General features: G+C 38.3%; 7 protein-coding genes and 1 pseudogene across 11 annotated transcripts in view; 5 read left to right on the top strand and 3 right to left on the bottom strand.

The window, feature by feature from the left end:
* Positions 1-10,655: 10,655 nt before the first annotated feature.
* LOC140941398 (uncharacterized) lies at positions 10,656-13,036 on the bottom strand. Its single transcript, XM_073390392.1, has one exon. The coding sequence runs from the start codon at positions 12,761-12,763 to the stop codon at positions 11,084-11,086; it is 1,680 nt and encodes a 559-aa protein (XP_073246493.1). The 5' UTR covers positions 12,764-13,036; the 3' UTR covers positions 10,656-11,083.
* Positions 13,037-14,403: 1,367 nt separating this feature from the next.
* Positions 14,404-16,024, top strand: LOC140941697 (uncharacterized; annotated as a pseudogene).
* A 1,847-nt stretch (positions 16,025-17,871) lies between these two features.
* On the bottom strand, positions 17,872-24,204 carry LOC140940334 (uncharacterized). 2 transcript variants are annotated; one of them, XM_073389276.1, is made up of 6 exons: positions 24,062-24,204; positions 21,995-22,102; positions 20,398-20,467; positions 19,654-19,786; positions 18,521-18,629; positions 17,872-18,126 (listed from the first exon to the last, which is right to left on the bottom strand). In XM_073389276.1, exons 1-6 carry the CDS (start codon positions 24,182-24,184, stop codon positions 17,983-17,985), a joined length of 687 nt encoding a protein of 228 aa, XP_073245377.1. In that variant the 5' UTR covers positions 24,185-24,204; the 3' UTR covers positions 17,872-17,982. The 2 variants fall into 2 exon arrangements, with proteins under 2 accessions (XP_073245377.1, XP_073245376.1); XM_073389275.1 differs by having other exon boundaries at positions 17,875-18,126; positions 21,995-22,105.
* A 344-nt stretch (positions 24,205-24,548) lies between these two features.
* On the top strand, positions 24,549-26,384 carry LOC140940327 (uncharacterized). Its single transcript, XM_073389265.1, has one exon. The coding sequence runs from the start codon at positions 24,582-24,584 to the stop codon at positions 26,358-26,360; it is 1,779 nt and encodes a 592-aa protein (XP_073245366.1). The 5' UTR covers positions 24,549-24,581; the 3' UTR covers positions 26,361-26,384.
* Positions 26,385-28,252: 1,868 nt separating this feature from the next.
* On the top strand, positions 28,253-45,789 carry LOC140940332 (RNA binding protein fox-1 homolog 1-like). Of its 4 annotated transcripts, none has more exons than XM_073389272.1 (10): positions 28,253-28,495; positions 37,347-37,574; positions 39,699-39,752; positions 40,587-40,679; positions 42,085-42,154; positions 43,474-43,585; positions 44,639-44,657; positions 44,786-44,820; positions 45,115-45,151; positions 45,331-45,789. In XM_073389272.1, exons 1-10 carry the CDS (start codon positions 28,406-28,408, stop codon positions 45,430-45,432), a joined length of 840 nt encoding a protein of 279 aa, XP_073245373.1. In that variant the 5' UTR covers positions 28,253-28,405; the 3' UTR covers positions 45,433-45,789. The 4 variants fall into 4 exon arrangements, with proteins under 4 accessions (XP_073245373.1, XP_073245372.1, XP_073245374.1 ...); XM_073389271.1 differs by having other exon boundaries at positions 44,636-44,657; XM_073389273.1 differs by lacking the exon at positions 28,253-28,495 and adding an exon at positions 29,543-29,701 and having other exon boundaries at positions 44,636-44,657.
* Positions 45,790-51,758: 5,969 nt separating this feature from the next.
* LOC140940331 (THO complex subunit 6 homolog) lies at positions 51,759-63,468 on the top strand. Its single transcript, XM_073389270.1, has 14 exons — positions 51,759-51,869; positions 51,967-52,082; positions 53,923-53,987; positions 54,210-54,261; positions 54,365-54,422; positions 54,751-54,788; positions 56,128-56,176; positions 56,585-56,656; positions 57,696-57,798; positions 58,059-58,111; positions 58,909-58,977; positions 60,054-60,164; positions 61,976-62,104; positions 63,367-63,468. Exons 1-14 carry the CDS (start codon positions 51,852-51,854, stop codon positions 63,451-63,453), a joined length of 1,020 nt encoding a protein of 339 aa, XP_073245371.1. The 5' UTR covers positions 51,759-51,851; the 3' UTR covers positions 63,454-63,468.
* A 1,017-nt stretch (positions 63,469-64,485) lies between these two features.
* On the bottom strand, positions 64,486-66,710 carry LOC140940335 (meiosis expressed gene 1 protein homolog). The gene is made up of 4 exons (XM_073389277.1): positions 66,622-66,710; positions 66,186-66,291; positions 66,026-66,093; positions 64,486-65,185 (listed from the first exon to the last, which is right to left on the bottom strand). Exons 2-4 carry the CDS (start codon positions 66,280-66,282, stop codon positions 65,060-65,062), a joined length of 291 nt encoding a protein of 96 aa, XP_073245378.1. The 5' UTR covers positions 66,283-66,291; positions 66,622-66,710; the 3' UTR covers positions 64,486-65,059.
* The window catches only part of LOC140940329 (palmitoyltransferase ZDHHC4-like), a 6,104-nt gene continuing 2,458 nt past the window's right edge, over positions 66,627-70,272 (top strand). Inside the window, exons 1-4 of the mRNA XM_073389268.1 lie at positions 66,627-67,006; positions 67,106-67,200; positions 67,744-68,039; positions 69,659-69,903. Coding sequence (XP_073245369.1) covers positions 66,875-67,006; positions 67,106-67,200; positions 67,744-68,039; positions 69,659-69,903 — 768 coding nt within the window. The 5' untranslated portion in view covers positions 66,627-66,874. The remainder of the gene's footprint in view (positions 67,007-67,105; positions 67,201-67,743; positions 68,040-69,658; positions 69,904-70,272) is intronic.

Genomic DNA, 70,272 nt, shown 5'->3' with positions numbered 1-70,272 from the left:
AATTACATTCCTCATCAACGTCACCAGTGCTCGAGTGTTAACAGAAAGTGTAATAATCGACCAGTAAGAAGGTATACTGGAATCCAGTATACCGGAATGACCCTCTGTGATGAATGTTTACAGGCGTTCCCTCACTCTCGCCTTATTCTCCCCTAGTTTTTTTCTTTTTTAATCATGGTGGTGTGTAGCAGAAGCGAGAGTGAATAAACTGGAGATCATATAAGGTGCTTTGTTATTAAGTACGTCAGAAATTATGATACAAATGGATTAATTCAGCGGAAAAACACAATAGAGGCCAAACTGAAAGGGACAGTATGAAATTTATAGCAGCAATAGGTTTCGGCATAAATTCAAGATCATTGGACAAGGTTTCTGGTGACTGTAATTTACTCACTACGATTACACAGGTTAATGCAAACCAACCGAGCGTTCATTATGAGACGGCTTATACCAAACCATTTAAATGATAACAAAAAAGTTACATACATCAAAACCCTGAAACAAATACCCTTGTTATTGTCCTGTTCGAATTATATACTTGGCCTACAACAATAAACTCCGCCTGAACCGTGATTCTCTGCGCACGTCGTCGATTTCGTCGCTCGATCGTTTTCCATCAAATTGTCGGTTTTCAGTCATGCGAAATCGCCGCATACGAAGAACACTTCAGTTCTCTCCTTGCGTAGTAACCGGCTAATAGCGAGCACCCCGGCGCAACCACTGACAACGATGACAGAAGCGAGAAAATCAAAAAAGCAACAGCCTTTTATTTTTGTTTTATGTAAGTGGAATTTTACATGGCCTATTTAAAATTTCGTTAAAACGGCCATGTAAACTATCTAGGAGATTACTGCTTGTTTAAAAAGCAATTGGTACTGCATCAATCGCCACATAGTTATAGTGTCACACTGGGTTTTGATAATGTGGATATGCTGATTATGACCAGCATCACGATCAGTCAGAAGGAAATCGAGGAAAACATCTGTAAGTTAAAAGTGAAGAAAGCCACGGGGCAAGATGGCGTATCTGCGCGTCTTTTAAAGTATGCAGGTATGTCTATTGCCCCATCTCTAACGAGCGTGTTTAAAAAGAGTGTTGAAGCCTGCAAGCCATCAGACCAGTGGAAAATAGCTAGAGTTAGTGCAGCGTTCAAAAAAGGACGAGAGGAAGACAGAACATGTTATAGACCACTGTCTATACTTAGTATACCAAGTAAATTAATGGAATCCTGCGTCGCAAGTAATATCACTAATCACGTGCTACGCAAAATTTACTTGATAACAGACAATGGGCTTATAGGAAGGGAAAGTCAACAGAACAGCTATTAATACACCTAACTGAGAGGTGGAGAGAAGCAGTAGAAAGAAACTTTTTGTGGGAATACTGTTTGTGGATTTCACTAAAGCTTTCGACACAGTATCTCACAATATATTGCTACAAAAGCTGAACGACCTTGGAATCAGAGGAGATATCTGGCTGTGGTTAAAGAACTACCTTACAGAACGAAGACAATTCGCCAGAATCAACGGATCTGACTCTGATACACACATTATAGCTCACGGAGTGCCGCAAGGGTCGGTCCTCGGACCCACGTTATTCTCCCTCTTCACAAACGACCTCCCAAAATCACTAAGCTCTGAAGTGCCACAGCTTTAAATTTAACAAGAGAGTTCACACTAGTGTTCATTGGCAAATTGTTCCAAGTCACTGTAGTCCTTTGGAAAAACGAGTATTTACACATGTTGTTAGATTCGCTAGGTCTGGTGGAATGGATGATGATTAGGTGATCTGTTTACTCGAGTTAAAGGTGTCACTTCGGGGGGAAAAGGGATGGTCACATCACCCAAGTAGATCTTACAAAACATTCTGGCTTGAAGGAGGAGTCTAAGGTTTTAGTGAGTCCCATCCCAAGAATTCCAACATCAGAGAAACATAGCTAAAACTCGAGTAGCCATGAAGAACAAATTGTTATGCTGCATGTAGGGGTTCCAAGCGCTACGCGCATGCGTACTCTAGTATTGGACGTATGAAAGTGGGGTGTAGGCTGTATCCAGGGGCACCCAACATCGGTTTCCTCCTAAATACACTGAAAACACTTTTTAGGCTATCCAGAGTACTCTTAGATCTCTAGAAATGCATTCTAAGGAGCGCTATAAAATTTGTATCTGTTCTGTCATCCTAGGGCAACTTGAGTCTTCCCGAAATTTCGAAAGCTTGAGTACTTTGAGAAGCAATTTGACGTATTACGAAAGTGAGACATTTTCTGATTCCTCTCTCTTTTTTACGAAAAATAGCCTAACTTGGGAAGTGAAATGTGAAAATTAAAAGTAGCGAATTTATTAGACAAGCTTCGAAAATTGCACATGAATGGAACGGTCATCTAGAAGTAGCCCTCCAGAGGTAATAGAAAATTCTAGGCAGTATTTGCTTCTCCGAGCAGTTATTTTACGAGGGTCTCAATGGGGTTAACCGATAAGCCTTTAACGGCCAAAAATTTAGTCGATAGCCGTAAAAATTGAAAAATTTTAACCGTTAGCCGTAAATAGGATAAAGAAAAGTTAACCGTAAAAGAAATTGTTCCCTAGATTTCCTACTTTTAATGAAGGTACTAAACTCACTTATGGTTGCGGTTTTTATTTCCCGGCTAGTGTGACTCCTCACGCACGTTAGGTGAAGCGCCTTTTAGGTGTTGACCAAGACCTAGGCTCCATTTCCGCCGCTCTCTCGGGGAACTAATCTTTTGCATAGCAAAAATCTGGCTTCTTGCTGGGGATTAATATTTGCGATTTTCAGGAGGTCGTGCCCTCGAAATACTAGTGAAACACGCAGAGATGTCAATGTTTGTAAACACGTTGCCGATAAACAACATTTCCCTGTTTTTCTCTGACGCTACGGTAGACATTGCCATGCCTATTCCCTGTACGGCGCCTTCCCACGCAATCTCGGTCAAGGCATTTCGGTGGCGAACTCGCTCGGACCACGTGACCCGAAACGCATTAGCCGCGCGGAATAATGAGGTCTACGGACAAGGCAACGGCAAACAGTCGCTCCGTACAGTCCTTCGCTATCATTAAAAACACTGGACACGGGAATTTTGTTATTGGCCCTTTTCACACTAGAGCTAGAAATGGATTATCCGTCTGAGACTCGCCTGTCTACAGTTGCGCCCTCCCCTCAGAAACCCCTTCTCCGACTTTTTCTGAGGGGAGGGGGTGGCTGTACACAGGCTATCTGGAACGGATAATCCCGTCTGCAAAAGTCAGGCGGATTGCTCCTTCAAAATTAAAACTATTCCATTTTCCAATTATGACGTATTACCTATCTGACACGGCGAATCATCAAACGGATAACCCGTCTCACACGTATAATCCGTCTCTAGTGTGAAAACGGACATTTCTGTTATAATGAATGTCGCGTTCGGGTCTTGAGTTGGGCGTTCGCGTGTCTGCTTTTGCTTTTTCACAAAGATTATTTTTAAATTGACTATTGGCATTTCTATGCGTAAAATAATATGCGAAGTGGAATACTTTAAAAAAAGTACGATCCCTCATTAATATTTAACTTTTTGAAACAAAAAGAAGTTATTTTTTAACTTTTTTGTTAACCGAAACTGAAAAAAAATAACCGATAGGCGTACAAGAGCCAAAATTTTAGCCGATAACCGTAAAAGCCACCACCCCATTGAGACCCTCTTTTACAGAAAACAGTCGTTGAATGTCCCTGTGTATCCTTAACTTCGGGGTTACAACCATTCAGGAAGTTCGTGTTTTTGACCGAAGTTGCGCACAGCATTTTGCGTAAAATTTAGTGGTCTTATAAGCGGACTTAGAATCCGCGAAAAATCATCTTAAAGTCCGCGAATATTCAACGTACAGGTTAATATTTGGTCCCTAAGTTCGCTGTTTACTGTTCCTCTTAAGAGGAACAGTAAACAGCGTACTCAAAATCCTTCAAAATCGCTCAAAATACCACTTTATAATAATAAAATAATAATAATAATAATTGCCAACGAGGCAAACGAGCTATGAAGCGAGGTTGACTCGGCGGCAGAATTATAACGTCGCGCAATGTAGGCAAAAACTCTCAAATTCTGCGTAACCCTCTAAAATTTGCTTTTTTGACCATATTTGGGTGTAAGTAAGACCCCATATTTGGGTAGTGACGTCATGGTCCTGTGTTTACAACTCCTGGGTGATTCAGTGTGCAGCTGTTCGTTGTCTGTTCAAGGGAACCTAACAGGTGAGCAAGCTTTATTAATACGATTTCTAGTTTGAAAGGGCAATTCAGTGCTCTGGTTTGCTTTATAAATTGCGTTTAAAGCAGCAGCTATAAAAAAATAGGGTTTTATGCTCAAATTTTGTCAGAACCAGCTTGTTCTTTGCATCTCGATTTACGTTGAGGTAGCGTGTTCGCTTCTCGACTCAGAACCAGGGTTTTCAGTGTTCTCTTTTCCTTTGTGAATTGAATTTTAAGCGGTAGTTGATCAAGGCATAGGGTTATATTCTCAAAACTTTTATCAGAACCAGCGTGTTCTTCGCAGGTCGATTTAAGTTGAGCCAGTCCTCACCTCCCGTGAGGAATGCAACGTATTTGCGGACCTTTTATTTTAGAATTTATTCGAGAGATTTTGCCAACCAGCATTGCTGCTCGATTTACATTGAGACAGCCCAAAACTCCCGTGAGGAATGCAACGAATTTGCGGACCTTTTGTTTTGATGACTATCATTATGCCTTTCAAGAGACTCTTGCTCCTGTGACATTCGCTCATTAGATCTTTGTAATTTATTCAAGTTTATATTTTTATACCTCTGATACATTCCGCCCCATCCTTGCGCTTTTCACACATTTTACTTTACACCAATTTTTTCTTACGTATAGTATTACCACGCAAAACATTTTAATTTCTTATCCCTGATGACGCTGTTGCTCGGAATTTAATTACCGTATTTATTTGATTAACGGCCCTGGGCGCTTAATAAATGTTTGGACCTTGAGAGTGGGCGCTTGTTCGAGGTGGGCTCTTATTAAATTTTCAGTATTTTCAGCAAGTGTAGTATGTTTATTTTGCAACAAAACAATAAATGGTAATGACAAAACGCGAAGTTGTAACAAAGCAAGGTTCCTGTAAAATACTTTGAAGAAAACTCCGTTTTCGGGGAAGTCTCTTATTAGTTCTTATTCAATTTTTGGGGGGTGGGGTTGGGGTGGTCGCTTATTTGAGTTTAAGTGGGAGTGGGGGAGAGGTGGGGTGGGGTGGGTGCTTATTCGAGGCTGGGCGCTTATTAACTTTTTCTGCCTTTAGGATGGGCGCTTATTCGAGGTGGGCGCTAATTCGAGGTTGGGCGCTTATTGGAATAAATTCGGTATTGTTTATAATTACAGCAGTCAAAGGCGTCATTTGAAATATCATTTTCTTTCTAACGTTTATAGTTTTGATACAATTGAATTTTCCAGGAAACATAAGTACTAACTTGCTCATATTTACCAACAAAGCTTCAAGCCACGCTGTTATTGTTTAATAATTAAACAGTGAAAGCCTACAATGTACCAAAGCTGTTGTTTTGAAGTTGGGTGCCATCCTTTTCTATAGCGGAACCCATTTTAAACCTCTAAAATTATGAAAAAAATATATATAAATCGCGAAGATCTGAATAGGCACATTTCACAAAAGATAAACGAATTCGCCTCGTTGGCTCTTGCCGGAAGGTACCTTAGTAAAAATTAGCAATTATTGGACGGGGTTGAGCAAAATATCGTGATTTGTCAGTGGCGAGCAGATCAATTATTTGCCGAAGCCGGCAAATAATTGATCTGCGAGACACTGACAAATCACGATATTTTGCGATAACCGAGTTCAATAATTATTTTATCATTCGATCACTGAGTTTGTTTTTTAATAAAAAATATCTTTGGAAATCGGTTAGCGCGCGCTACCCTCCAGGAGTAATTACAGAAATCACATAAACGAGCAAGTAGCAAGCGTGGTTTCATTTACGCATACGCAGAATAGTATTTGCAGCCAAAACCTTTAGAACGACATTGCGCATGAACTCACCATTATTTGTAGGCAGTTATTTGCAGGCCACGTGTTGGGCTCTCGGCCAATGAAAAGGAAGAAACATCTCCATCGAATGATAATAATAATGATTTATTGCAGAGTACCCAACAGAGTGAGGCTCTTCATCTACTGATATCTACGTTATAAATCTACCCTACAAAAGAAATATATAAAGAATAAAATAAAATGAAAACAAAAATAAAATAAAAAATAAAAATAGAATATATACATATTTACAATTGTGTTTGCTGCTTACAGTTCCTTACATAAAAAGGTGTCTCTTCGCACTACGACAGAAGGAATTGTACTCAGTTTTGTCTCTAATAGCTACAGGGAGCTTATTAAAAATAGTTGCTGCCGAGTGCTAAAGTGTTCCTGATTCTGCTTTATAACGTCCTCCACTCCTGCGAACCTTCTTGTGACAAATCCAGTGCATGCATTTTGAAGCCTTTGGAGGCGCTTCATTTGAAATGCTGGAAGGGAGAGGAAAACAGAGCATGCATAGCTCACTTTAGAGAGGAGTAAGCTCTCTGCCAGGTGTTTCCTCGCAGGAAAAGGGGCTAGATGTTTAAGCCTGCGCAGTACTGACAGTGTCCCGTACGATGAACTTAACACATGGTCTACGTGCGTCTTCCAGGTCAGGTGCTGGTCCACGTGTACACCCAATAGGAAACCCGTTTTAGTGGAGTATCGCCACAGGCAATAGGAAGTTTTCGTTCTTCTAAACTGTGATATCGCGCCATCTGTGGGGTGGAAATAAGGCAAAAGGACGACAATTTACCGAAGGTAAGGTAACACAACGTTTATTTAGCTTTGATACCTGCACATATTTGGCGATATACCGCTACAGATGAAGCAAACGGTAAATATAGTACACTTACCATAAAATTACATCGGTTAGACAAGTAGATTGTGTGGGCGCTCTGTGGAGAGACTAGAGAGTGAAAAGGGAGGGAATGCCTGTAAACATTTTCTTACAGGGCTCTTTCCGCCCTTAACTGGCTGCCGACCGTGTAACTGTAACATGAACTACAATTGGACTGAATTGTGAAATAGAGTGTTGGCGGGCTAAACGCGAATCGTAAGCTCGTGATAGTGTGAAACGTGACCTCAGAGTTGGCTTTTAATAAACAACAGCAGAGGTTTTCCTTCTTTTTACAGAACAAATCTTATTTCTGCTGCTCTGAGTCTAACATTAAGAGGTCATAAAGCTGGTCTGTCTGTTTCAGGCATCGATTGAGTAATTATTTGCTGTGGTTTGTTTGTGACAGGGTTCGATCTCAGATGCAGTTAAGTACTCTGAGTACAATATTTTCTTAGACTTCTGTCAAAGCCATAAGCTTTTTATTGGGCTAAACAACCCTTCAAAAAAGATTTTAGTTTCTTTGGTTTTCTGGGCTTCTATATCTGACACCTTCCACACTTTGCCGTGTCTTACATCTATGCATTCTTAATGGCCCCAACCTATGGCGGTTGCTGTTTTTCCAAATCGCTTGAGCTGCTCAACTTGGTCTTTCATTATGGCTGCGAGAGGTAAACATTCATTCATAACATTCATTATTTATGTAACGAGTTGAAAAATCAAGCTTTCCCCAAATCGCGAAAACGTCCTTGCCGTAAACGGGATTCTTCAAGCAAATTTCGCTCATCGGGAAAAGATTCCACATGAAGGAAATGTTCGATTGCCGTTAAAATAGTTTCGATGTCCGCGTGATTCGATAATAACAGATGTATCTCCTCTCCCATGCATCCCATTCCTCATCAACGTCACCAGTGCTCGAGTGTTAACAGAGAGTGTCATAATCGACCAATAAAAGGGCATTTTGGAATCCGGCGTTCCCCCGCTGTCGCCCCATTCTCCCCTGGGTTTTTTGCCTTCGTTTCCTCCGCGTACGATTTAACTCACTGCCCACCATCCGAACAGCGCGCTCTACTATCTGAACCCCTGGAACAGGGTAATCATAATGGTGTGTAGCAGAGGCGAGAGTAAAAAAATAAGGATTTCAGAGAAATAATTGCTGCGGAGCGACCGAAGGGAGCGAGCAGCAACATAATCAGGATTTAAAGGAAATATATAAGGGCGACGAATTCTCGAATTCATCACTTTTTACCACAATGCATTGCATTTAACCACACTTTTTACCACAATGCATTGCATTTAACCAGAGTGCATTGCGCCACGAACAACTCAAATATAAACACGGGGAAGTTCGGTGGGTGCGAGAGTGCATCCGTCGCTGCTCAGACTTAGAGTTTTCTTTGTCGCAAATTTTCTACAGCACGGTAAGAGGTCTTAACAAATTTTAAGACACGCAGGAGTCTTTCAGATGAGTACGATGGTTAACTTGGGGATTGGATTTCAATTCAAGAGCCTTTTTGACTCGTCCAGGTGTTAAAGCTGACGAGAAGATGAGCATTTGCTCTTCGACTCCGCGGGGATATACAAATTCCAGCTTGCTAGAAGGTGATGTGAAAGAAATGTGACGAGAAAATGTCATGCAATGCTATTCTTAAGAAACTGTATGAGCCGAAAATGGATGTGATTTTGACCATTCGCTTCAAAATAACAGCGGAAATCGAGGTAGCAAACATATGTTTTGTGTCCTACTTTGCAGACGAGGACGTGTATCGGCGTTTTGAAAAGCATAATTATGTTCTTTCATTCATTTATTGCCATGGAATATGCGTTTACATTGTTTTTTCACTGTTAATAGCTCGGTTAATGCGGCTAGCGATCATCTTGCCGGCGGAAGTTTCATGGAAAAGGAATAAAATGAAAGACTTTTCCTTAAAATTACGTAATCATAGTAATCATACGTAGTCTCTGTGGTGTAGTGGTTAGGAGTAGTCGCGGCGAGTCGAAGGTGCCGGGTTCGGGTCCTACTGAATTATTTATTCCTTCTTTCTTTTTTTCCGTTTTTTGTGTTGTTGTTTTCTATAAATATATAGCTAAATAACTGTTACTTAATAAAGTGCAACAAACAGCAAGAAAAGTATCGTGTTTCCAGAGAAAATATCGTGCACCGTATATTAAATATATGGATAAACGATCTGAATTTCTATTATTTCCTACAATTTACTGTGGGAAAACCAGAGTTGATAACCACTTGATCATTTTCTAATTAACGTTCCCACGAGTTCTTTCTATAGACTGATAGTAATTATTCTAGTACTTTCCAACATGTAAATAGGACGTTCAATGTCATTTTTGATTCTTTTAAGTCTCACTGCCTAACTAATGCCAGTATCAACAGAATGTGCCGCAGCATTACTATCTTTTAGATACCCTAGTTATATAAGGTGGGAAGAATTCTCGAATTTATCACTTTTTACCAGAATGCACTGCATTGAACCAGAGTGCACTGCGCTACTTTTTACCAAAATTCATTGCGCCACAAAAAACTCAAATAAAAACACAAGGAAGTCCTGTGGGTGAGAGCGTGCATCGTTCGCTGCTCGCACTCAGAGTTTTCTTTGTAGCAAATTCTTTACAGCACTGTTAGAGATCTTACCAAATTTAAGGCACGCAGGAGTCTTTCAGATGAGTACGATGGTTAACTTGGGGATTGGATTTCAACAACCTTTGACTGGTTCATGCGTTAAACTTGACGAGAAGATGAGCATTTGCTCCTCGACTCCGCAACACGGGCGGGGATATAAAAATTCCACCTTGCTAGAAGGTGATGTGAAAGTGAGAACATGTCATGTCATGCTATTCTTGAGAACCTGTATGAGCCGAAAATGGAGGTGATTTTGACCATTAGCTTCAAACTAACAGCGGAAATCGAGATGACAAAACATATGTTTTGCGTCCTACTTTGCAGACGAGGACGTGTATCGGCGTTTGTAAAGCATAATTATGTTCTTTCACTCATTCATTGCCATGGAAAGAGTTTACATTGTTTTTTTTTTTTACTGTTAATAGCTCGGTTAATGCGGCGCTTGCCGGCGGAAGTTCCATGGAAAAGGGATAGAATTAAAGACTTTTCCCCAAGCTTACGCAATCTGCCTTTGTGGTGTAGCGCGGATTTGGTGTCGTGCTTAGGTGTAGTCGCGTCGAGCCGAAGGTGCTGGGTTCGAGTCCAACTCTATACATTATTTTTCATTCCTCCCTTCTTCCTTTCTTTTCCCGTTTTTTGTGTTGTTGTTTTCTATAAATATATACCTAAATAACTGTTATTCAATAAAGTGCAATAAACAGCAAGAAAAGTATATTGTTATCCAGAGAACAGATAATACACCGTATATTAAATATAGATTAACACTAAGAATTTCTAGCCTTTCATACAATTTTGTGTGAAAAAACCAGAGTTGATAACCATTTGATCATTTTCTAATCAACGTTCCCACGATTCTTTTTATAGACTGATAGTAATTATTACTTTCCAACGTGTAAATTGGACACATTCAATGTCATTTTCGATTCTTTTAATATCAACAGAATGTGCCGCAGCATTACTATCTTTTAGATACCCTAGTTAAATACGTCAGACATAATGATACAAATGGATTAAAAGTACAGAATATTCAGCGGAAGAACGCAATATAGGCGAAACTGAAAGGGACAGTATGAAATTTGTAGCAGCAAGAGGTTTCGGCGTAATTTAAAGATCACATTGTACAAGGTTAATTTCTGGTGACTGTACTTACCAACTGTGATTACACAGGTTAATAAAGACAAAACAAGCGAGTGTTTATTATGAAAACGGCTTATACGAAACCATTTAAATGATAACAAAAAATTACATACATCAAAACCCTGAAACAAATACCCCTGTTATTGTCCTGTTCTAATTATATAGCCGGCTTAGAACAATAAACTCCGCTGTAACCTTGAGTCTCTGTATGAGTAACTACGGACGTCGTCGATTTCGTCGCACGCTTTCCTTCAAATCGTCGGTTTTCAGTCTGTGAAGAGCACTTTCTTGCGTAGTAACCGGCTACTAGCGAGCACCCCGGCGCAACCACATGACAACGATGAGAGAAGCGAGAAAATCAAAAAAGCAACAGCCTTTTATTTTTGTTCTATGTAAATGGCATTTTACATGGCCTGTTTAAAATTTCGTTTAAACGGCCATCTAAAATATCTAAGAGATTACCGCTTGTCCAAAGAGCAATTGGTACTGCATTTACAATCGCTACTAGAAGGTGGCGTTTCCATTTTCTTCGAGCTACAGCCATGACGGCAAGGTTTTGATACCGAGTCTCAATCGCTAGAGACACGCTGTTGAACACCCACTCAATCGCAAGAGAGACTGAGGTATGAATTGCAAATGACTGAAATAAATTACTAAAAGTCTCTTCCCTAACGTATATGAACTGATGTAAGTATAAGAATCCATTCACCGACACTATAGCAGCAGATTCATACAACATGCTTATGATAGCGATATCAGCCATTAGTCTCTCACGACGAGGAGTACGAAAACTTCCCCAAGGAGCGGACCTTCTCTTCCACAACATATGACAAATGTGGTCAATAAAAACCATAGTGCTTCGTTCAATGACTTCTGCAGCGCCGTGAATTATTCCAAGTAAAGCTATGGCTTGTAAACTGCCAAGATCCGCTTGCAAAACTCGAAAAAGGACCGCCGCGCCACAATAGACCGGTGATAATAAGACGTACGAGTATCCCGGATGAGTGATATACACGTTTTGAACACAAATACGAGAGGCTACTTTGACCACAACTCCAAGGAGAGGAGAAAAGGTTGCAATTAAAAGCTTCCCGATTGAATTTTCTTTATTGTATGCTGGTATAATCAAGTAGAACCCAAGGACGGAAGCCAAGAAACCCAAAGAACTTGGTACTACCATTTTGAAAAATAAAGGCATTTTCTTTTGTGAACTTGAGCAGAAATACTTTGTTAAAATGTAGACTTGCATACACTGATTGCTTAGAAAGAGAGCCTTAAGAGGAATTCTTAATGGATAGGAAATGTGAGAATGAGATATACCAGAAGCTTGGAGGGCAACACGATAAATTGTGTCCAAAGAATATGTAATCAAGCACGCCAGGAAGAGTTTTGTTTTAATCCCCATTAACTGAAAGGGACGAAAAAGAAACAGCACGAGAATAAAGAACCAAATATACTTGAATGCGCAAGCAATTACATCCGACATTGATCTCATCCATTGCATTTGTATCGAAGTTGAATTCACTGAGTGAAACTCACAGTGCTGCACAGTTTCGAAAGATAAATACAACACCATTGTGGATATTGTCCCTACGATGATAGCCATTAAAAGGGAAATCCACGCGCCAATGTACATAGATTGAAAACTTGTATGCAGAAAAGAAGGTCTTAGTCGCTTCCAAGCCATGGATTCGTCTTCATTTAGGTGTTGTTCCTCGGTTTCTTCGTTTTCTTCTTTTGAGCAGGCGTCAGTTACTTTAAAATCAAAACCGTGGGAAGCCAGATATTCTAAGCTTGTGGCTTCTCTGTCGCTGTATTCTTGGTAGATAAGTTCATCCACTGGATGACAATACCATTCTCGTCCTGTACTTTCCAGAGGATTGTAACCAAATAATTCTGCGGTGAATTCAGGTTCCTCTGGATTGTAATGTTCCGTCACACCTCGAGTAAAACTGTATAGAATGTGCCAAAACACCTCTATCAGAGTGCTGGTGCTCATTTTCCTTATTTTCCAAGATAGAATAGGTCCAACTGAAAACTTTACACACTGATTGCAACCAACACTCATTAACTCGACTCTGAAGCGCTCAAGGGAAAACCGAAACAATCTTGAATACTGAAGCCCTTAAAACTTCCTTCTAATTTAAGACCATGTGTTTCAACAAACTTGGGGACAATTCGCGACGGCACGTAGCAGCGACAAATCACTTCTTGTGTGCGTATTGTGGAACTGAATTTTGTCTCCGCGCCGGAATTTTAATTTTTCACCGCAGCAATTTCGCGACTTGTCGCGATGTCAAAAGTCGGTGGCAGAGATAAAGTTGGTCACAAAGATTCTTCAGCTACACACAGGAAGCGATCGCCACGACCTGTTGCAGCAGTTTGTCGCTCGACCTGCACACAAGGAGTGGTCTATAGCTGCGACCCTGGTGTTGGAACGACATGTCGCCTAGTGTTCCGACCTTTTGGCTATTGCGTATAATGCATTATATATAACAAACCGAAATAGTTGCTGGCTAGCAAACTAAAAAGGGGTTTATTGTATATATTGATCAATTATCCACAAAACCACTTGTAGTTTTTGAAGTAATGGTTTAATAAACGAGCAGGAGTGTTTTAACAAATTTTATGACGAGGCGTAGATGAAATTAAACTTCGCTTTGATCAAACTACGAGTTTGTTGTTAAGCCGTCAGCTTTTAAGCCGAAAGGTTTTAAAAAACCTTTCGGTTAGATCTGATATGTGGTTTATTTTTCCATCGATCTTTGGCTTTATTATGATATTAATATTCCCGGAAAAAGGAGAAAAAAAACTAAGAAGCCTGAAACTCGTCATTCCTACATAATATATAGATTCGCATTGAACATCAGCTTTTTTTTAGGTTTTCTTTTTTGAATGATAAATGCATTGTGCGTTTCAAGAAAAGGACAGTCTACCCGGGTGTATCAAACACCCAAAAGAGAGAGATGGGTCTAGGTTATTTGTCCTCGGCGTCAACTTTATAACTTTAAAAAGTTTTGAGCATCATGACTGCGGCGGGAGGCTCGTCGTACACCAAGCCACGCGCAATACCCTTACTTGAATTTCCCAAAATGTCTTTTGCTTAGTTTGTTGCAGAAGCAAACCTTTTTGCTATCTGAGCAGTGGCAGTCTATTTGTGACAATACAGAAAAAGGCAGTTGTGCAGACGATCCTGCTTCATGGTGCTTCTTAGAGCTCATCTTAGCTAGTTCTTGAATCGTTGGAGAGCAGAAAATGTTGTACGTTCTTTTCGCTGTTGTCTTGTGTAAATGGTTCGGTTCCTAAAAACTGAATGGCCGTTTAGTCATGACTGACAACTGAATTTAGTTATTATTCAGATTAGTTGCTATATGAAGGCACTAAAGCGAGGTATAAAGAAACTGTTCCAGGCGCCTCGTTTTTCTACTACAACGTTAATTGAAGTTTAATTGAAGTTTAGTAACAGGTTAAACTCGGTTGTTTCTAATTTAGCTTGAACTGAAAGTCTCGTTGACATGTTTCAAGGAACCTAAAACTAATATGTCAAACCTGCCGACAACTTGCACTGGTTATTTGAAAAAGACCCAATTTGTTCTAAAATCGTCATTTTCGATATTTCATTTTCTACCGGACTAGCACATAGCAAACTTACACAAACCAAGACGTTGCTTTGTAGTTTTTAAGTAATTTAGATTGAAGTGGAAAACAATGATTGGAAGTATAGAGTTGTTTGGCCGCATTCTGTTCGGTTTTACACGAGGTGTGACAGAACATTACAATCCAGATGAACCTGAATTCACGGCCGAATCATTTGGTTACAGTCCTCTGGAAAGCACCGGCCGGGAGTGGTATTGTCATCCTCTTGGTGAACTTATCTACCAAGAATACAACGATAGGGAAGCCGCAAGTTCGGGCTATCTAGCATCTAGGAGTATTAGCATAAGGGTTACTGATGCTTGCTCCACAGAGAATAACGAAGACATAGAGGAGCTTGAGCAAGATAGAGAGAGAAGTATGGCTTGGAAGCGACTGAGACCATCTTTCACCCTCACAATTTGTAAATCAATGTACATCGGAGCTTTGATTTCCCTGTTAACCGCTGTTATCGTCGGTGCCATATACATTCTGATTTCCTACATCTGCTATAAAACTGTGCATAACTGTGAATTCTCCCATAAGAAGGAAATTCCATTACAGGTGCAATGGACGAGAACAATTTTGGGTTCGATCCTCTGCGCTTTCCTTTACATCTGGTATTTCACAAACCTGCTCTTTCTGTTTCGCCCATTTCAGCTAATGGGTGTGAAGAAAAAACTGTTTCTAATTTTTTGCATTTTTTTCTGTTTGGATGCAGTTTATCGTACATTGTTTCAGTACCTAGGATTCTCTCAATCAAAGCTTTCTAAATTACAGAAGATCACACTAAACGTACTTTTTATTACCAGCGTATGCTGGCAAGCATATGTTATAACGAAGCACTTTTGTGGACATATATGGTCAAGAAAACAAAAGCTGATTTTGTTCTTCCAACTAACTGTACCAGGAGGTTTTAGTTTCCTTCTTTCTATTCTCATTACGTCGTTGATCTACCCTCTTTACAACAAACAAAACAAAGACGGCAAACTATTAATCGCGCTTTTCGCTCCTCTCTTTGGCGTCTTCCTGAAAGTAATCTCGCGAATAAGCGTTCAGCGGTTATACAACATCACGCATCCGGGACATTCTTTTGTCTTGTTGGTCCCCTTGTATTGTGGGGCAGCTGTTATTTTCAGAATTTTACAAGCGGATCTCGGCAGATTACAGACCATCGCTCTTCTTGGAGTAATTCATGGAGCTGCAGAAGTCATAGAGCGAAGTACAATGGTTTTTATTGATCACATTTGTCATCAACTGGTAGTAAGAAGAAGTTCGGCTCCTTGGGGAAGTTTTCGTACTCCTCGTCGTGAGCGACTCATGGCCGGATATTACAATCATGAGTATGTTGTTTGAATCAGCTGCTATAGTGTCTGTGAATGGATTCTTGTACTTGTATCAATATGTTTACTTAACAGACAAGCCTATGTTAACTTTGCTACCACGATTTGCCATTCATACTTCAATTCAGCTTGTAATAGAGTGGTTTTTTACCAGTGTCTCTCTGGCGATTGAGACCCGTTATCAGAATATAGCTGTCATGGCTGTCTGGCAAAAACGGTGGAAAAGACATACTTTGGTGGCAATTGTAAATGCAGTTCCAATAGCACTCTGGACTGGTACTAACCTTTTACCAGTTGTGCACGGACGTTTTGACGAATTCTTAAATCAGACATGTAAAATGCCTTTTACTTGAGAAAAGAAAACAAACGCCGGGGAAAAGAAGACAAGAGAATAAAAGGAAAGATAAAATCCCAACAATTTTTATCCTCCTATCCTTACCCTGCGCCCTTATTTCTCTTAGCCCAGCCGCCACGCATACCTACTGAAAGATATTTCAGGTGGGTTTTTTGATAAACCTTGTGGCTACTCTAAGATCACGATTAAGATGACCCTCGTCTGTGACGACTAGCCATTTCGTATTTGGTGAAGAGAAGGCCTGAAAAAGTCGGAGGAGAGCGAAAAGGCGGACTAGCGCGTCCTTCCCCTCCACCTCAAAACACACTCATGGAAGCCCGTTAACAAGGTAGTCACGACCTGTTTTACTGAAACTGTAAGGAGAAGTCAATGAGGTACCTAGAATTCGGGTGTTCTCATGCTTACGTAGTCAGATTTCTGGTATGATTTTAATGTTTAAAACATTGATTTCGCAAAGAGAGATTTAGTATTGGTTGATATTATAGTAAATAAATAAACGTTTTAGAGGTAGCACATTCACTTAGTGGTTCTTAGTCGTCTACCTAATTCCTGATCGAATTGGCATTTGGAAATGTTTTTTGAGGAGAAGGAAAAACCGGAGAAACCAGAGAAAAAATTTCTTAGAGCAAAGGAGAGAACCAACAACAAATTAAACTCAACCCACATATGGGGTCGACGTCATGATTTGAACCCATGCCACGTTTGTGGGAGGCGAGTGTTCTCACTACTGCGCCATCCTTGCTGCCCTGTGCAGCAAGGATGCAAGGGATGGAGACCCCGACAAACTTGGAGGCGCATAAGGATGTTAGAACTTTAGGAGAAGGACTTACGTGGTGTGAGGCAAGAGTCACTGCTTAAAACAGAGTCAGAGGGAAAGAATGAGTGGAGGACCTGTGCTCCATCAGGAACGAAGAGGACAAATGATGACGAGTTAAAAGTGCTCGAAGGGCTAAACACAAGGTCGATCAAAGGACTTAATTCAGGGGCACCCAACGACTGTTTTCTGTAAAATATCTGTTCGGAGAAGCAAATATTGCGTAGAATTTTCTGTTACTTGAGGAAGGCTAAAAATTTCTCGATAACCGTTCCACTCATGAACAATTTTCGAAACTTATCTCATAAATTCCCTACGATTTTCTGAAGCTTAATTTGCTACATTTCACTCCCCAAGTAATGCTGTTTTACGTATAGAAAAACGAAACCTGAAACTTTCGGATTCAAAAATGTGATTGGGAGAGGAATCAGAAAATTTTTCACATTCGTAAAAGGATATAAATTGCATCTAAAACTTTCGGAAAAATAATTCTGAAGCTCTTTTAATTTCGAAAAGACTCAAGTTCCCTAGGATGACCGAACAGAATCCAGTTTTATAGCGCCGCTTAGAATGTATTTTTTGAGATCTAAAACTACTCTGAATAGCCTAAAAAGCGTTTTCACCGTATTTAGGACGAAGTCGTCGTTGGGTGCCCCTGTTAATTAGTGTGAGGCAAGAGTCACTACTCAAAATAGAGTCAGATGGCAAGAATAAAGTGGAGGACCTATGTTTCATCAGGAACGAGGAGAACTGAAGATGATAAGTTATAAGTGCTTGAAGGGCTATTCACAAGGTCGATCAAAGGACTTAATTAGTGTGAGGCAAGAGTCACTGCTCAATAAAAAAATAGAGTCAGATGGCAAGAATTAGTGGAGGAGCTATGTTCCACCAGGAACGTAGAGGACTGAAGAGGATGGGTTATAAGTGCTTGAAGGGACAAAAAAGGCCTCAAAATTATGTCCGACTCCGGCCAAGGAAGGTCAACTCTACATTTGAGTAACCCGAAACAAAAACAGCGAACCAGACAAAATAAATGTCTAATTTATTTACTAAAAGCATAAAAGGAATAAATACAAGTGTCCGTCTTGTTGTGTCTGCTTTCTTAAACACTGATTTCTATGCTTCGAATTGTGAACAAACAATTATGAATAAACAGTTTCCAGTGAATTCATCTGTTTTCCATGTTCCTCCCCAAGTTGCGCCATGAGCTTTCGACTCTGACACAATGCTTGATAGAAGCTCTGAATCTCAGCAAATGATGACTCGATAGAGGACAGCACCCCCAGCTACAAACAGAAAAGAAAACAAGTGTTGATGTAGAGAAGACTGAAAAAATTGCCTCCCATGAAGGGGCTATAGCCTTTAAGAGAAACAAAAGCCAATGGCAAAAGTCGAACTTTTCGTATGATGAACCAAATTGCCGTTGAGGTCGACCCATTGAGTTCGACTGCTAGATCGAACGTCGAACTTAACTAAGCGTTGAACTAACTTGACAAGAAAAAAAAATATGGCGCGAAAAAGTTTACAGTCGTACGGTGGAACCCCGCTTTGCGGAAACCCGTTCATAAAAGATATTTGAGGGATGGGATAGGAAACGGAAGTAACAAATACAGACATTAAGTGCCCAACTGTCTTTAAGTTTTCCAAACCCACTCTGTGAGACATGTGTGATTGACCTACCAACTGGCCATCTGCCAGTGAGAAGTTTCTTATCCACGTTATATGTTCTAGCAGCACAGGGAAACTAGCCAAGTTTGATGAGATCATGGGCAAAATCTCTGCTGTGTTCCTAGCGAGGAAAAAAAAGAGTATTACTGTTATAGTAAATTACGAACTACGACTGAGTCTATACTCTAAGAGGGTGAAAGGGTGAGGGTGAAATATATACAAGTTCCTGGTCGAGAGAAAGCCCCCGACAAGAATTTTGTGGAGGCATCTAAAGTGGCGTTGAAAACAGAAAAAGGGTCGACAAGAGAAGTGATTACAACTGCGCCCTTGGAACGCAATTACATGTAACAATAGATGGCGTGGCAAGCGTTCTAATGGGGACAACACGATTCCTTTCTTCTTTTTTAAGGGACGGGATAAAAGAGCCTAATTTCTTCAAGAAAAGCATCGTGTCAACTTGGGAAGACGTCAATCAAATGAGAGCTGCTAAAAAAAATAAATCTTAACAAATACGACGTAAAAGAGCCAAAAGATTGATTATCTCATCCAGCGATCGTTACTGCAAATTGATTTCCCCGGGGAGGGTACTTCCTATCTAACGGGGATGTGCCGCTATATGGGGTCGTAATTTTACCACTGGATTGACTATAATGGAGTTACAATTTCATAAGAGTTACTTGATTGAGGAGAATTTTTTTTGTGTCCAGGAATTTGAAAAAAAATGGGCAAGTTCATTTTAGGATTGCTGACCTAAAGGGCTTTATAAGATAGATGCACAAAGAGAAAGTGGCTAAGTATATTACATTTACCCAAAAGTGACTAAGGTGGGGTCTATAATTGGCCACACAATAGACTAGAATGGGCTAGGGGTTCTGAGAGAACAGCGGCACATACCCAGCAAAAAAATGACACGAGTAGCCCCCCTGGGTGAAAAAAATACCATAGCTCAATGTGTAGCTTGCGAGCACCCTGGGGATCTTTGCTAATAGGCTACTCAACATGCAGTGGAAAATTCAATATTGAATGTGGTGACCCCTCTAAACGTGACAGCGTGCCACATTGGATTATTATATACATGCCCATTAATTGTCCATTTCTGAAATCAATTAATAAAATTCATTGTAACAAGATTTTAGTTAGCTTACTTGTGATGGGCTGCATCAATCTCCAAGAATTCTCCAACAAATGGTTGTTGCAGTCTTGAAATGAGTTCATCTTTTTTCTCAATGATGGCAGACAGTTGACCAGAGATCTGTTCTAAATGATGACATCTCTGTCCTGTATAATAAAGTGAACTGTTTTAAAAGTATTATAGTTAGGGGAGACCAAGGAAAATTATTAAGAAGTATAAAATATTGTGGTCTCCCTAGCAGACGCCATTAGGGCTTTGAAACATGTCTCTTCCCCGAAATGTCAGAGTGAGAGGCTAAAAATATTTGCCATCCAGTTTTAAGTTACACTTTGTATCTTATTATTAGCATTACTTATTTTCAGCAGCACTTAATCGCAATGTAGCAGAATTTAAATCAAATGGACACTATATACAGCTTTTTTTAAAACGGATGGCAACTCAACCATATTTTTACGATACAAAACTTAAAAACCAGTTTGAAACATGTTCATTTGTGTTACGGCTAAACCTTTTACAACAAAAAGTAGATTAAAGCATCTTAAAGTCTCAGAATGTTGTTCAAATTTAACTGGATTCAAAGGAGGGAAACCAGCAAGGGGAGTAATGATGAACTATTACTGAGTTAGTTAATGCACTTCGCAGTTCCTCCCATTTCTTCCAATGCAAGCCTCAGGTCCTTTCATGACTCTTCATGACAAAAGAACAATATCCATGCTGCATAATTAATTTAAATTACATATTATTATAAATAAATTACCAAGTATATCCACATGAGTGATATCTTTTGTTTCAGCTTCCTTTAAATGGCACTGAATTTCAAGGTTAACCTTGATTGGAGAGAGACCATAAAGACCAATTTACCTTCATCGATCTGTAACCACTATTTTGATATTCAATTTGTGGAGAGTCAAATTAATATGAATAGCTAGAATTAAGCTCCTGGGAAAGTTTATTTTAGGGGTATTTCCCCCCAAAGGAGATATTTCCTTATTTGAGGTAGTAATTAACACTGTAAAGGTATGTGTAACCTTTGGTATGTGTGGTGGGATACCGTAAAATTCCAAAAATAAGCCCCTCCATGTATAAGCCCCCCAAACTCGTAACGCAAAAACCCCTCCATTAAATTGCCCCTCCAAATATAAGCCCCCCGGGGAGCTGGTACTTGGAAATTGCCCTCAAATACAAAGCAAAACGAAGCAAAAACGATAAATTTCCTTGCAACTATAAGGCTTGCCCAATCGATTTTGAAATGCAAATTTCCCACCGTAGATAAGCCACTCTGAATATAGGCCCCTCAAAAAGGGCCTTTGAGAAATATAAGCCCCGGGGCTTACTTTCGGAATTTTACGGTAAGTTAAAGTTTTAGAGGTGCACAGGGTATCCTTTTGGTATTGTGGTCCTTTGATGATAAGTACACTGTAAAAAGGTAAAAGGTTAAGGTTTGTTTAGATAGGATTAAAGTGCACTTAGCTTTCCAGCCAGCATGCAAAGAACGTCATGTCCGATAGACCGGGGCTAGTGGATTTTACTGTCGGGTTAGTGAATTCTGTTCTTAACTTGCCTGCCAGTTAGGTGAAATTTTTTTAAGGGATTCTAATCACAAAAGGACAGTTATCAACCCTGGTCATCATCGGGCTAGTTAAAATGACTTTTGGGCTAGTACATAATAACCACTGCTTTTCTGAATGACAAGCTGTATAACTGACTTTCTTTGCACCTTGCCAGCCAAAGTTTACAGGTACTCCGCTTGTGACAAACAACTAATCCAGGATTAAAAACCCCAACTGGCAAGAGGCAACCAGTTGGCTATTTACAAGCATGTCTGAGAATTTGAATTCCGGATGACTGAGGAACAAATCCAGCTAGTGGTGGGATTAGTAAGACTCCAACTCAGGACCATTTGGCCATCCTGCCTTCCCAATATGATACCTCTATTACAGAACCTCAGCCACAATTCACTCCAGAATTTTTCAATTATTTATCAATATCATGAAAGACAAAAGACAGACAACACAAGTTTGTTCTTTAAAATTTTTGTTATTGGCTTTCCTTCTGTCTTAGATAAACTGAATTTTTTTTTTCGTGTCCTAAATACGAAGAAAGAAAACGGCTTGCAGATTATGACTCTTGGTGCTAGGCAACCTTGAGTAATAATGTACTCTTCCTTGTGCATGGGGGTTGCAAAAATTAAATTTACCAAGCCGTTTGCTGTTCATTGTTCTTGGAACCTTTAGTACAGATGACATCGTGCAAGTTTGTTGGCTTAATTAAAGTTGTGACTTGTCTTGTCTGCATATAATTATCATAAAATGTATAAACAAGCAATACTGGTAAATTGGGAGTTAAAGAAATACCTTGTCCAAAGCTTTCCCAAGCCTTGTGATTTCTCTCAGAAGTGTTATTAGTATCACTGATGGAGAAGTTGTTTCTGCTTTTCTTTTGATTTCCTCAAAGTTTGAATTCTTCTATAACAAGTTGAAATACTCATGATTATATTTTAAAATATCTAGAACATCTCCAAATTTTCATGGCATTGAAGTTTGCTCCCTATATAGTACACAAGCCTGCGTAGCAAGCGTTTCCTCGTGAGGTTCGTCTAGAAAGCTGGGACAAGAGCAAAAAAAATGAATGACGGGGGAGGGGAAGGGGAACGAAGGAACCGCTTGCCCGCAAACCCCAGGATTTTGAAAAACTGCGTTCGCCCACGAACGCAGCTTCTGATTGGCGCGGTGCGGGTAGTGTTGATTACTTAGCATTCGAAACATCAATCAAACCAGGTATGCTTTGTTTTCGTGCGTCACAGATCTGGTGTCATCTGATTTGTGGTCGCAGATTACAAATGCTTTGGACTGATATTTATTGGAATCGTGTTTGTGCGAAGGTTTATGAGATCAGAGCCTTCAAAGTATAATTGGAGATCGAGCAGTGGAGACTAGGGAAGGTCAATTTATTGAGAATGACGGCGTGTGGATCTGACTGGAAAAATGAACTGTTTGTTGGAGATAACATCAACATAAATCAGCACATCGGTACTCGACACTAGCTAAAGCCGCCATGGACAAGCGATTTGTCAGCTTTTTGAAATGAAAAGATTCTTTTTGTTTTATGGAAATTTAGCGGCATCTATTGTAGAGAATGTTTCGACTCAGGCTGAACAGCCGCTCTGCAAAACTTATACCCGGCGGAGTGAATTGTTCCGGACAAATCATTTTTGACGTGTCGACAAGGTTTCAGACAAGATAAAGCCACACAATAAAAAACAAGAAATTCCGCAGCAATCGCTCATAGTTTTAACTTTCTTTTATCGTAAAACTTTTTTATTACAGTTCTTGCAATCGCCTGCAACATGTTCTATTAGAGAACAAAGTAATTTTACAAATCTGGTAATCCAGGGGTAATCTGTTCGTTATGTTTCTATTTTGACGAGCTGTCAATTTACAAATGAACCGAACCGTGAAATATCAAGGGGTGTTTTCCAGAATCGTGGGGTTTGCGGGCGAGTCTTTCCTCTTCTCCCCTCCCCCTCCCCCTTCAACCTTTTTTTTGCTTCCGCTCTTACTTTCGCGCAATAACTCGATTGGAAACGCTTGCTACACAGGCTGAAAGTACACCTGCAAGTGTCATGCCTGTGGATCGAAAACTTCGATCTCATGCCAACTCACGACTGTGTTCCAATTTGTCATGCATGGTAGAAAAGTTTGTGCCATTACAGCATTTACTGACACATTTTGAAAAATATATTAATTATTTAAAGAAACTGGAACCAATAAGAGAAAAGAAAAGGCCATGTGAATGATTGACTTTCTTTGAATTCTCTTATTTTAGTGGAAAAGTCGCTGGAGACAAGGTCGTGTTCTTTCATGTTAGAAGGAACTCTTCCTAACATCTTCGGAATGTCTTCGGACATCTTTGCATATCTTCGGACCTGTACGAAAAATTTTGGCACTCTCAAGATAAAAATGTCACGCCTATAACTTAAAAAAGTTGGCAGGTATAAAGTAGTCCTATTCATTTCTCAATGCAAACAAATTTGATCCACTGACATTATCCCCACAAGCACAACTTTAGTGTTTAAGGATGAAAACAGAGAACATGAGTGATGACTGTAAGTCACCATGCTGATCATTTATTGTCAATAATAATTTCCTGCCAATCAATGTCATAATTGCGAGATGGCAGAGTTTTTTTGTCACATTGAATATTGTGGTGAAAAGTCACAGAACAGTCAGCCATCGATTATTCATCGATTACCAAAATTAATCGATTCATTCAGATCGAATAACAATGACTTTCATCAATATGGTGTTTATTAAATACAGTGTTGACTACCCTGCGAACAGAGTCTCCTTCGATCTTCCTAGAAAGATCGAAGCGACTCTGCCAGCAGGGTAAGTGTTGACAAACTTAAGCTTAAAACTTACCCTGTCAATATGACCAGAATTCTCGGCAAACTTAAGGATATTTTGTAAAGATCCTACGTGAATGTACGTCGAAGATGGGGACCACGGGTTTGAATTCTCACCCACAAAGGACGAACGAAACATTTCCCACTATACGAAGCGCAAGCTAGTGCAAGAACTTTGAGCAAGTTGCAATTTGTAACTCGCGCTTCATGTACCCGACAATGAAATAGGTCTGGGGAGGGAGGAGAAGGGCAGTTGCCTTGGTGCGGCTTAAATAATTTTGATGCTGTCTTTTATGTTATTTATAGTTGTGATCGTGGCCATTTTTGTGATTTTCGATGAAAAAGGGTCTGCTTTAAATATTACTTCTAAAACCCCTCTGGCTCTGAACCACAGTTTTTTTTACCAGTCCACTGCCTCTCCCTCACAAAGGAGATTATTGTTGTTTCACAATGAGGGTCACTTAGCTTGTAAACATGGCGGCTTCCTTTTTGTGCATTTTGTGGGTGGAAAGACTGATCGAGAACTCTTAACCAACATGGCATTTTTTGAAGAAGAAAATGGTCATAACAATGACTTTGGAGTGGCTCTACCTTCAGAGCTTTGGTTAGCAATTTTCGAAAAATTTAACCCCGTGTATGATGATATTTTTACATTGTGTCTTGTCTGTAAGAGTTGGCGAAGTATAATTGTTACCAACACTGATCCTTCTCTTTGGGAAAAGATAATCGTAAAGAATGTTAGAAACTGTAGCTACGACAGTGCTATTTTGGGAAGATTCAGAACTATCATCAAACTATTTGGTCGTTTTGTGAAGCTCATTCGGTTACAGAAATGTCATGAACTTTTCACTGAAATTCTCCTCTTGTACGCCCCTCGTCTTTCATTTTTGACTACTCTTGAAATAACTGGTATGCCATGGTCGAAGAGGCTTCTCAGAGGGCTGAGTTGTCAAAAATCTCTTGGGTGTGTCACCTTGGAGGGTTCCCTGATTCTTGAAGGAATTTTCAATGAGGATGATTTGCAGCACATAGCTGAGAGTTTTCCTCTGGTTAGAAACCTTTGTTTGCAATACTCAGTGGTCAAGCCAGATTGGATAACTACTGTAAGAGGTGTCATGATGTCCAAGTATAATCATCACATAACAAGTCTGGAGCTAGAGCGAGCAAGAATAGATGCATCTGATCTCAGAGACTCTGTCAAAGAACTAAAAGGCTTGAAAAAATTTAGTTATGGGAATGACCAAATTCATGGTTTGCCATCTACTCAGCAACTCCATTTAAATTCCAAGTCTGTTATGGAAGTGGAGCTTTTTCAGGTTGGAGATTTTGCAGAGTACGATTTTGTATTTCCTAATCTGAAGAAGCTGACACTAAATGGTTGTACTTCTGTGTGTAAACTGGGCATTGATGCATCCGCACTGAGGTGTCTTTATCTACTGCTGTGTGTTGAGGTTCGCAACCTCAACAGAATCACTGCTAACTCTCTGCATGAGTTAAAACTAAGGAGATGCAATGCTCTTATTCCAGCAGAACTGATAAGTCTTTTGGTTAGAAACCCAGACATCAAATCATTAGAGCTTGAAGTGTACTGGTCAAGTTTAAGACTAGATCAGCACTCGACTCCATCATTGGAAAATATCACAATATTTGACAATGGTGAACGCTTGACCTCAGTTGACATTCGTTGTCCCAAACTGCAGCATCTTATGATTAAAAAGTCAATGACTCGTTCCACTATTTTAAAAGCAGTTTCAATATTGTCTTTTGATGTCCAGAAGATTGTAGTCAGTGACATACCTAACCTTCGGAAAATCACTGTTGAAGCTGACAGAGTCGCATACCTTGAACTGAACTTTGAAAGAAGGCTAGATCATGTCAAACCTATTGAATATACAAAGTTAAATTTCAGAAGTAGGATGTGTCAGTTGAAAATCAAGCATCTTGTTGTCAAGAAGTGTAATTTGAAAGCTCTAGTTGTTTCTTTGTGCAATGTTCAGCATATATCCCTGGAATACTGTAACCTTGACTGCCCTGTTGGTGATTTGATTCAAAACTGTGGTATGGTGGAATCACTGACTTTGAAGAACTGCTACGGGCCTTGTCAGTTGAACTTGAACAGTGAGCATCTCAAAGAACTCCATGTTGTTTCCTGTACATCACTGCTTATGGATCACATCAATCTGGCTTGTCCATCTCTGGTAGTACTCAATGTGTCTGGACTGTTATTCTTGCCAAGCCAGGAAGAAGTAAATTTTATTGCTAGCAATGTCAGGGAACTGTCTCCATTTCTTGGATCTGTTAAATTCTCTCATTAGATGAGGCCTGTTAAATAACAACCCCAACTGGCTTTCCGAAGATTTACTATGATTTTCCAAACTTGTTCCAAACATTGCTGAATGTGATTTTCTACCAGCTTGAAGCTGGCTAGTTCGCAAAGTTTCAGTCCAGGGCGATCCTATTTACTGTAAATCCTCTACTAAGCCCCCCCCTCTCAAATAAGCCTCCTCCCTCTAATAAGCCCCCGTTCATGGGAAGGAAGTTAATAAGCTCCCCTCCCCTCCCCTAAATATTCTTCACTAGTAAGTGATAGACTGTATTAATCAATCATGACTGTAAAAATTCTTGTGGACTGATCCGGGGTGGTTTATTTACTAACTGGAAGTTCGGATTTGATTCTGATCCTCGGCTGCTTGACCTAAAACTTCCTTTACTAGAGCTTTTCTACTTTGTGTTCTAGTTCTTTATGGAGACCTGATACCATTGTTATTTCTAAATTAAATAAGCCTCCCTTCTCTATTAAGCCCCCCCCCCTCAAATGGGCTTGGAATAAATAAGCCCCCCCCCCCCACCCCTTGAGGGCTTAATAAAGGATTTACGGGGTTAGCGAGATATAAGCAACTAAAGTTTTGGTTCTAGGTCAGTAGCGCTCCTTGTTTCATCAGCGAAATGACTTCAGACATTGGCGAATGGAACGTTAAAGAAACGACGCGTAGGCGAAACTACTTGTCACGCGTGCATTTGTGCCGAAATGCACAAAGGTGTAACTCGTGCCTTTCATGAATTTCCCTTACTAAATAGTGCGCACTAAAAAACATTAGCCAACTATCCTTACTCTACTATCCCATAGTTGGTCGCATAGTGAAAAAAGTACGTCAAGTGCATTTTCTCTCAGTCTTATTTTCGAAATGTTCCACCACAACTCATCGTTTATATTTTCTCGCAGTTTTCTTTCCCAAATAGACGTCTAAATACCGCACTGTAAACAAAGCTAGCAACACTAGGTGCGCTTAATGTTCTTTTCAAAATGTCGCAGGGATGAACAAACGGTCTAATGCATGTATTTCGAGCTGACTTTCTCATATGCAAAAGATGTAATTGCCCAACTTCCGGTCGCTGGAGGGGTTTGACAAAAATTGCAAAAAAAATCTATAAAAACAGCTTTGAGGACGTTCAATTGAAATAACAAGAAAAAGGAAAGAAATCTTAAGGATAGACAAAGAGCAAGGAAATACAAAAAGAAAGAAATTGAACAACTGAAGGAAGAAGAAGAAAAGGAGAGGCACGCAAAAATGACAAAAATCAACGAAAGGAAGAGAAGTTGGTCTGGAGCCCCGTGGTAGGCCTCTGACAGATGCAAGCGAACTATACGCGCTTCCGCGCTAACGATGCCAGCTGACATTGCACATGGAAACATATCCGTTTTGTTATTGCTTTTAATATGACTAAACTTTTGGCTAGCACAAAATGAGCCGACAACATGACGCGCCAGTAATTATTATTCCTGCTCATAAGAGGGAAGCGATTTGTTTTAGAGAATATTAGAACAATATCAGTCATGTATCATTTTCTAACACTATGGTGATTCTTTGCAACACAGTCCCAATAAAAATATAAATTTTCCAGCAACGTGCATGGTCCTTTAATCCCACTGTTTACAAAGGTAGTTAATTTTGTTTTTCCTTCACTTCTTGCCGGCAGGTGTTTTGTCAAATGCGTTTTTCATGCCATTGTTTACATTGTAGGGGAGGGTAGAAATTGTAATGTTGCTTCCTCAAAATTAAAGGCAAAACTTAACTTTCTGTCCACAAATAATAAATTTCCGCCGCAAAATCTGTCATTTAAATGAAATTTACGTATTTTATTGGCTCTTTGTCTATTGATTTGCACAAAAATGTAATAACAAAATACTCCCCTCTCTCCCCTCTCTTCCCGGTGATCAGTGTCTGTGGCTGCTGTGCCATGTGGTCCGCGGAAAACTATTGGCGCGAGTCCGGGCAGTTTGAGTTGGATCTGAAAGTTGACAAGGAGGAAATCTCGATTTCTTTGTTGTCATTGTGGGTGGAATCCCTCAGATTACTCGATGGCACAACAAGGTACCAGTGCATTTTCAGCAGAGGATAGCTCGAGGACGAATGGAACTATGGAAAACGTGCCGAACTCTCAAGACACGGTAAGTCTTCGCGGTTCGACAGCATAGGTGTATTTTGACGTTTGTTAATTATTATCGCCGTCGATCAGTTCCACGAAAAACCATGATCCGCACAACCCTACAAAACTTAACAAACCTCGAATTGTTTAATTTTGTGTTAAGTTGCCGATCGTCATCTACCTCAAGCTCGATTTTCCCTGTGTGTGCTGGAAATACCTTGAAGGAGGTCTTCTAAATTTTGTCATGGAGACAGGATTGTCCTGGTCAGACGAGACTTGCGCTGTAAAATTACACTTTCAAATCCTTAAATGGTATGTTTTAAAAAGTCCAATGGCAAATTAAGCTTTGTAAACTGTCGTGAAAATTTCTTGCTTGCATTGTGACGCACTTGCATTTACGCGGAAATGTTTTAATCGCTTGCAAAATATGATATAAGCACAAACTACACTCCCGACAAGAAGTCTTTGTCTCGTAACTCTCGACTGATGTAACTATATGCTTTTCAGGTTTCTACCACTTAACGTTCATTAGTCTCAAAGAAATGCGGGAAATATTTCCCAGACTTGAACTGCGAAACAAAATGTGTTGCTCAAGTATTTCCGCTTTTCGCAATTCTTTGCATGTGTTTATTCAAATCCCCGATCCTTGAGCATTGTCGCGCGCTTTTTCTTTGTTATTAGCGATACCATGGAACTGTTACATTTGCATTTATCCATGAATTCGCTAGTTTAATTATCTGATTTTCCGATGGGAGCATAAAGATGGAAAATACAAATAGCTCATCTTGATCATCCTCTACACCCGGCTGATTTCAACGTTTGTTTTGTCTTTCAAACCCCTTGACATGCTGTTGCGATCACACTGGCCGGGAAATGTTATCATTCCTGTTTATCTTTATCTCCATATTACGAAAATAAAAAGCGTCTCTTCTCATGATTATAATTGAAGTAGCATGCGGAAAAACACAGTCTTTATCTATGTCATCCAAATTTACTAGACGGGTATCGAATGTCTAGTATGTGCAGCACAAATAATATTCATTACAATTCAGTATTCATTACCGAAAAGCTGTAGACGTCCGGTGGTATTGCAGAAGTAGTGGATGAGTACATATATAATTGTTTATATCTTTATCGCTCAAGTTGCCACTTAATTTGAATGGAACACGTTCCGGAATATATTTGCAAGCTGTGTGGAAGCTCATTTCCACCACAAGATGTATATCAGGTTTGAAATCACAAACATTCTTGTACATGTCAAAGCAATAAGCAGCTCGATTACGCAGTGCTTATAAAATTCGTTTAGATTTATTCGTAATAGAAATACAAGCAGAAAAATTTTACATACCTAATAAAGTGTAAGTTTCTGGAAGAGATTCTGCAACCATTGTTAAAATCCAGAACTGAAGCTTAAATGCCATGATTTGTTTATTATTATCCAGTATATTATCAGATGCCGTCTGGAAAATGATATTCAATTTAACGCCAAGTACTTCACTTAGTACTTGCCACACTGAATAGCTAGTCACATACTTCTTTACCAACCCCACGGCAATCATTTAAACAATATTTTCATAATCCGCTGAATTTTTGGATCAGAATCTACTTGATGTCCATTTTTAGGGAAGTGAATTGTATTATTCTGGAAGGGGCTCATCAGATTTAATGACATTGTATTTAAGGGGCTTGGGGGAGGGGGGGTGGGGGTGGTGAAAGAAGAATCTTCTTTTCAGGCCAGACTTTTCCATAATTTTAAAAACAACTATTTCCAGAAATTCTTGGGTGAAGGAAGTACACTATCAATCGTTTTGTGAAAGAAACTAAGAGTAAAGTTTGTGTCATTGTTCGGATTGTGAAATCTTGAGTGGATCTAACCAGATCCAGGCTAAACTGTTAATCTCTTAAACCTGCAGTTATGGCAAAAACTTAACTTAAATGACAAAATGGTCATAACTTTGCATTAAAGTACTTTGATTATGCAGAAAATTACATTCCCAAGAACTCAGTAAATTATTTTCAAACAATTGCGAGGGGAGCACGCCTTCAGACCCAACTTAGCATGACTGTGTATTAACCCTGAGTGATTGTTTTTGAGTCATTCTTGCCACCTGTAGTCAATCAGCTTTTATGATGTACTGTACTACTATTAAACCTTTTCCTGCAACCACAGTAGCTCTGACACATCGATGGTAAGAGCAGATGTAAATTATGTATGAAAGGATTAAATCTAAACTGAGTTGACTCAATAATGATAATGATGATGATGATGATAATGATGATGATGATGATGATGAAGATGATGATGATAATAATAATAATAATAATAATAATGGTAATAATAATAATAATAATAATAATAATAGCAGTAACTGGATCAGTTGGGTATGTTCTTTTTTGTACATTGCAGAATGGTTCCCTTATATATAGGGACTGCCCTATCGCATACACTGTATTTAGAGAAGGATCCTAAGAATCTGATGTTGTAGGATGTTACTTGGTTAGGGGATGATAAGAACAAATAGTTTGAGAAAATATTATAGCAATGACATCATACATGTAGGAATTTATAGTGCAAAGTGTTGAACACTTTTTGGTCAAAAATGGTGTATTTTCTGTTATCTGTAAGATTGTGAACAATAGCTATTATTGTATAGTATATATGAAGAAGATATGAACTGTGGGAATATATATGTAAATGAAGATATGATGTAGAACTTTGTAATTGCAATCTAAGCAGTACTGGTATTACAAATTGAGCCTGTGCAGCGATTAAACCCATGGCCTCTTCATTAGCCATGCAGTGCTCAACAAACTCATCAGCTTTTTTAAGAAAGGCTGTCAGAAAAAATGTGCACACAACAATCCCGAAAGGTAATATGGGATATTATCAATACACTGTTCCTGACACTGTACATGTAGCTGTCAAACCTGCTTTTGCTGCTTTCCTTTAGCACTCGCAAACATACGTCAATGGCCTCTTTTGCCATTACTTGAGTGAATGCAAAACCACTCATAATACCTTTCGGGATTGTCGCATGCACTTTTTCCAACAACTTTTCTCAAAATAGCTGTATATATGAAGACCTATGTACCGTAGTTATTCGAATAAGTGCCCAACCTCGAATTAGCGCCCACCTCAAATAAGCACCCATCCTAAAGGCAGAAAAAGTCAATAAGCGCCCAGCCTCGAATAAGCACCCACCCCCTTTCACCAACCCAACCCCACCCCCTTTCACCTCCCAGCCGAAAAAAATTGAATAGGTACTAATAAGAGACTTCCCCCAAGATGGAGGTTTCTGCAGCGTATTTTACAGAAACCTTACTTTGTTACATGTTCTTACTGCACTTTTTGAAATTGTGAAAATTTAATAAGCGCCCAGCCTCTAATAAGGGCCCATCTTGAATTAGCGCCCACTCTCAAGGTCCAAAAAATTTAATAAGCGCCCAGGGCGGGTAATCGAATAAATAGAGTATTAGGAGCAGACCAATATATTTGTGGAGATCATCTCAACTCAACTGTAAGGAATGAAGCTTAGAATGAAGATAATAATTATGAACTTATAGGAATATTATTGTGGTGCATTGACTTACATGTATCTATCCTTTATGATTTTACGTATGTTTTGGTAGAGTGCATTAGATCATATTTAAATGTTATTTTTGTGTTTTGCAAAATTTAATAATGAATTATTATTATTATTATTATTATTATTATTATTATTATAACATTCAATTTTTTGAATAACTATTTTCAGAAAGTTTCTTGGGGAATCATGCTTACATAGTAGAGAAAGAAAAAATGTTCCATCATCACATAATTTCATTGTTTATATTTTCACAGTGTCGATAGCTGGATGTCAACCAATAGGTGCACGAGAATTTCTTTAAATTTTGATGGTAATAATAACAGATTACGTGGTTCCAGAAGGTGGTTTTTTGTGTACAAATGTAAATTTAAATAAAACCTGGTACAGCAAGTAAAACAATGATATATTTAAACATAAAGTATTCTTCTAGCATGAAATAAAGAGAAATGATTCAGCTTGAGCTGCTGTGTTATTTAAAATAATGTGTACAGATGTATATTTAGCCAGTGGAGATTGTCTGAGATCTGTACCTTGATTAGTTGCTTGTACAAATGACATGTTTAGCAACATCATTTAATGATCAGAAATAATGAGTTTAAATGTTTTGAGAATGATTAATATTTAAAAACCATTAAGTGACCCAATGAGGCCATTTTTGCAATGTATTTGTAAAATAGAATTGAATAACTTTGTCTCCTTGGGTGTAAACAATCTATTGATGGAAGTGTTTTATATTAAATAGTGTGGAATGCATGTGGGAAATCAACTAAATTTGCTTTTATGATTTTATCTTTTATGTCCTTTGTAAGTTAAGCAAAACCACACTGAGTATAAACTAATCAGCTAATAAACATCTGCAAAAAGAAAGGAAAACTAGATTCAAACCATTGCAATCCATTTGCTGACGTTTTTTTGCTGTTTAGTGCAATATAATTTATTACCAGGTTAAAGTTTCACACTTCCTTGTTTGTCTTGTGTGCGCAGTGTAGGTATTTAATTTGGATAATCTGTTCATTTTGAGATTCATACCATGATATGATTGGCTAGGAGGTTAATTTCCATTGAGTTCAATAATCAGGTATAGAAACATAACTCTGTTTCATTTGTGTCGCAGTGATTAGAGCTACCGGTACTTTACCTCTTTGTATGCAACATTTGTGAACTGATTTTCTTGTTTAAGACCTTATGGACTTCTACAGCATTTATGTAAGTCTTTAAGCGAAGTACGCTATGAATATTTTGCATTACTTTTTGCATTGCACTGTGTTGAACATTTTCAGATAACCCTTAGCTTTACATTTTTAGCATGTTTCAATATGAATTTATTTTAATGATTGGTTTTGGTTGACCATGTTATATAAAATACGTGATTTTTTTGTTACCTTATTTCAAGTTTTCTGTGGAGGAAAGATTATCAAAGCAGTCATTTTATTGAGCTATTACATTGGTAAACTGTAAAATTTTTTCCTATCCCAACATTCATAAATTTTGTATTTGGATCACCCATTAATTTTTATAAAAACATCTTATGAATTAAACAAAAAGGAAGAAAAATGTAGTATATAACTATAGCTAAAAATACATGTTTTACTTCTTTTCATTTAATTTGTGGCGTTAATAAATAATATGGTGGTACTTTTGGTTGAGAATCTTTCTGCCAAAATAATTCAGTATGATTATTTTCAAAGCTATCTTTCGTTTTGTTTTACCGAAAAAGAAGATTGGTTATTTCTATATTTTCTAAACTTGTTATGTAATGTGTTATCACTCATTTTGAAAGAATTGTTTTGTAACAGGTATAATTCTCAAATTTATTTGAAAACGTGTCAATACAAAAGCTAGTCATTTTTTAAATGTATGATATATTTCATATAACTGTACTTTGATTTTGAGTGTTGTTTTCTATTTGGGTGCAGAGCAATGTTTTTTGAGGCAGCCCCTACAATCAAGGCTATTACTTCATGTAGCTGGGTTTTACCAAAGCATACAAATATAAATCTGGATATAAATCTGCTGGGCATATCAGAATATTTTCCTGAAGAATCAGCCAAGCCAGGTCTGCATAAAGGTTGTGGGTAAAATGCATTTCCAGGTTATACCTGTCCAGTATTCAACCAACAACTGGCGACAAAATTAGTTGAGACTATTTGCCCTGAAGTGCCCCTCTGAAGATTCGCAAGTTAAAAAAGGGAAATATAGCTTTCCTTCCCCCTCGATGCACTGTTGTGCTGCTGTTCAAGCTACCATTAAAAAAAACATTAAAGACTGCAACTTTGAATGGAGAGGAGGATTGTGGATTGTTTTGTTCTCCAAATTTACCTCAGTTGAGGACAATGTCTCAACAATTTTGTCGCCAATTGAAGGTTGATTCAGAAGCTCCTTTGTTTCTTTTTTTCTTATTTGTAGGGAGAAAGGAAATTCTGGTTCAATGTGAGGGCAGATTACCTTCAACATTAGATACACAATTCTCCAGTTGTTATTAAATCTAGTTCTTTTTCTGCACAAGGAAAAAAATCCTTTTTTCATAAAAATGTTCTATAAGATTTACAAGTAAAATAATTTTAGGTTTTTAGACTAAGCTTACTTTCAAGAGAACTTGAATGATTTGTTTTGTGTGGACACAGAGGGATATTTTAAATGCTGAAGCTAAGATTGGATAGATGAAAGCATTGTGTATTTATTCTTTATTTTTCCCAGTGCTGTGATACGTAAGGAAAGAAATGTGGAAAGGCAAAATAATTTTTTTTGTACTGTCTGAAGAGGTGTGAAAGCTTTTTTCCATTATTTTTCTCTCTGAGATAGTTTTCTTGAGATCTTATCTGACTTGCTTAAGACCTCATTAACATGAATCAGTGTTTAATTGATTGGTGATAATGTCTCCATCCCGATGATTGTAAAACCTTGAAGTTACGGATTCTAATTAGTGACTGACACTTGAAAATACAAAATATGTTGTTTAAATTCATTGTTGATAACAGTAAACTTTCCTTATGTCAGAACTGAGGGCATTTCATGTTAATAAAATATTGTGTGAATTCTCTCAACTTGTTCAGGATTATATTATTTGTTTTGGTATGAGAATTTGTATCTTGATCATATTTAATCCTTGTTTTTCTGTTCTGAAAGATACAGGTAGATTGGATTTTCTTTTAGCTACAGATACTGCGTAATTATTATTTTATATTTTAAGTCGATCCTTGTATTCTGATATTCTGTTTTCTGAATGATTCAAGAATGGAGTTTATGTGCAACAGGAAAATCGTAATGTTTTACCATGTTGTGTCTAAGATCCTGTGTTTTGTTAATGAACCATAAATCTTAAAGTGTTAGCAGCTGGTAGGGCACTAGTAGTAAATTATTAAGACATTGTGAGGGACTACATTACAGAGAGTTTGGCAGCTATCCTAACTACATTTACATGCAGGGCTCAGGACGAAAACTCAGGATTTATATCATGGAGGTATAGCTTTTTTATGTTAACCTCTGTTTGTAACCTTTTTCGACTTAATAATGTTGCTTTCAAAGGGATCTGGCTGCCATTGTAACTTTAATCTGTTGAAAGCCTTTGTTTGAGCCTGTCTGTATTCAAAAGACTTTATTTTGATTCCTTCAAATGGAATGTGACAGGTTAGAGTAGGCTAACTTTGTGTTTATGTTAAGCAGTAAGAATAACTGAGCCCTGGTTCAGCACCTTGTTTTTAGTCAAAATATGTGTAAGGTCGAGTCCAGACTTTCTCCTAGCAAAAGTATTTTTCTTGTTTGAGTACAATGTCCATTAAAAAATATTCAGGAGTTCTATATTATCTGGTTTGAGAAACTTTCATTACTGTAGGCAGAATTACTTTAATTCTTGAGGAAACTTTATGTGATTCATCGGTATGACTTAGCTATATCAAATGGGCTATAGGTTCATTGTATATGATTGTCTTTCAGTAGAATGAATATACACCTGTATTTCTTTATTATAAATGCAAGAGAACACTGCTATTATCATTGGTAAATGAGACCTCTGTGGTCACACAATGTAGTTATTTTTCACCACAGTAATTTTTAGATTTTAAATAGAAGTGTATATTTGTTTGGTTTTTTCCTTTTCACACCAAAATTTTTTAAGGAGTTTTTTCAGTAATTGGGTTAATGGTACCAATTACTGACCTAACAAGTGACACCTTGGGCAGGTTTTTCGTGAGTTTACTGGTGTTCTACCTGTTTAATTGTATTGACATGTGTAAGCTACAATTGTTTTTGGCACAAAAGGTTGAAAGCAGTTTATTAATTATGTATTAATTTGTGAGGTCTCATGGAAAGGTGTCTAACTTGCTTATTTTTGTTTCTTGTTTGGAATATTTGAATGTTTAGTCTTTGGTAAATTAAAAATATAATATTGTTACCACAAAATGATGTACAGTATACATGTATTTGTTGTCAACTTCTGTTTTGGATTTTTGGTTTCTAATAATTGCAGAAAAATAATCATTTATAGCTTTCATGAAGGTCGTAAAATTTTTAAGACAAAGTACATAAATTGAAATTTTTTTTTTGTGCTTGCCACTGTCTATATTAATTATAGTAACAAGGAAAATCACTTTGTTTATGAGTGTGGACAGAATTTTTCCCGGAGTTTACTGTTTAAAATGTGGTCTGTTCGTATTCCAAAATTTCAGACAGGTTCCAGATTGGTAAGTGTTAGTGTAACTGAAAGTATTCATTTTGTTTTTAATGCCAATCCTTATTTGCTATGGAACATGAGAAGTTACTCGTGAATGATAAAATCACAGCTTCATGTCAAACAAGTATGTCTCCCAAGCATCATAATTTATCAAACATTACAAGCAAAAAAAAAAAAACTTTGAAAAAAACTGTGAGGTTTATAAGTTTTCAAGAAACACAATATTATTGCAATCCGTTTCAGTCACAGCTTTGTCCATCCATGGCTCTTTTTGTGCTTGTTGCATTATTTATACCTTCTTTTCATGTTTGCAAGCTTACTTTTATGTCTCACCCAGTTTGATGGTGGTTTCCACTGTCTAAGTTTTGATAATTTTATGACACAGCTCCTGTAACATCTAATGGCCTGATGTCTGAAAATTTTCTCTTCATTGTGTCTTTGCACCCAGGTGTGAAAATAATATTATGTTGTTTCCTTTGACAAGAAAATTTGTTCCACTTTGTCTCTTTAAGCCCTGTAAGTAGAGATAGTCCGAGAAATACATGTAGTGTCTCCTTCTCTGAATTTATTTTTTCATCTCTGTTTGATTATCATGATTGTACTGTGCATTGTAACAGGTCAGCAATGGTGTTCAGTACACTCAGCCGCTCCCTGTTCAACCCTACACAGAGGTTACGTTACCACCGTCCATAGACACAACGCAACAGCTACAGTTACAGACTCATCAGCTTCAGCAGGCTGGAACTGACTTGCTTGTACAGAATGGCGACACCGGACCAAAAAGACTTCATGTCACTAACATCCCATTCCGATTCAGAGATCATGATCTTGTTCAAATGTTTGGGGTGAGTTTTGATGATGACGATGATGATGATGATGATTATAACAATTTTGATAATAATAATCGCTTTATTTATTGAAGCTTCCAGGCAGTAACATACCTGTGTACAGACCTTTCTGTGTTATTTGCAAAGTCTTTATAGTAAACTGAAATTGTACCTGATATGGGCTTCATATTTCTAGGGAACGTTATTGTTCTGTCCCCGCTTGTTCAAATGTTGGATAGCGTTATCCACCCTATAAATCACTATCCAGTGATATAGGTTAGATATACTTCAAATCAAAATATTTTTTTCAAACTCACTGTCGAAAAGTTTGTCAAATCTGAAAAACTATTGCAAATCCTAAGAAAATTAGTGGATCCACAAATAACTTTCTCAATAACCCGAAAATATTTTGCATGTCCTTAAAAATTATTTCAAGTCGCAATTTTTGCACAAATTATTATTGAAGAGTCTGGTAAATCTAAAAAAACAATGGAAATCCTAAGAGACTTATTGGATCCGCAAATGACTTTGTATAAAACTCTAAAATAGTTTACAGTCCAAGAATCGTCGTGAAATCCAAAGAATTATTTTGTAAATCGAGAAAAAAGTTTTGTTACGTGCTACTTGTGCCAGCAGCCAGCCAGCGTCATTCCGGCGTTTTCCCGCCATTTCTAGTATCCAAAATGGCGAAAGAAAGAGGTTAGAAACATCGAGTACGATGTTCTGTCATAAATGTGGAGGAGAATTTGGGAACAATGTAACATTCTGCCGTTGGTGTGGAACACTAAAAAGGCGTGAACAGGAAAGTGTGTTGTCCAGTACGAAAGGCGAGAGATTGGCTATAGAACATCACTTTAAAAGGGGATTTTGTTATGACACCATTGTTCACTTTCTGGCAGAATACCATGGGATTTCAATGAACGTGAGGACTTTGAAGAGAAGGCTACGCCATTATGGGTTACGAAGAAGAAACCACCTTCATTCAGAACACGCCGGCACTGTTCGGGAAATAATTAAACGAGAAATTGTGAGCCCTTCATCACTTCTTGGATATCGTGGAATGTGGAACAAGCTAAGAACAACCTACCATGTTACTGTTCCTCGAGACATGGTCATGAAAATTTTACGAGAGTTGGATCTAGATGCATCCGCCCTTCGAAGGGCTAGAAAGCTGCAACGTCGATCATACGTCTCACCAGGGCCAAACGCAACGTGGCATGTCGATGGCACGTGACAAAACTGTTTTTTCGATTTCCAAAATATTTTTTTGGATTTCATGACGATTCTTGGACTGTAAACTATTTTAGAGTTTTATAAAAATTTATTTGCGGATCCAATAAGTTTCTTAAGATTTGCAATGTTTTTTTAGATTTGCCAGACTCTTCAATAATGATTTGTATAAAAATAGCGATATGAAATAATTTTTATGGCCGGATTTGCAAAATATTTTCGGATTATTGAGAAAGTTATTTGTGGATCCGCTAATTTTCTTAGGATTTGCAATGGTTTTTTAGATTTGTAAAACTTTTCGACAGTAAGTTTGAAAAAAACATTTCGATTTGAAATATTTTTTGGGATTTGCAAAATATTTTTGGATTGTCCCTTTTCGGCTTCCGTAGCCGCTGGCCCCATGGACGTGCTGGAATTCAAGTGTTTTTGCAAGTCCTGTGGGGTTGCAGATGTTTTGATCTTCTTATGTCATAATACAAAAGATAGAGTAGACACTGGACAATACTCACCCCACAACTGCATAGTCAACCAACAATAGTTTCCCCAGCACCAAGAAGCACACCAAATTGTTGTTATTTGAATTTACTACTGGTACTGTACACGCTTAACAAAATATCTTCCAAGTGAAAAACTTTGTCAAAGCAGAGCATTACACGTACGTTGAGTGCAATCTGGTTCCAATTTGAAGGTGTCACGTTGCTATGTTTACTTCTTTTTCTTCCCAAATGTGTGGTCTACAGCCACTGTTCTACGTAGAGTTTATTCGAAAAAGCCGCCAGCCAACAAGGCTTTTAACGAAATGGTGATGGTGATGGTGATGGGTGCTTCATAAAAGGTAGAGTTACTGTAATATTACATGATGAAGTTGATTTGATCTTTTTTGACACTTTTTTATTTCAATTTCTATTACAGCAATTTGGAAGTTTAGCAGATTGTGAAATCATTTACAATGAACGAGGATCAAAGGTAAATTTTATTTTTCAAGGCTTGCCTTTCCTTCAAGTGGACATCCTGATGACAGACCTAGGTAATCTGATTATAGAGTTGTCCAAGAGTGATCTGATTATAGCGTCCAAATGGTCTGATGATAGAGATAGAGATAGAGTTGTTTTTGGAGGGAAAGAAAGATGGGAAAAGAGAAAGGGGAAGACCGAGAAGACAGTTGGAAATTAGGGACACACAGGATATTTTTGATGTGTTTGTAACAGAAGTTGGAAGATTGGCAATTATTGACAGAAACTGTTTACGTGGTGTGCCCAAGGATGCAACGTCCTATGGGAATAAGCAGTCAGCAGTCAAATAGAACTGTCTGACCTTAAAGAGAGGTTCAGTATTGTTGAGATTTAGAATCCCGTTTATGGCAAACTGCAAACGCCAGTTTGTACCACGTGACCAAGGTCTCCCTTTACTGGTCGTTTGCTGTGCATTATTTGTACCAAAAAACAAGAATTTTTTATGTGAGTTAAAGAGTAGCCTGTATACAGACGTTGTTTTATTTTTCTTTACGTTCTTTGTTCTTTTCGAAAACATTGGCGAGCACGCGAGCGAAGCGAACGCACGAAAAAGAAAAATAAAGAACGTCTATTTTCTTCTTCCCCCACCCCTACCTCCTTGCCATGGCGGTCAATAAATCCCCCGGGGTTTTTGTTTTTTATCACGCGCGCTCGACGGACTTTGAAGAGAAAATAGAGGGTCTGTGAAGAGGCTAGCTAAAGAGGACCATGAGATATACTCATACAGATGTAGCATTTTACACTAGTTACAAATTCAAATGTATTCATAATGTTGTTGTTGTCTTAGGGATTCGGCTTTGTTACGTTTGTGAGTTCTGCGGATGCAATGAAAGCAAGAGAAAAATTAAATGGAACTGTGGTTGATGGAAGAAAAATTGAGGTATTAGAACTATATCGGGCATTTGTTTTTCTTTGCAAGTTACTTTCTTTTCGGTGTTGTTTTCTCGTTTGTTAATAGAAACAACTGATGTGAGCCCGTGACAAAAGGGTGTATAACATGAGAAACTTTTGCCCTCAACCTCTCCTATTGATTTCTATGACAAGAAACCTACGGTTATATTTAAACTTGGTAGTCAATGTTTTGGACTTAGTGATACTCCACCTTCACAACCAATACACTTAAAATACTAATCCTATTCATCGGTGAAGATTTCAATTAAGGAAATTCGTGTATGTAAAAACTCCTCAAGTTACTTTCGCGTAGTTTCACGATTAGTCCATTTTACAGTTACAGGTGGAAACGAGGCTGGAGTGGACCTTTTTTTGATAGAACCCTTCCTGCTTTATTGTGTAAACCATGTCTTTCTTATGCTACAGTGTGTAACTAGTGTTTTTTTAGTCATGATTTCCATTACAAAAGGAAAGAGGTTTGTATCAAAACAAGGTCAACCTCAGCCTCTCGTTCACTCAAAGGCTACGTTACTAAGCCCACAACTTTAAAATGGCCTATTGTCGTTTATAGAATTGTGAAAATTATTTCCAAGCTTGAACAATTATGGTTAAGATCACATTTAGGTGGTAGCGAAAGTATCGAGCAAAGCTTTTGCCTTTTGCCTTGAATCAGGAACTGTTTGACGTCTTTCGCTTTCGTAAAATTTTCAGGGCAAGATTCGTTACACCCATTTTTCATTGAGCTCTATATTGTGCTTTGACTTAACGCTAAGCTGTTTGAACAAAGCACAATACACATTATAGGAAGATTTCGTACGACCCTGGAATGATAACGCTGGAACGCAGCCAAAACAACAATCTGAATGGTTTAGGCTAAACGCGTACGGTCTGAGATTGGCGTTTCGAACGGAGGCAAACGCTGAGGTGTTCCTTTTTCAGATTACCAACGGAAGCAAAGTGTGCACTACTTGTGATTGGCTTAGCAAACGGAAGCGAACACTTAACTGCTTGTGATTGGCTTAGCAAAAGGGAGCAAGCGCGCGCTGCTCTTCATTGGTTTAGCAAACCGAAGCAAAAACGTGCTGCTTGTGATTGGCTTAGCAAAAGAGAGCAAGCGCGCGTTGCTCTTCATTGGTTTACAGCAAACGGAAGCAAACACGTGCTACTTGTGATTGGCTTAGCGGCAAGAGAGAAAACCGTGTTGTTTGTGATTGGTTTAGTGTTATCATCCTTCTGAGGTGTTTTATTTTTCCGTGGACGAAATATTTTTAAGCCCAAAATGAGCGAAGTACCAATAAGTTAGACTGTTGTTCAGGCTCAAGCGAAACATAAGTCGCTCTCTTTCCGCATGTGTTGCATGATTTTCACATTGACACTGATAATTTCTCACTTAGGTTAACAATGCAACCCCTCGTCCGCACGCCAAAAAAAGTCCGGGCCAAAATCGAGGACCCTATACCAATGGTACAGCATGCTTTGTTCCTTCCCCTTGACATTTTGTTGATCTCTAGCGGCATGTACTGTGTGTAAGAGAATGCATGTGTCCGCCATTTATTATGACTGATCTTACAGATAAGTATTGTGTCCAGCTTGTAACTGAATTGTTTTTTAAGTGATTTTGTTTAATGTTTATAATTAGCATTGTTTTTTCCAGTGTTTGAATTAAAGGTTAGCTGTAGTGGCTCTGGAACAATAAAGTTAAACGTCATGTCTGCCTTAAAGCATAGCTCAAAATGTCCTCCAAACTTTCCTTAACTTCTAACTAAAAATATGAACTATCTCTTTGCTGATAAATGAATCTAAATTTAATTTATTTTGCATTTAATACACGCAGTTCTTACTATAATACACAATGGTCTCAAAATGTAGTTTACTTAACAGCAAAATAACATGCGTTTCTTTTTTCTCCTTTGGATGGAACTTTCTGAAATTTTTGCTAATAAGGTGCTCGGCTCTCGACTGACATAATATTGCATATAATTTTTGGGTGTTAAAAAATTATTGGTTATTTTTACGTTAAATTATTTAGCAAGCGAACCATTTTGAGCATTCATATAAAGAAGAAGAAAAAGTCAAAATCCCTAGCTTTATGGCATATTTCATTTTTCCATTTTTATTTCGTGACTCCCGTCGGTGCTGCCTGGTTTTCAATGACCGTTTATTGCATTTGTCATCGTCTGCAAACTTTTGATAGTAAGTCTCGATACTTTTTTTTTTTTTTTTAAGTGTTTTTTTATTTATTTTAACAAACAACAAATTAAATGCAAGTAAAAAGTGACAAAAGAAAGAAAAACTACAAAACAAAAACGAAACAAAACAAAACAACAAAAAAACAAAAACAAAAACAAAAAAACGCGAGAAAAAAAAAAACATCAATTGAGAGGAGAGCAACAGGCTAAAAGCAAATAGCAAAATTGATACATCTGGTCCTTTTTTCGTTTTTCTCTCCCTACTTTTTCGTTTCCTTTTTTTTTTTCTTGAGTAAAAGGGCACAGTCGAAACCAACAAAACCAAAAAAAAGATGTAGAGAAGATATTTATATTTAATTAGGTTTTAGAGACTCGATAAGTCTCGATAAGTCTCGATACTTGAAGCTAGTGTACATTTTCAAGTTCTCTCCAGTAAATAAGTACTGTTGAAATAAACTCTAGCGTAACATATATTCGTAAGGAATTAACAGTGATACTATAACTACTTTAAAATCGTGTTCATCTTTCAAGCTGTCGTTACGGTTAAATTTCCCAGATTAATTTAATTGAAATGCTTGACCGTTTATATTTCAGGCACCGCTTTTCGTGGAATGAGAGGAGTTCGAAGAGCTTCTCCTGTGAACAAGTTTAGTACACGGACAATTCAGCCGGCACAGGTGTCGGCGTATAATGGTGCTTACTCCGGGTAAGATAAGCGAGCTCTCCTTTACAGTTCTTGCCACTACGACTGATCCAACATGTTTGTCCAAGGGGCCAAGCCCAGGGCTGTCTCTAGTAGCTGGCTACTGGAGTAGAATCAGCTGGCTAGTCTAAGTTTGAAATTGAGCCAAATGAAACAAATATAGGAGGATTAGTGGGAGAAGTAACCAGCTTCTTTACCAAGTGTTGAGAGCCCGTCTGTCCACACTTGGTGCCCGCGTAGTAGGACCTGGATATCGGCCCTAAATGATGTTGTGTTTATCCTTGTGTACCTTATATGTAACCGAAGACGTATTTCCTACATTTCGCTCTGTTTCTTATTTTGAAACATGACTTTAGCAGGGAAGATTAAAGCTGTGATTACCCCAGAACTAAGAGAAAACCTGTGCACACAGGTACCCGGGGCCCACTTTAGTGCCCAAGTATACAAGGTTTCAGCCAGCACAGTACTGACGAACTCTGGCCACTGGATAGATCTCTATCCACTAGATAGCGCAATTGGTGTCCCTAATACTTATATGTTGGATGGTGATTTTTTTGTCCATTGATAGCGCTATTCAACGTTTGAACACTTTTTAAACCGTACAATAAACGCATAGTTTGTGCTTTAGCAAATGTAAAACTAGCTTGCGTTTATCTGCCTCCTCTCACAGGCTTATCTAAAACTGACTACGCCTCGTGTTTTGCACTTGATAAAACACTCCCGCTCATTCTTTTTAGCAATACGTAACACGTTGCTTACCTCCTTCAAAAAGTTAAGTTTTAGTACAATTCAACAAAAGCGCCTTTGGTTCGTGGTTGTCGTTGTTGTTGTTGTTGCAATTTTTGATAAAAGGACAAGATTTTGTTAACTTTAGATAGTGGAACGCAGTCGAGTGGTTCAGGAGTTCATGAGACACGAACTGTTAGATTTTGAACGGCTTAGTTCTATAGAAAGGATATAGTTATTTTGTGAAACTGCAGCAAAAACGTAGAAATTATTAATAGAGTGTTCACGTTTTAAATTTTTTGATTCAGTGTATGTTCTTTTTCTCAGCAGTTACGACGGATATGATCAGGTATGAGTGGCATTTCTCTTTTTGCGCAATTTATTTTTACTTCTTATTTTTTTTAATATGAGTCATTCTATCTCAATCTTCAGACCTGCTTGTAATAGAATCGCTATGTTCTACTTTTTGTTTTTCAGACATACGGTGCCAGGAGAATAGGAGGTTTCACGGGGTAAGGAAATGTGGTGTACCAGTATAATGTCATTTTTCCAGCGCGAACAATTAAAACCAATCAGATACTCCCGGAAAAAGGAGCTTTAAAATCAAATAAGGAGACCTCTCACCGGCTCAGAAGTGAAGAACTAAAGTAGGCCAATCCAGTTAGAAACACCAGTTTGCATTTGCTTTTTACCATCACAGCGGAGAGCTCAACACAAACTTGAAAAGCGCTAGATACCTCGTGGTTTTCTCTATGCTTGGATTGGTTTGCTAACTTGTGTATTAAATTATCTGTTTTCATCAACAGATACGAAACAGCAGCCTATGGAGGTGGATATGGCCCGGTAATGGCTTACTCTCTTGGATAATTTTTTGTGTTGCATCACTGCACCATGTCATTGGCTAAAAATCACGCAGGCTGTCTAGTAATCTTATTATGTTATTTGTGTTCGGGGATTCCAGTAATGGTTCCTGTTCTATCCACTTTCCCTGTACTGAATCTCATTGTTTCATTTTTTCACAGGCAAGCACATATGTTGCTCCTGCGCCAGCATACCGGCCAGCGGTTCCTCCACAGGCTCCTCCAACAGGTTACAGTACCGGATACAGATACGCGCCATATTAAATTACTTGCGGTTAATGGCACATACGTACACGTTGCACAATAACATCCAGGACAGAGACACTAGTAATCGAGGTTTAAAGTTCGCCGAATCCGTGAAAGCGAACCCTTGATTCGATCATTGTGAATATACGAATTATGTAAATAGTAGGTATTTGGCTGAATTTCTTTTAGGGAATTCGAGCGGAAAGTAGGAGTTGTAGAAAGTGAATAGAGATGATTCATCATCGCAGAAACCAGTAAGCTTGAGTCACGGTTGAGGCTCATTAAGGAAAGAGACAAAAAAAAAATTCTTTTAGACTCTTGAAATCAACCGTTATCTTTTTACTGAAGTACAAAGAATAAATAATTGAGTTGCAATTCACGTGTTCATTTTCTCGCTCAGGACGTTCCTTAAGTGAGCGTTACTACCTAAACAAGACGTTGTGGGAACGTATAATTGGGCATTGTTGTTCTAGGCGTATGTGATGTTTTCTACGTTTACTAGGGATGTGTGAGTAGTGCAGTAGCGTTGTACATTTCAGGGGTTGGTTAAGATACGTGAATTGGAAGGCGTGGAGTAGTTTGTTAATCAGTGAAACTGGTTTCTCTTAAAATTTGATATGAAGTAACAAAAAATACTGTTTATGGAAGGTAAAAGTGATTTTAAGTGTTACAGTGAGGTAGTTGTGGAAGCGCTAAAATGAACGTTCGTGAACTAGCCTGTTTAGACCTGTTTACAGCTACCCCTTCCTCTCAGAAAAAATCGAGGAGGCTCCCTCGCCTCTCTCCACGATTTTTTTAGAGAAGGGGGCGGCTTTAAAGAGGCGAGACAGTAACTTGAGGGAAAACTTTTGTTTTCTCACTAAATAACGTACGTAATTCGTTGGTGGTTTAGCGTTGTTGTAGGCCTTCTCAGTCATTCTTAGCGTAGGATAATTACCTGAGAAAACAGCCGACATTTTATAAGTGACCACCACTGGTTTTCCTGCGAAATGACGTCAGAGGAACGAGCGCAGAAATCTCCCAGTTCTCTGTGTAGTGACACGTCATCCGTATGAAACTTCTGCGTTCTTTTCGCTGGGAAACCAGTGGTGACATCGCGAAATGTCAGCTTTTTTTCAGGCTACATAAAGCAGAGACACTTGAAATGTGTATTTTTCTTTTATTTGGGAACCGCAAACTGAGCAAAAGCAAACTGACCTCAACTTGTTAAGTTTTATTTCATATCAACTGATCATGTGTAGTAGCTTAACCATTGACAAGATTGCTCGCGTGAATTCTTGAACATGTTTCTCTGTTTTTCTTTTTTGTTCTTTATCTAACCTGCGATAGCTGATATGTCGTCTTTTTGACACTATCTCTTGCCATTTGGGAATCGTCCGCCTCTTCCCGGGCCTCGATGTGTTTTTGGTTCTGGTGATGATTTTGCCGGTTTTTCAGAGATTGTAACAGGAAATCGGCCTGTGCCCGTTCCCTGGTGTTTGTTTGGTTCTGGTGATGATTTTGCTGGTTTGCCGGAGATTTTAATAGGGAATCGGCCTGTACCCGTTCCCTGGTGTTTGTTTGGTTCTGGTGATGATTTTGCTGGTTTGCCTGAACTTGTAACAGGGAATCGACCCCTACCAGGGCCTCTGTTTTTACTGTGGTTTACTGAAGGTTTGGGTTTGTGTTCGAAGGGGAATCGCCCTCCCCTCCCTGCAAAGTGTGATGTGGAGGTTTCACTGCTTGAACCTGTAAAAAAAAAAAAAAAGAAATTAATACATAATAGTCTGATGCTGTTGTCTGATAGCAGAAAAGGAGAACTTCCTGAAAATCCTGTTTCACTGGTGCAGCCTAATTTAATGGCGTCCCTGGTCTAGAACCGGGGGATCCAACAGTTCGAGACATTTCTAAGAACAAAATTATGATGTACAGTCCAATGTCCCTTAACGGGCGCCTTTATCAGATGGACACCTAGAGTTGGTCCCTGCCGTTCTTTACTCCTTTTAGTTGACTCTTATAAGAAGGACATTTCTCCAAGACGGTCACAACGTGCCGGTCCTAAAAGAGACTGTAATTCATGCGCACTTTGGAAAGCCACACAAGATCTACAAGCATTCCAGTATTGCTGTGTTTCGTCAATTCCTCTTACCATGGAGTTTGAGCCGACTGACTTTTTAAAGAGAAAGTGATATAGTATTGGGAATGTGTAGGTTAGTGACCGTGAATGAGTTCAGTTTGTCGAAGGCTGGGCTTGCGATCGAAATAGCCCACGTTCTATATATTAAAATTCTAACATGAATCCGAGGCTTTAGGGTCAACTTTGCAAATTTTTCAAGACTGTATTATCTCCCAGTTCCCAGAAGAGACTTGAGCACAAAGAAAACCAAACCAAATATGGAAAAAATAACCAGAAAGCCTCGGAGTCATGTTAGAATTTTGATATATCGAACTTGTGCTTAATCGTAGAAGTATCCGACCTCGTCCCCAGTGTCTTTCATAGCCCCCGTTGAAAGTTTGTGTTGCAAACCGAAATATCGGGCAAATATAATTCACCATTTTAGTTTTGTTTTCTTTCTTTATTTTCCTATCACAGTGAGTTCTGTAAAAGACCTCGGCATCACAATCTCGCATGACCTCTCTTGGACTTTACTCGTTGTTGACTAGGTTGTCAATAAGGCCAATAAAGCTCTTGGTCTAATCAAGCGAACAATCGGTACTGTAAACAAGGAAATCTTTTCCACATTGTACAAGGCTCTTGTGAGACCAATCGTCGAGTACGCTTCCCCTGTATGGTGCCCTTACCTAGTTAAGAATATTGTTCTCTTAGAGAAAGTTCAGAGAAGAGCTTCTCGATTTGCCTTAGGTCAGCGAAGGGGAGAGATGTCACACGAAGATCGCTGCGAAATGATACAGTAGTCGCAGTTGACTGATAGAAGGCTATATTTTCTTTGATTGAATGCTACAAACTTGTATTCGGATTGAATAGCCTTTGTTTTTGCGATTTTTTTGATTTCGCTTCAAAACGCACCAGGTCCAATCACAACTACAAACTGCAAGTTAAATCGGCGAACTGCAATTGTTATAAATACTCTTTCTTTGTTAAAATTATTCGTGAATGGAATGACCTGTCCGCCAATGGTGTTGAGATAGGAAATTTAAGACATTTTAAAATAGCCCTTAAATCATACATGCGTATTTCTTAGGTTTTTTATCCATCTTAGATTTTATTCACAAACATATATTTTTAATTTTTATTTTTGGAAGTTTATTTACATAGGGTTAACCTCTTAAACTTCCTTTTTAGGGTATTATTTGTGTCGTTTATTTCTTATGATACCTTAAATAAAGTATGTATGTTTTTTTTATGTATCACTCTTCCTGTCGTAAGGATTGAGTTTACTGTTGTAATTTTAAAATTTGGTATTGAAGATTTTACTGATCCAGGTCTAGCTACTAAAGATCCGGCTGACCTCACTAGTTTGTCGCTTTGATATACTTTTCCTTCACAAGTGTTTCTTTCAACTTGCCCGGCCCAGAAGAAAGGAAAGAAGAAAGGTACTGGAAACAAGGTTTAGAAGTGGCTAACTGCCATATAATATAAAAGATAGGATTTACCGTCGATCGAACCACCATCCACAAGTTCGTGATCTTCGGATTCGACTTCAGAAACTGTATCATCTGTGTCACCTCCATCAGATTGCTGTTTTTTAAAGTCAGACTCGTGTCTCGTGACATCCTCGTAATCCCTGGTGGCTTTTCCTTCTATTTCAGTGGACATCAAAACCAGAGCCAGAAGGCCAGAGACTAAAAATAATGCACCTTTCATTTCCAGACCTAGTTATAACAAAGATAAAATAGTTTAGATAAAAGGTAATATAAATGGGGCTTGAGAATCTTTTCGGGCTTCCGTTCTTTTCTCATTATACACCGATACAATTATTTTGTAAACTGTCGGGACAACAGTTTATAAGTTTAACAAACACACCGCCACGATGCACTGACGGACTTACCCTCCTAATTTCTCAAGTGGATCGAGTAAAGTGAATCTGTCTATAACCGGCTTTCGTTTATACAACTGAACAGAGTTCTAAAGAGCACTTATCTACACTCATTCATTACGGTCGCTAAATTATTTATGATCCCAAAACGGGTTGGATTATATACGAAAATGGACTCTATTGGCTGTTAAAAGGAAAAGGTGCTATAAAACTAATAATAATGATGCCTTTTTTTTAGCTGTCGTTAGATTATGTGGACTCGCTTTCTCACTGAAGATCTTCGGATAACAAATGGTTGCCCTATTCCGCTCAATAGCTCCCTTATACTCAATGCCAGTTTTCTGAAGATTGATACACTGTCTTGAAGCCCGAGCATCCTCAAGAAAATGTGGGTTATTTCCTCTCTTAACGTCTGCTCAAACATTTTTTAGCCGATCAAGCGGTCAAATAGTTATAAATGTTTCACGCAGCATTAACGAAAAAAAGGAAAGTTTTTGCGCGGGTGTTTAATTGTCTGTGCTGAAAGGTGAACCTGGTGAGCCTTAGCTAACTTCTTAGCAATGAAGTACTTTCTTTTTCTCTTCGAAATCTACTCTTTTCCTGTGGTCAATTTTTATAGAATCATATGTAGCTTTCGCAGCAATTTTAATTGGCCCAAGCAATACAAATCAAGAAGGACGTTTCTGGGGCCCAGCTAAAATTTTCTACAGCTATGCGGCAGCGTTCTAAATCAACCATACCCTGTCTCCCAGGCCCCGGTTGTTCAAACGTTGGATAACATTACCTACCGGATAAATCGCTATCCAGTGGGTAAGTGTAAGGCAATACAATTGCGCTAGCCACCAATTTGAACAACTGGAACATTAACCTGATCGTTTTTTCTCCTTTTTTGTTTATCGGTATAGTGAGGTCATCATCTGTCCTGGTTTTTATAATTAGCCCTTGTTCTACCGGCTGGTGGTACGTAGTTACGGCTTTCCCTTGTAGTAAAATCGGGGGATAAAGCCGTATAAACACCCCACTTTGTACTGAAAACAAATTATCGGGGAAAGAAGTTAAGGTGGATTAACACAGCCGGCTGATTAATTCTTTTTTCAGCCACCCCATATTGAAATTCCGTTCACCTACCCTTTCTATTTATTCTGGACATTTCTTTATGCGCACCGGGTATGCGCATACGCGTGTTGCTCAGTAGCCCCCGGCCCCCCGGGTTCCCGGGGGGGGGGGCACTGCCATATATGAGCAATATCGGTATGTGCCGCTGTGAAGGGTATGGTTTTCAAGCAGTTTACTCTAGGATAGGGTATATAAATCAGAGCGTTTGGGTCTAGAATAGGGTATCATTTTTCAGGAAACTTATCAGTTGGTTGAAGATTTTATCTAGATTAGGGATTGTGGTATAAGGTTTTGTTTTGGCTAGACTGTGCTAGTGACCTCAGTAGTTTCTGGAAAACAGCTACTCTAAGTTAGGGGGATTTGGGGAGTTTACTCTAGTATAGGGTAGCAAAATTCAGCAGAACTAGCTCTGGTATAGGTTAAGGGTTCCAGGGTCCCAGTGGCACATCGTCACCCAAAAATTCCTAAAGTAACCTCCCCCCGGGTTCAGTTGCTAGTTGAGAATCGGTTAGCCCAGCTTTTTTCAGTTGCTACAACACAGTTACAGACCACTCATAACCTATAGTTTACGCAAAGTGGTAAAATGAAATAAAACTAATCCATTGTTTTCGGGGTTTGTCCAATTCCAGCGTATTTTTTAGATTTTTAGGGTTTCAACGAAATCGCCACATGGTTCAGGCCGACTATATAAGTAGAAACAAGAACGAGAAGTCCGAAGACTACAGCAAAGCTGATTTAAAATAAACAACGTGTATTGTTTTTTTATAACAATATTTCGGCTGGCCATACCAGCCTTCTTCAGGTTTACAGATGTTACTGAACTTATGTAGCAATATGTAGCAATCACAATATTATATAGATGGAGAATGTCGCAATAAAAGGGAGAGGCGGAAATGTCATTTCCCCTTCTCATTTCATTTCATTCATTTCATTTCATTTCATTTCTCAAATGTCATTTCCGCCTCTCCCTTTTATTGCGACATTCTCCATCTATATAATATTGTGGTTGCTACATAAGTTCAGTAATATCTGTAAACCTGAAGAAGGCTGGTATTATGGCCAGCCGAAATATTGTTATAAAAAACAATACACGTTGTTTTAAATCAGCTTTGCTGTAGTCTTCGGACTTCTCGTTCTTGTTTCTTTATATTTTGGCTGATTTTATCTCTTTTCTAGAGATCCAACGTTTACAACTAGCAGGATCCACCCTGGATCTTCGTCCACGGTTTTTGCAGTTAATTTAATCCTTTATATATAAGTAGAGGAGGACTCGGTCGGGAATGCGAACTGGCGTTGACAGTTCAGTTGTTCAGCGGAAATTTTATAAGCGTTAAATAGAAAAATATGGCGGCAGATTACCAGGTATGTAAGCGATTTTTATAGCTTATTTTTATGTTATTTAGTTTGCTTTAGCGATCTCCGTTACCAACAAAATATATTCACATGTAATGAATTGTAGGATCAGATACATAAAAGGCGACTAGAGCTTCATACAACGGTGTTTGCCTTGGCATTTTCTCCATGCGGAAACTACTTGGCTGCGTGCAATAACTTTGGACAGATCGCCGTTTTCAGGTATGGTCCTTTACGCTGCAGATCTGTGTCAAGCCCCGCTGATATAGTCAGAGTTGTCAAACGTTCCAAAAATTTCTCGTACATTAGCCGTACATTCTGAGAGAGACCACGGGCGCGATCGATTCAACAAAAATTCCAACCGGTCCGACCGGGAAAAGTGGTCCACCTCAAAAGGTGGACCCGTTTTTTCGAAACTTTTCCGGTTGGACCGAACCGATTCATTGAGTTTTGGACCGAAATTTCCGGAAATTTTGGTTGAATGGATCGCGCCCCACGAGTCAAGTGGTTAATCATATATGATTATTAATGTAAGAGGTGGTTGAGATATTTTTTATGTTCCGAGTGTTTTGTGGGAGTAGTTTGTATTCTTTTGCCCCACGAAAGGCGAAAGAGCATTGACCAGTTGATAATCTGCATTTAGGTAGATTTAACTGTGACATATTTCTAGTGCTGCTTCCTGACACACTAAATCTCTTGTTTATGAAATAAATTGCAAAGATAAGGTGGTGCCTGATTTGTCCTACACTTTTGAACCATAGTAACAGTATTTAATAGAAGTTTTTGACGGACGCTTAGCCAACCAAGGGATTTGTGCACAGCAGATACATGATCAAATTTTTCATACCTAGGATTATTGTGCAAGCAAAGTTCCGAATAAGTTGAAGCTTAGAAATGAATTTTGCTGAACGTATTACCCCATACGCTAGAACAATAAAAACCGGGCTAAAAATAAGAGCATTGATAATATTATTGAAATAGGAGTTTTGTTGTCCAAAAGATGCTTAATTCTATTGATGCGATGTAGATCATACAGGCAGCTTGAGGACAGTTTAGATACATGGTCATCAAAAGTTGCGGTAGAGTCGATCCAGCCCTCTAAGTCTTTTACAACAGGAGAGGGCTTGATGTTTGTCCCCAATAGAATGACAGGAGGTAAAGATAAGTTTTGTGTTAGTTGTGGAACGCCAACAATAAGGAGCTTAGTTTTGTTAGGGTTGATTAACAGAGAGTTTGTTGAACACCAATTTGCAATCTCGCGGAGATCACTATTGAGGTTAAAAATAGAGTACTAAAGTGATGACGTCATAAAAATGAAATTTCTGAAATTATGGAATTTGTCAGGATATTCTGAAAGAACAATGTCCAAGAGGCCTACTTGCCAAAAATGAGCATTTCGGGGCAAATTGTCTCTGAGATCGTAGCCCAGTTATACTTAGAAAACTCCATACAAACCCATCTAATTTTGGGAGGGGGTTAACCCAAAAAATGGCAAATCCCATAATTTCAGAAATTTCATTTTTATGACATCACACTTTAGTACTCTATGGCAACTCTGATGTCTGGAGGGGGAAGAGCCCAAAGCAGCTTGGTGTCTTCTACATAGCCTATGGCTTCACACTTCTTTGGTACAGAGAGAAGGCTGTTGACATACAATGTGAACAAAACTGGACTGAGAATGGACCCCTGGGCCACACCGACTGTCAGTGGAAGGGGGTCAGATAGGACACTGCCAATCCTAACCACTTGTTTGCATAATGATAGGTAACCCTTAAACCAGGCTAGAGCAAAGTCCAACACACCCAGTTAATGCAGTTTCGATAATAAGTTGTCATGTTGGATGCTGTCAAAAGCTTTAGACATGTCAAGCAGCACAACCACTGATATACGTTTTATTGACCTGACATGACCTGAGTGACCTGTGTTTTATACCTGCCACACAACAGCAGGTTGTACTGTTTACAGTGTATACTGTACTTTGTAATGTCTTAGTTTTCTTTATTATTAATTTTGGTTTAGAATTCATATGTAACCATTTTGTGGATATTATTTTTGTACTTAGTGTTGTGTCTGCACTAGAACCAGATGCATCTTCTGATAAGAAAAGACCAATAATAATTTTCCAAGGTAAACACATAAAAACACCTTTTTTGAACTCTCTTTTCTACTCTGGATAAGTTCTTGTTATCTGTTATTGTAATGGGTGTGTCCGCTGTTTGCTGGCAGTCGACTGATGGGTGCTAGTTAATTGATTTCAGCTGTGGTTTTGGTCAATGTTATTGATCTGATGTAATTTGGCACCAGTTAATTGAACACATCATGGTTGTCTAAAGATAAAGTTTTTTTCAGGCCATAATGGTGCAATCTACAGTCTCATATCAACTGAAAAGTTTCTTATAAGGTATGCTTTTATTTAACTATCAAGCTTTTAAGTCATAGATTGCTGTTATCAATGAATATTGTTTACGCGGTGACTGAATTATGTTTTTTTTGTGTGTTTGTAGTGGTGGCTCATCTGAAATTCATGGCTGGCGGTGGGATGAAATTCTTGAAAAAACAGAGGTTGGTTCCATTTACTTACCTTAAAGGAATTTTATGTTTTCTCAGATGGTTTATATATGCAACTGGAAATACGAAAGTGACTGGATGTTGAATATTATTTTTCGCTCATGAGCAGTTCATTTTGCCGTGGTGTTGGGTGAGTTAGTCCTGAATGGGACTGTTTTTTAAAATAACTGACACTTTGTCAACCTGTGTGGTAGTCATCTTCATCATTAGTAAGGGGCTGGGAGCCATGGGCCTCTGCTAGCACAGCTCTGCCTATATTCAAGAAATGTTATGCAGATAGCATGTCTTAGACTGACATACTGTTTTTCTCTTGTTTGACCAGTCTCCATTACCAGCGTGGACACTTCAGCCTTCAGCCAGGTACAATACAGTACTGTTTGTATAGTCAACTGGTATTCCCATAACACTTTATACCATGAATTTATTGATACTATTTGCACCCAGAGTATTTCGTATAAACTTCTACTACATATTTTAATAAGAAGGAAACAATGGGGGATTAAGACGTGAATCTAATCGTCTGTTATTCCAACCTCGTTCCCAGGGTTCTCTCCTACCCGCCCCCATGGAGCGAGAGAGAATATCGTTACTATGTCGCTCATAATTTACCATTCTAGAATGCAATGAGCTTCATCAATAACTATTGCTTGGACGCACTGTTGATACGGTTGGCTTTGGAACAGCTCCATCCCCTTTTTGCATGACAAAATGGCCTCAGGATGGGTAAAAATTATGTCATATCTCGCATCCTTGAGCCAAGAGGAGTTTGCAACGCTAGTATCATCGAGCTCAAGGTCTTCGCCGTTCTTTCCCTTTCTCACATTGAGTATAGCCGCTTTGACTTTTCCCTCGGTACTTCTTCTGATCTGATCACTTATTAAAGCATTCAACGGCGAAACGGCGATAATAACTGGATGAATAGGCGACTGTTCTGTTGCTCGAGAACTGACTTTTGCCGAAAAAAAAAAAGTCCAGGCAGCAAATGGAAGATTATGGATTTTCCGTATCCCGTATCCCGTTCCCGGCTGCCTCCAGACACTTTACTTGTTTCGGTTTAATATTGATATTCCAGTAGCTGCTTTTGACGATCGTGGACTGAAGGCAGCTATAAAACATGGCAGATCTCGAACGAGAAAAGTCTGCCTCGTATTGATGTTGATAAAAATTTGTGGCGACAAAACTTTCAGAAACAGGGACCCTTCCTGGGTTTTTTTTCTCCTGGGAGACACGTGACCAGCCTTTTCCAGGGTCTCTCTCTCTCTCACTCCATGGGGGCGGTTAGGAGAGAACCCTGGGAGCAAGGTTGCTGTTATTCCTGTACCAAAAGCAATGTATTTATTAATAACGTTACCTCACTTGACACTTTTAAAATCAATGAAATGGATCACAAAGTCAGAATTATTAATAATGACAACAAATTTCAAAGACCAACTTTCTTCATTTTATTTGCTATAAATGCATTTCTGGTTCTACTATCATTATAGTTAATTAAAGAAAGAGTAGAACCTTACTTAAAAATCAAACATACATGTATATTGGCTAAGAGGAAAAGTATGCCATTAAAATTGGCAAAACTTAGTATGTGTGGCATATTATAACGCTGTCAATTGCTCATTTCAGTTGTGTTGCTATTACATGTAAATAGCTTTATATAAAAGTATTTGCTAATAATATTGTATATTGATTTTTGTTTATCAAGAAATTCTCTGAATGTAGCTGAAACCAATGCTCTAGTGTTTGCCAGTCAGGTATGTTGCTTCTCAAAAATTGATAATAATAATGGTGATATTATTACTGTTGGCTTAAATATCCATTTGTTATTTTACACTTTTCAGGCATCTAATTATTTTAATATATCTTCAGGAAGTATATATAACATATTTATGTTAATTCTTTGCCGCTTTAGTGGCAGCTTATTCTTAGAAGTGATAATATGTGTAATATTTCATTCTTATTATTCGTGTTACAGTAAAATTATGCTATAAAAATGTCACTCCATCAATTTTTCTTCCGCAATTTCACTTGGCTTCGCTTTGTGCAGTATTGAAAATTTCTCATCCATGGAATGGTAAGCGTGCATGTGTATTTGGAAACAACACTCACAACAGTCTCTAACACAAAATTATTGGTGTCTGTGATATGATTTACTTTTCTAGGAGGATACTCTATTCTCAGGTTGTGGAGATAACAATATCTACATGTGGGATTTGGACTCAGGAACCTGTAAGGTGATACAAGTTTTGTTTCAAATGAAATATTTATTGTTTAATATTCATGGCTAGTAAGGTGTCCAATAGCCAGTGGGCAGAGCTATTATTTCCTTTCTAATAAGCTGTCGGAGGGGTAAGACCTCAATCCTGCTTCCCATACCATACTCTCCTGCCTCCTGAATCAATCTTTGTCTCCTGACGTCCACCCTTTTTCACATTGCTCCCCAGGTTAATAATGTAGCAGTTTAGGGAAAAAAAAAGCCCTTAGTGAATTCAATAAACTGCTTCTTAATTTTTATTGTCTTGGTTGTACTTGTAAAAAGCAAAATGAGAATTTGATTTTACATCAAGAGCCACTTGAAAAATGAGAAATTGATATTACATCAAGAGCCACTTGGGACAGTATTACAGTTGTATATATGTACCTCTGCCAGTTCTTAGCGATTTCAAAACCCATGTTATTCTTAAAGCTGTGCCAGGATGTACCATTCATAGGAATTTCGTCTTTTTGTTTGGTTTGTCTGCTGTTTGATAATTTGCTAAATGTTATTAGTAAAATCCAACTAGTGGTCTATTATCAATGCTGCATTCTGATTGGTTGAGCTACTACTAGGCTATATGTAATAGCCCACTAGTAGCGAAAAGTGCAGGCTTTTTGGCGGCAAAAAAGGATTAAAGTCTAGCTTTAATTAGCTAAAATTTTTTTATTCTCGATATATTTGACCAACTAGTTGGATTTTACTAAAACAATAATTATTCCTGTCGCCCTCATGGTCTCTGAGTCAATAGCCCATTCGGCCTTTGGCCTCATGGCCTATTGACTCAGAGCCCATTCGGGCTTGAGGAATAATTGTTAAATATACCTCTTGAAAATGTCACTGGCTTAGCTAGCTTGAACTTCAATTTCATTTCTCTTCTAACTTCCTTAATTCTGACAGAGAGGTTGATTTGTTTAGTTTTCAAAACTGTGGGTACAATATAATGTTATAATAATAATTATTTTTTTATGAATTGGTTTTATTTTAATCTTTGATAATTCTCTTGTACATTGTTCTAGAATACCCTCACCGGTCACAGGGATTATATTCAGTGTCTTTGCCTCAGGACAAAACACAGCCAGTGTGTTAGTGGAGCTGAAGATGGCACTGTGAGATTATGGGGTTAGCAGATTTGCAATCTACTCATCTGTTGAAACCTATTGTATCTGGACTTGTTGTTGTTATAATCTTTTATAGGAATATGAAAACTAAAAATATTCATACAGGGAACTCCACATTACACACGACAATAAATTGTATGACCACATCATTTTGGCCCACAAGATCATTTTGAAAGGGTCATGCTATAGAAGTCGTGTCATGTTTGTAGAGAAGTGATTGAAACTTAGAATTAAAGGGAATACTTTTATCTCTGTTTTCAGATTACAGAACCAAAGGAACACTCACAGGTTTAATAGAACCATGCAAAAATGAGGTACAGAAGTGAATTTAACCAGGTTATATCTATAGTGTATTAATACAAACAAGTTATCGACAAACTGAAGCAAAACTGAAAACAATAGAGTGACAGGACAAACCAACAATTTGACCAAGAAAAAAAGTGTTCTACCATGCATGCACCACTCATATTTTAGAGACTTTTTAGCCAATAACATCACAGCTTAACTGACAGATGACCAATAACAATGTGTGTTAATAGACCAATCAGGTCAATAACCAGAGGTTAATACCATCAACCTATGGGATACAACTCATTCTGACCCTGAGCATGACTATCATGCAGTCCAGGATATTGTAACGTCAATCACTGTCAACAACAGCTCTTTTTAGTTCTAATCCTATTCAGTCCTTATCCGCTTCCTTATGTCATCGCTCCTGGGCTTAAACCATTCACAGAACTATACTTTGAATTTAGGCAGGATTAGCACAGTCGGTAGAGGGCTTGACTGAAGAGCGGGAGGTCACGGGTTTGATTCGCGGGGCCAGACCATCACTCAGGGTCTTAAAATAACTGAGAAATGAAGGTACTCCCTTTGCACTGCAGGTGGTTGGACCTTTGCGTAACTCAGATGACCACGAAAAATTGCATACCCACCTCCAGTAGGAGACGTAAAAATAGTGTCTTCAATTAATACTTTCGTGCTAAATACATTGGCACTCAAATAAATGTTGTTTTTTTTGAAAAAACAATGCAGTTCAGTCATAAACCTAACATGATCATCATTTTTTAACATTTTAATTACTGTATTGTTGAAAATGTTATCACTGCAGGACATTCACAGACCCCAGTCAGGTTCCTGGATTGGGTGTGTCAGTGTAGATGAGAGCCAAGATTGGTTGGTAAGTGACTGAGTCTTCTTAAACCTACATGTATATCAGTCTGTAGAAATGATGTATGCTCATTGGTAGAGCAAAAGAGTTATTGTCTACACGAGTATTATTAAATAACAGAATTGGCACCATCATACATGGTGCTATTTGTTAAGTGCATGATTTTCCAGTCACCTTTGCCAGTCAACCAGAGCTCAATCTTTTTTAACACTAAACCATTCACTTGAAACAGACCCTGTATGTAAACCCCAATTAATATCCAAACTCCCTGAACAGATCTCCATCAATTTCCTTAAAGAATTGGATGAGAGAATTTGATAAAAGATCAAAGCATTTTCTCTTTAGTGATCATATTGTTAATTCTCAATACCTTTTCTCTTGATGATTCATAGATGATTTAGGAGAAAATTTATGTTTGACACTCTAGCAATGAAATTAAATGAAAAATGTGCAAAATTTAGCTGTTTCATCTCTAGTAAACTTTGAAATAACTTTACTGTTAAATACAAACGGACCAGGGATGGTATTGGATTATTATACAAAAACAAGAAATTTAATAACTAGTACGACAATCATGTGAAGTACTGTTTACACATGACTGTTTATTAAAAAAGATACATTGTTTACAATAATCAACAATTCTCCTTTATCAAACTGTCAGAGTCAAGGGAATAATGAATGAAATGATAATGAGATTATATTGCAGCATGCAAAGAAAGTCGTGTCTAATAGCCCAGGGCTAGTGGATTTTGCTACCAGGCCAGGTAATTGCTAGTTGATGGGCAATTGAAGGTTTTTGGAGAATTCCAATACAGAAGAACTGTAATCAATATACAGGTGTATAATATTGCTCATCAGTGGGCTAGTTAATATGACTCTTGGGCAAGTACACTGTACATGCTAGCAACATTTTGGCATTGTTACCCTAACAAGGGTAAGGGTTATCACTGTCACCCTTACCCTTACCCTTGGTCCTACCCTTACCCTTGTTTTAGCAACACTGAGCTTCAGCTTGCATAGTAGAACTGACTTTCTTTGCACCCTGTTGCAATATTGTAATTTTATATTTTCTGTGCCAAAACAAGGTTTGTGGCGGTGGTCCATCCCTATCTGTGTGGCATTTGAGGTCCATGGCTTGTACAGCTGTTCTTAGAACGGAATCTTGTCAGCAAACGGCACTCTTTCACAATGATCTTGTAAGTGACTTCATAGTTTTCTGGTACTGGTCACTGGAAATTCACAAAAAGGATATTAGGTTCTCTTATTTTAATAAACAAACGTTTTGATTGGTTAACATAAAGCGAGGCTGGAACACAGGGAGAGGAAAGGAGAGATGGAATGCTCTGCTTCAAAAAAACTGCAGCCTCTTCAATGCAATTAATAAAATTAATAATATAATTATTTTGATTTGAAATCCAGGGTCTGGTTGGGGTTGACCCTAACTATACAAAGGGTAACAGTTACCATATTGCCTCTTTAACGTAGTTAGGGTCAACCCCAATCAAACCCTGGACCAAATTATGCACAGGACCAATTTATGCAGAAAGTAATAGTTCATTTACTGAGCTATTGCTGTCTGCACAATTTGGTCCTATGCATTCTGACCAGTGAGCCTTATGCAACCCACTATGTTTCTGTTATAATCGTCCAAGGTGACAACATTAGTTATCATATTGATCATTCATAAGTAATATGCAGTGGAACCTTTATTTAGGGGACACCCTCTGGACCGAGGCAAGTGTTCCCTGAATAGAGGTTGGGCTGGGGTTTGTTAATAATACTATTAACCAACAAAGAAAACACACAGAAATCATCATTAACTTATCTCTGTGACATTATAATGTTGAATTCACTAACAAGTCAATTTCATTGATTTAAGTGAGATAGTTCAGTTTGTGTAAGCTTCCACATTTGTGATTAGTGCACACCTGAAGATATCAACCCCCTTTGTGGTCAAACACTTTTTGAGTACTAAGGTGTCCCCTGAATGGAGGTTAAACTTGGGTCTCAGAAAAAGTGTCCCTTTCCCCTGAATAGCGGTGTCCCTTCAATAGAGGTAGTGTTCCAAAGGAGAGGCTCCACTGTATTACAGTCAAACCGGCAAAACCATGAACACTTGAAATATTTCAGAAATGTTTATTGTGAAAAAATGAAAGATGGTAAATTTTAAGCTCAGTGAAATAAATGTGAAAATGAAATGATCAGAATGTCATAAGCATGGGACAAAGAAAACATCTAAGTCCCGGACAGGATGTGATTAGATTTTTTCTTTGTCCCATGCTCGTGACAGGCTGATCATTTCATTTTCACATTTATTTCACTGAGCTTAAAATTTACCATCTTTTATTTTTTCACCACACAGTGCGACATTGACATTGCTGATCCTTGCAGTAGGCAGGACAAGTGTCAAATATGAACCTAATATATGGCCTCATTCTCCATGAGTTCTCCATAGCTTTAGTGAATAGAGTGCCCGCCTGGTGTTTGGGAGGTGTAAGGTTCGAATCCCGTTGGGGACTTAGATTTTTTTCTTTGTCCCATGCACGTGACATGCTGATCATTTCATTTTCACAATGTTTCTTGTGTTACAACCAATCACAGTAAAGATCAAGACATACCACAAAACCACAAACTAATTAATGTTCTTGCTTTCAGTTTAGTTTGTCACACCTGATAGTCTTTTTTCTTGCAACATAATATCATTCCAGAAATATTTTTGGTGTTCACGGTTTTCCTGGTTTGACTGTAAAATTGAAATACTCCATTTATTTCTGGACATAGTTTGTTCTTGTAATTATTTTTGTTTTCACTGGAAACTTCATTATTTGTATGTGTATACAATATTTAATCTAAGAAATATTTAATGCGGTGTTTTTGTAGCCTGATTCTCAGGCGTCTGTGGTAGTTCGCGGTCCCTTCGCTTCCCTCCCTCTTGAGAGGGAGGGAAGCGAAGGGATGGTCAACTACCTCAGATGTCTGAGAATCAGGCTAGTGTTTTTGTTGCTAGATTCTTTCAGCTGGATCAGAGCCACATGTTTTCCACTGGCAAATAAATGGTGACCCTAAAACACATGTACCCTGTACCCCCAAATCAGTTTTTGCTTTACAAGTCAATGACAAGTCCCCTAAGAACAAGGTAATGATACTGTATAACACTAGAGAGCTTAAGTAATGATAATGGCAAAAGCAGCAAGAACTTGCCTATGAAAATAAATTTGCCACAGTTTTTCATGTGCCATGGTGATTATTCCGACGTGCTTAACATGACAAACAGACTATGAATTTTCTAGGAGTTGTTTTCTTAGGGACTTCAATCAGGTAAAGTATGATGAAGAAAAATTTGTTGTTGTGTACAACGTGTTGTATAGTGTACAGTTGAACCTCTCCTCAAAAGCCACCTTGGGGACAGAAGAAAGTGGCTCTTGTAGAGAGGTTTAAGTAAGCATCAATGTATGGACTTTCTGCCAGAAAGAGTGGCTGTTGTAGAGAGATGGCTGTTAGAGGAGGTTGGACTGTAGGTCCTCAAGAAGTAGGATCTAAGAGAATTTCATGTCATAGTTGGCAGAGGACAGATAAGAAATGTACAAAATTTGTGACACACATGCAGAGTTGTTTTTTTACCCTATCAAACACACATGTATTGCAGCTTTGTTAAGTCTCTCTTGTGCTTTTTCATGCAGGAGTAGTTATAATAAAGTACCGTTCATGTAATAGGAGCTTAAAAACTCCTATTACATGAACAACAACAATGGAGAGACTGTGAATGAAGTTAATTGCTCAAACACACAAAAATTTTAGGAAAAGTACATGTAGACAACTGAGTCATGCCAGGACAATTTTATTGAATCTAACCAGAGACATTGTTCACAATAATCATTTGTATTTACCCTCACCAATAGTCAAGTTTTAAATTCCCTGCTGCTAAACATCCGTTCTCTAGCATAGGAGCAAGGAGGCCCTACCGGGGGGGTTAGGGTTAGGGGGGTGGGTCCCATGTTGCCGGTATGAATTTTAAAACGTCTCGTGTCAGTGTTTACAAATGCTTGTTGCTTATTGTCGGCTTTGCCATCACAGTCGCAGTTTGGCTAAGGGAGGTTGTCTCTTGTCGCGATTTCATTTTATGCGCTGTCGCTACTTTTTGGGCCATGTCGCTTGTTGGAATTTACCCCAGCAAGGCCTCAGCAAGTCTTCACAGGTTTTACAGTGAGGTTCCTCTTCCCAGCCTAGCCTGAAGAGTTAGTCATCTTCCTCACCCCAACCTCCAAGGGGCAAGGAGTAGCTGACACTTCACTTAGCCCCATTTCTCTTTATGGAAATTCATAAGATTAACTATGACATGATAGTACTGGTAATTTCCTCCCTCAGTTGTAACACCTTATTCATTTTTCCTCTAATCAGGTTCTTGCAGTTGGTGGAAGCTCCGCTGATATTGATGTCTTTACGAACTTCGGATACAGAGCTCTCTCTTTAAAATTTTGTCAATAAAAGTAGTGAAACAGATTGATGCTTATTTATTGAGGTCCTTAGTAACAGCTGCAACAATTTCATAGGATTAATAAATTCCTATTGCTGGTTTTTAGTGTCACTCCATTCAAAATAGATCAGAATCAAAATCCTAGTAAGAAATAGGCGTTGACAGGCTAAACACGACTCATAAGCTCGTGATAATGTGAAACGTGACCTTGAGAGTCTGCTTGAACAGTGGTTCTCTTTCTTTTTTCTCTCGGGCGAAGGTTACTAGCACTACACAGTGCAAGAGGTGTAGCATTCTAAACTTTGACTGAGTAAATCTTGTTTTTGCCGCACTAAATCTTATATTTAGAGGTCATGAAGCAGGTTTGTTACATGCATACTGAGTAATCATTTCCTGTGGTTTATGCTTCGGTAGGTGTCCCTGATAGGATTTGATTTCAGATGCAGTTGACATGTAAAGTGTTTTATATCCTTTGACCTCTGTTTATTACGGCTGAATAAAGATTTTAGTTTTTTTGGTTTTCTCCGAAATGACTGTATCTGAATAACTACATGCATGCATGCAAGTTTCTTTGTCCGTGAATGTGATTATTTCCTGCCATGTCAATATGACTCTGGGCCCAGCTCTATAGTGTAGTTTGCAGGATTTTGAATTTCCATGGATAGTGCGATCTTCAGATATGAGTTGTACACTGTAGCTTAAAAACTAAAGCTACACCAAGTTAGGAGAAATATGCCGTGCATCAGTCAAGATAATTCTCTTAGCGCTCACACAGTCCATTTAGTTTTTCTTAACATAAGTGAGTCTTTGAACTAGAGCGCGATGTCAAAAAAAAGTCCAGAATCTGGGAAATGAAAGGAGGTAAATATGTAAAGATCCTCCTTGGAGTAATTATATAATATTTCATTTCCTCTTTTCCTTGCACTCGCTTTCCAGTTGTTTACACACTTGTTGAATTCTTTAAAAAAGAAAAAAATGCCCAGATGACTGACTAACCATCGTGCCAAATTATAAACTAATGTGGTCAGCAAACAGTACAAACATTTGACAAGTGTTCACTTGATTTTACTATGAAGACAACAATAGAAAAGCTTTTTACATCAAATAATATGTTATTGTAATACTTGTACAACATTCTACTACAGGGTTCTATTTGTTTTTAGTTTGAAGACATCAATAAAATAGCTTTTTACATCAAATAATTGTTACTGTCAACTGTTTATATTATAATCCATCTTACAAAATTATTATATATTATATTAAGAGTCATCTGCATTAAACCCTAGGCTGCCTAAAACAAGCTCATGCGCAAAGTCACTGTTACTACACATCCGTCAAATTATATACACTCAGATTACGATACATATTAAACATGTGAATTTGAAACATAAAATTAAATAATTTTATAGCAATTTCCACTATACACAATACAGCTTGTAACAAATGAATCGCTAAGACTTGGCCAGTAGATACTTAGAATCCACCGCATCCATTCTGCTTCCTCAATCAAATAGCAATAATTAATTGCTGACAATTATATTATTGTCCATGAATATTCTTGTAGCATATGGTGATATCTATCAAGTGATGAATTTACTCAAGATTTTTTCCTTGTTTCTAGTATCCATATAACTTGCATTTATAGACATCTTTGTCAAGACATTCTCTTTGTCTATCAAAGTAAATGAAACAGCCGTCTTTCCGCTGAAGTTTCTTCACATATCCATTGTGGGGCCAACGGTCCTAAGAAAAGACATAAATATTTAGTACTTTCTCATAGGGAAATAATACACAACAGTCCTGAAGCATGATCAGTTGCTGTATTAAATTATTTTAATTAATGAAAACGCTGAATACTACTTTTCAAGTTACAACAAAATATAAGAAATGTACCTAGAAAATATTTTGGATGAAATAAAATGCATGTGATAGAAGGCCAAAGGAAGAAAACTTTCGTTAAATAAAAAAATCCGTGAGACTTAACTCCAATCACAAAATATTTTGGCAAAATCTGAAAATGTACATGGACTGATCTTAAGCCTCTGTGGTGTTCAAGGAGCCTATGATTTTATAGTCATGTGCACTGTTGCCCCTTACATATTATTACTAACTTCAACATAGGTTTTTGGTGTGTTATTATTACTATCATCATCATCATTATCAAAATCATTCTCATTATGATTTCTACTTTGTCCTTTTCAGAAACTTTAAACCTACACTGAAATCCAAACTGTCTTTCGAAGTTAGTAGTTTGGTAATGGTGCAAGTTCCCTGTTTTGGGATAAGAACTCCTCCTTTTTGACCAATGTCTTTGCTAGTTTTCTTAATTTATTTCTGAGTACAAGTGTCATCTGTCACTTGACACCGTGTTTGAATTATTAATAGGGAAGAAAATTTTTGTTAACTTAATATTTTTTCATGCCTAATTTTCTACCCGTGCCCCAAAAATACCTTCTAGAAAGTATTTTAAGCAGTTAGGGAGGAACCCAAGGGCTGGTCAGACAGAAAGTTCCCTATAAAACTGGGAAACAAGCAGTTTTCGCCTCTCTAATGATAAGGAAAGATATATTTATAATCACTTACGGGTTCTTTTTGCTTGACATCGCGATATTCATGAACATCTCTATAACCAGCGATCTGAAATCGGTAAGCTGGTGAACAAAAAAACAGGGATAAGTATTTATTACAACTGGTGTGTCAAATCGGCAACATTCGAATTTAAATATATAGACATGTATGTTACCTTCTTCAACTTCTTCACTCCATCTCTTTGGCCTTGAAACTGATTTTGGCCTTGATGGTTGAGCAACTGGAGAAACAGCAGCTTGAGCGCTAGCCATGTTTAAATCCTGAAACAAAAACCAAACACACGTTATATAACTTAAATTTTTCAGACATGTGAATCTGGAGGCGACTTAGCCTGTGAACAGGCTCTCTGTTTGGGGAAAAAAATAGCTAGTTCCCCGCTCGACCAAAGGCCTGTTCACAGGTTAGTGGCGACTTTATTTCTCCGGTCGGCAAGTCATTTGTCGTGCCGTCTGATGCAATCTGAATGTTGAATGAATGATAAGGAAAAGTTCCTACCGCGACAAAGTCACGATATCTAACCCTGAAAACAATCGACGGAGAATGTTATTTTTCAACTGAAATTTCGCGGACACGAACCAAGTGACACTTACCTCGATGACTTACTTTCTCAGAATGATATTCAAACGATAAAATTTTTGGTGATAAACTGTTTGAAAATTGTTTGCTCTCGCTATGCAACAGATGACTCACTGTCGCTTGATTGGTGCAGAGGAGGTCACCATGACAACTTAAAATATACAGAAATAAACTTTGAGCCCACAATTTCCAGCCGACTTTAGCTGCGTTGTGTATGTGTAAGAAAGTGTAGCAAGAAACCATGATGGCGAACGAAATGTGCAGAGAATGATGGATTTTCTTTTAATGGCCTTTTTGTATACGGTTTCTTTCGTAACAATATCATACATAGTTATTGCGGGAAAGTATGAATATCATCGAAATGGTTGGATCGGGTTAATGCGAAGAAATTTATTGTCTGTAAGTTTTTGTTTTGGTGAATCTCCTATGATAAATAGCTGCATTCGTACATAAGCTTTAGTCTTAATACAGCGTCAATTTTTAAACTTGATTTTATAGGCTATGCATTTGGCTGGATCGGCATTTGAAAGATGTGTTCCTGTATCAATAACTCGTGGAATAAACAACATCACAAATTACATCTTGTTTACACGGTACGCTTGAATAGTGAAACTTATTGAATGGTATAAGCTGCTACAAAGTGAGTTGTGATGTAGCTTTTCTTTACATTAGCCCACAATCAAGGGATTCAATCTTAGGACTCTTTGACCACATTTGCATGGTAAGGCCAACGCAGCATAGCTAGGCTCCAATTTACCGGTGTAGCATGCATGGTTCTCATATACCACTGACCATTACCTATAAACAAGCACAAGGGGGACAAGGCCAACGGTCTGATGTCAATGCTCAATGATGTGATCATCTGAACTTAGCAAAGGTCTTAAATCACAACCAGCATGATCTTATTAGTTGATCCTGGTTGGTGGTCCAGCTGGGGTTCAACCCGTGACTGCTCAGCATATTGGAACTTAGCCATGGCTAACTGAGCTAACCAGCAGGCAGCAGTTAACATAATGTTGATAATATCTGGCTCTTTAAAAAAAACTTATTTTAAGTAGTTCAGCTCAAGAGTTAGTCCTGTTTTGTACAAAATGTGTTCAACATTTTGACGTATTGTTTCTTTTGTTTCGTTTTAGAAACCCCTGTGTGCAGCTGCTGTATGGTTTTCTCGTCATTGGGGGGTCATCTATTTACACCTTCAAAGTTATTCCCTTCTTTGATTCAATTAACGTCTTCAGTGTTGTTGAATATGTTTTTATAGCCATCAATGTGACTTTTTTTTGGATTTGTTCTACAAAAGACCCTGGTGCAATAACAGCAGCCCACCATGCTGAATACATGAAAGATTATGAGCCCGATGGAGTGTATTACAGCACAGCACAGGAATGTTATACCTGCAAGCTTGTCAAGCCAGCAAGGTCTAAACACTGCTGTAAGTTAAGTGGATTGCTGGCCTTTGGGATATTTATTAGTCAAGCATGCTACTTCTGTAAAAGCCAGCAACTAAGTTAAGAAACTGTTTTTTAAGAACCTGTTAGGTTAAAATTTGCCATTTAGTCTCTATACAAGGACAGTTTACCAGGCTAAAATTTGAAACAGGTTCTTATTTTCTAAAATCTTTTTCAAAAACTCGTTCACTTGGGCCAATAAGATAAGTCAACACTGATTGAACTCCAACTGCAACATTATAATGGTATACAGGTTTTACAATTATTGTAATAGAGCGGTTTTCACTTGACTGTCGTAAAACCAAAACCAAAGTAAATACACTAGCCAACCAAAGGGCGTAGTAAAACCAAAACCAAACCAATTCCTCAATTACTTTCGACAGTCAAGTGAAAACTGCTCTAAAGGTTTTACCAAAAGGAATGAGCTGAGGACCACTAAATACTCTTAGCTACAATGTATTTTTTCCTTCAGAAAATAAGAATCTATTGAAGAAACTAAATGGCCTAACTTTGTGCTAATTACCAATTATTATATGAGAACCTGTTAGTAATAGGCTAACTTGGGAAAATGCAGGTCCTTAGTCGCAGGTTTTTACTGTACTAATAGGACAGACAGTGGATTTCAACTTTGGGGGGGCTAGTGGAGATTTCCATGTCTATGTCTAAATGTACCAGAAATTTGTCCTTGCAAAACCTTGCAAACCCTTCAAAGTAAAAATGAAATTTATTTCAATTACGCAGGGCCCGTAGAGTGGATTTTTTTAAGTAGGGGCGGGGGCTAATGCCAATGCATAAGCGTGAGTAAATGAGGGGGGTGCGGGGGCATGCTCCCCTGGGAAAAATTCAAATTCAAGTCTTCCGAAATGGCTATAAATCCATCTAAAACTGCCAACAGTAATATAAATTTGTAACGATTACTTCGGAACTTAAGACAACAAGTTACAACCTGGCTCCCACTTTAGACCAAAATTTAAATGAATTGACTTTCAAGTTAAACCCAACACATGCAATGGTTGAGTGTCACCCTGACATTAGTCAGATTCTCTATAGGTGCCAAAGTTGCCTTTCCGATTGTCATTTAGAACTACAAACTCATTGGCAACAGCTACAAGAAAAGTTTGTCTGTTCTCTGTTTGTGGGTGTTCAGTATTGTCAGATTACTAAACCTTGTTTGTGTGGTAAGTGACAGATCCGGGTAACCAAGGTAAAAAAAAAAATTACCATCCGAAAAAGTGGCTGGGCTAAAGCACCCCCCCCCCCCATCCCTACCCCCTGCGCGGTCCCTGTTATGAGAATGGAAGATTATTTCATGTCAAAGACATCGCAATTACCTTATTATAGGAAATTAACGCTCCATGAAATTAATGCGAATCGTTAAAGAGGAGAGGGAAGTTTCCCTCCCTTTGCTGATGCCCTTTTTTTTGCTGCTCCCTTCGCCTCCCCCCAAGAATTGCTTGATACTCCGGCTATAGGGGAAGGATTCTGAAAAGCTCTTTACTACTCAGCTTCTTTAGTGGTAGTAATGACTGTTGTATTTAATACTAAATCATGACCAAATGTTTTTTCCATTAATCTTCTTTTTGTAAATTACTTGATTATTCAGCTATTTGTGATGTGTGCATCAGCCGGTTTGACCATCATTGTTCGTGGGTGAACAACTGCATTGGGAAGAAGAACTACAAATCATTTCTGGGTTTCATCATAAGCACAGCGATCCTCTGTTTGTACACAGCATTTGTTGTTACTGTGGTGTTTGCCTACATCGTGGTATCAGATGGCTTAATGACGATGAAGTATGTGGATTTGGATGGAAGACACTATACAGCTAGCTTCAGAATTTTGACCCAGGTAATTTTAATTACGAACTTAAATTTAACAGGTGTTAAAGATGAATTTTTTAAAATAATTTCCTTAGATGTAATTCGCTGAATGAAATTAAAGTGGCTGTACCTGTCTCTTGCCAACTGGTCAAAAGCCTTGTAGAATCAGTTTCCTCGTGACAAAATTATGGCATTAATCGGGAATCCAGCCGGCTAAACCATTACAAAGTAGGGGACCGTTCTCTAAGTGCGTATCATCAAGAGCCACTTAGTATCATCCTTTAAAACATTCCAACGCAACCAAAATTTAATGAGATGTGCCCAAACAGCCTCGATTTTTACATGTATGGTTATCGCGTTTTGTCAGGACATTTCTAGCAGGCTGTATATTTTAACC

Source organism: Porites lutea, chromosome 6 (genome assembly GCF_958299795.1).
Source record: "Porites lutea chromosome 6, jaPorLute2.1, whole genome shotgun sequence".
Taxonomy (NCBI): Eukaryota; Metazoa; Cnidaria; class Anthozoa; order Scleractinia; family Poritidae; genus Porites; species Porites lutea.
Note: the sequence above shows the minus strand (reverse complement) of the source record. Positions and strands in the feature narration are given on the sequence as shown.

Coding starts and splice junctions, on each gene's coding strand:
- LOC140940334 (XM_073389275.1), bottom strand. CDS start 24,184: ATGTTTCGTTCGTCCTTTGTGGGTGAGAATTCAAACCCGTGGTCCCCA. Junction 19,787..20,397: donor CACTCATGTGGATATACTTG/GTAATTTATTTA, acceptor TTTATTATACAG/GACAGAGATGTCATCATTTA. Junction 18,630..19,653: donor ATTGATGCAGCCCATCACAA/GTAAGCTAACTA, acceptor TTTCCTCGCTAG/GAACACAGCAGAGATTTTGC.
- LOC140940332 (XM_073389271.1), top strand. CDS start 28,406: ATGGCACAACAAGGTACCAGTGCATTTTCAGCAGAGGATAGCTCGAGG. Junction 28,496..37,346: donor TGCCGAACTCTCAAGACACG/GTAAGTCTTCGC, acceptor GCATTGTAACAG/GTCAGCAATGGTGTTCAGTA. Junction 42,155..43,473: donor TCGAGGACCCTATACCAATG/GTACAGCATGCT, acceptor TTTATATTTCAG/GCACCGCTTTTCGTGGAATG.
- LOC140940331 (XM_073389270.1), top strand. Junction 54,262..54,364: donor ACTGAAAAGTTTCTTATAAG/GTATGCTTTTAT, acceptor GTGTGTTTGTAG/TGGTGGCTCATCTGAAATTC. Junction 56,657..57,695: donor TGGACTCAGGAACCTGTAAG/GTGATACAAGTT, acceptor ACATTGTTCTAG/AATACCCTCACCGGTCACAG.
- LOC140941398 (XM_073390392.1), bottom strand. CDS start 12,763: ATGAGTGTTGGTTGCAATCAGTGTGTAAAGTTTTCAGTTGGACCTATT.
- LOC140940335 (XM_073389277.1), bottom strand. CDS start 66,282: ATGGCTAGCGCTCAAGCTGCTGTTTCTCCAGTTGCTCAACCATCAAGG. Junction 66,094..66,185: donor GAGTGAAGAAGTTGAAGAAG/GTAACATACATG, acceptor TTTGTTCACCAG/CTTACCGATTTCAGATCGCT. Junction 65,186..66,025: donor ATGTCAAGCAAAAAGAACCC/GTAAGTGATTAT, acceptor GTCTTTTCTTAG/GACCGTTGGCCCCACAATGG.
- LOC140940327 (XM_073389265.1), top strand. CDS start 24,582: ATGGCATTTTTTGAAGAAGAAAATGGTCATAACAATGACTTTGGAGTG.